This window comes from Oncorhynchus kisutch, linkage group LG1 (genome assembly GCF_002021735.2).
Source record: "Oncorhynchus kisutch isolate 150728-3 linkage group LG1, Okis_V2, whole genome shotgun sequence".
Taxonomy (NCBI): domain Eukaryota; kingdom Metazoa; phylum Chordata; class Actinopteri; order Salmoniformes; family Salmonidae; genus Oncorhynchus; species Oncorhynchus kisutch.
In genome coordinates, this window is record NC_034174.2 from 73,709,291 (window position 1) to 73,771,168 (window position 61,878).

General features: G+C 43.7%; 2 protein-coding genes across 3 annotated transcripts; both read left to right on the forward strand.

Annotated features, from left to right (window-relative positions):
• Nucleotides 1–24,377: 24,377 nt before the first annotated feature.
• On the forward strand, nt 24,378–29,971 carry LOC109876715 (sphingosine 1-phosphate receptor 1-like). Its single transcript, XM_020469113.2, has 3 exons — nt 24,378–24,509; nt 26,050–26,674; nt 26,971–29,971. The coding sequence occupies exons 2-3, from the start codon at nt 26,368–26,370 to the stop codon at nt 27,897–27,899; spliced, it is 1,236 nt and encodes a 411-aa protein (XP_020324702.1). The 5' UTR covers nt 24,378–24,509; nt 26,050–26,367; the 3' UTR covers nt 27,900–29,971.
• Nucleotides 29,972–39,844: 9,873 nt separating this feature from the next.
• LOC109877408 (kelch-like ECH-associated protein 1B) lies at nt 39,845–60,414 on the forward strand. 2 transcript variants are annotated; one of them, XM_031832811.1, is made up of 9 exons: nt 39,845–40,002; nt 48,031–49,345; nt 49,809–49,910; nt 51,355–51,600; nt 53,071–53,367; nt 54,005–54,384; nt 56,224–56,429; nt 56,706–56,882; nt 58,181–60,414. In XM_031832811.1, exons 2-9 carry the CDS (start codon nt 49,139–49,141, stop codon nt 58,456–58,458), a joined length of 1,893 nt encoding a protein of 630 aa, XP_031688671.1. In that variant the 5' UTR covers nt 39,845–40,002; nt 48,031–49,138; the 3' UTR covers nt 58,459–60,414. The 2 variants fall into 2 exon arrangements, with proteins under 2 accessions (XP_031688671.1, XP_031688676.1); XM_031832816.1 differs by lacking the exon at nt 39,845–40,002 and adding an exon at nt 47,514–47,837.
• The last annotated feature ends 1,464 nt before the right edge of the window (nt 60,415–61,878 follow it).

Below are 61,878 nucleotides of genomic sequence, written 5' to 3' on the forward strand. Positions count from 1 at the left end.
CACTCTTCCATACACTCTCTCCCCCACACACTCTCTCCCTACCTCTCTCTCCCACACACTCTCTTCTATACACTCTCTCCCTACCTCTCTCTCCCACACACTCTCTCTTCCCATACACTCTCTCCCTACCTCTCTCTCCCTACCTCTCTCTCCCACACACTCTCTCTTCCATACACTCTCTCCCTACCTCTCTCTCCCACACACTCTCTCTTCCATACACTCTCTACCTATCTCTCTCTCCCACACACTCTCTCTTCCATACACTCTCTCGCTACCTCTCTCTCCCACACACTCTCTCTTCCATACACTCTCTCCCTACCTCTCTCTCCCACACACTCTCTCTTCCATACACTCTCTCCCTACCTCTCTCTCCCACACTCTCTCTTCCATACACTCTCTCCCTACCTCTCTCTCCCACACCTCTTTCTCCCTACCTCTCTCTCCCACACACTCTCTCCCTACTTCTCTCTCCCACACACTCTCTCCTTAACTCTCTCTTCCATACACTCTCTCCCTACCTCTCTCTCCCACACACTCTATCCCTACCTCTCCCACACACTCTCTCCCTACCTCTCCCACACACTCTCTCCCTACCTCTCTTTCACACACAATCTCCCTACTTCTCTTTCACTCTCTCTTTCTCTGTCTTTCGATCTCTTTGTCTCTCTTTTTTTCTTTGTCTCTCTCTCTGTCTATCTGTCTGTCTGTCTCTCACCCCACCTCTCTCTTTCTCTCTCACTCTCTCTTTCTCTTCCTTGCTTTCTCACTCGACCTCGCTCTTTCTTTCTTTCACTCTATAGCCCTTGTTTTCTCCCTCTCTCTCTCACACACACACGCATGAGCGCACGCGCGCACACACACACACACACACACACACACACACACACACACACACACACACACACACACACACACACACACACACACACACACACACACACACACACACACACACACACACACACACACACACACACACACACACAGAGCCAGGAAGGTGTGTGTTACCTGTAACTATTAAAGGTTATATACTGTATGGTGATGTGTGATGCAGCAGCTCATCTTCTTGTCAATTCCCCCTTTCCTCTCCTATAACTAATGAACTGAGACCCTGCTGCTCTCAAGCTGGGGCTCCTCCATACTGAGCACATACCAAACATGTTACCCTGCAGAGTTCATAGGCTCAGTGTTGATTTATTACTAAGCACCAGACCTGGGGTGAGTTTCCTGAAAGCTTCACAGCTAATGTGGCACGTTACGTCTCTCGACGACAGCTCAGATGTAGAGTGGCGAGAGCGTAAAATCGATGTACGACGGGCAATCCTGTGTGGATGACTTGTTTTCAAAGGAAGCACTATGAGTGGAACTGTTAGTCTGCATCTGAAATGACACCCTATCCCAGATATATTATCCGATGGGCCTTGGTCAAAAGTAGTGCACTACATAGTGAATAGGGTGTCTTTGGGGCACACCAGCACCAGCTGTACAGTGTTTCTGATTTGGAATGTCAACATGTTATGCTGTCACAATGAGTGACCTGTGCTGCTAATCCTCGTGCAAGATACATTCTATGTTATTATACACTATAGGGCTAGTTGAAGATAGGCTGCAGCTGATGCATAATGCTAGCTGGTTTCCATGTTATGCTATTATACACTATAGGGCTAGTAGAAGATAGGCTGCATCTGATGCATAATGCTAGCTGGTTTCCATGTTATGCTATTATATACTATAGGGCTAGTTGAAAATAGGCTGCATCTGATGCATAATGCTAGCTGGTTTCCATGTTATGCTATTATACACTATAGGGCTAGTTGAAGATAGGCTGCAGCTGATGCATAATGCTAGCTGGTTTCCATGTTTTGCTATTATACACTATAGGGCTAGTAGAAGATAGGCTGCATATGATGCATAATGCTAGCTGGTTTCCCAGGGTCAAACCAAGAGCAATTATCTCAATCCGACATGGAATCAGGACCTTACAGTTTCCACTAAACATTAGCACAGATGTGTGAGTGTACACATCTCTTCTCTACTCCTGACACAAAGACACTGCGGAACCAAGACACACACACGCAGTCAGTGTGGGAACAGCGGAAGGGAAGAGAGAAAGAGGGGTTCAGGAGTGGCCAGTGAGGGGTTATTGAGGGCTCTCTTCTCTCTCCAGTCTAAACACTCCTGAATTAGAGAAGGGTCTGTCTCTGCATACTGAAGTATTCCTGGCTCATCCATGGATCCATTATAGGCTGTCCCTTTCATACGGACATTTTCCAGCCAACTTTACCATACCCCCGCCTTTTCATGATATGTGAAAGGTATTGCCTGTAGTAAAGCCAACACTTTTATTTCCGCCAAACGACCTGAAACTCCCAAAGTCATACAACCCTTTTGATGCAAAAGGACCTGCGTGTGGTCAACTAGATGATCATTTCAGCTCCATTTTGATCGGGGACTTCGCCATCGTGCTGCTTTGAGACAAGCTTGGGGACGAGTCTTGATAAATCAAGAAATGTCCGATTTTTGTTTTCAGGGAATCTCCGTTTGGATAATGGTTAGGCAACAATTAGGCCGGGAAAATGTTAGTTCCTGATCATCTTGTCTAGTTGGCTCATTTATTTGAATATTTTGCCATGTTATGTAGTTTAGTAATTGAATTACTTTACTCACAGTCACTTAGTAGCCGAGGCCTCAGGACCTGACTTCACTGACTTCTCTGATAGTCAGAGTCTTCTCTGATGTCATTTTGTTTCACTTAATCTTCATCTGTATAGGCTATTTGGTTAAATGGTTTCTGTCTGGGCAAATAAGTGGAGGTGATATAGCTCATCTATTTGCTTGATCATCTATGACCAATCAGAACCATTTAGCATGCCACAATGTAGCCTAAATCAAGTTTAGGCCTATTATTTTTTTGCCAGATCGCTACTCCAAAAGCCCACGGAGGTAATGAAATATGAAGGAGAGTCACGTTTTTTAAGATTGCTATTATTTTCTATCAGTATCATGATGAAGGTAAGACCCTATGCCTGCTCCCTTATGAAGCGGATAGACGTGTATTAGTGGATGCCAAGGGAAGCCAAATAACGTATCTTTCGTCTCTCTGTGTTTCATAAACGTCCTTCAATTTGCAAGAGGCTAAATGTATCTCACTGGAGAAAGCATCGGAGCGAAGGAAACAGCGCCCCCTGTGTCTCAGTAGCCTATGTGTCTATCTGATCCTGTGGACAAAAAGAGTATGACATTGTTGTCGCCCGTAGCATTGAATGCAAGGGAAGCCAGCGAGCATTTGGCCTCCCTTGATATCAGTGTTGAGCTAAACTGAGTAAGCTCAGCTGGAAATGGTCCTGGCATACCAAAACAAAGCCTGTTGTCATTGTTCCAGGTGAATGGAATAAAGTGGAGTCAGGCACAGGACACAGGTATGAGTAAAGCCATGATATTTACTCAATATCAACAATAATCCAACAAGGATAAACATGAACAATCCAGAACACGTACACAGAACACCTTGACAAAAACAATCACGTACAAAACAAAAGGGGAAGCCAGAGGGTTAAATAAGGAACATGATTATGGAATGGACACCAGGTGTGTACAATGAAGACAAAACAAAACTAAAATGAAACATGGATCGGTGGTGACTAGAAAGCCGGTGACGTCGACCGCCGAACGCCGCCCGAACAAGGAGAGGGACCAACTTCGTCGGAAGTTGTGACACCTGTTTGGATTTGGCTTCACACCAATCACATTTATCAGAAGCCAAACGTCATTGAACATTTGTTGAATTTGTTGCATCTCTTGTGTCTTTGTCCTCTGATGGCTAGCTTGCTAAAATCAACCCTCTCCTAAATTAGCCACGAACGGAGATAAGGGTTTGTACTTGTGGTTTAACTTAATTCTCTGTATTTTACCCACAGGCTGCTACTGTTCCCCAGTGATTTTACCCACACCCCGATACTGTTCCTCAGTGATTTTACACACACACTGCTACTGTTCCCCAGTGAATTTACCCACACACTGCTACTGTTCCCCAGTGATTTTACCCACACACTACTACTGTTCCCCAGTGATTTTACCCACACACTGCTACTGTTTCCCAGTGATTTTACCCACACACTGCTACTGTTCCCCAGTGATTTTACCCACACACTACTACTGTTCCCCAGTGATTTTACCAACACACTACTACTGTTCCCCAGTGATTTTACCCACACGCCGCTACTGTTCCCCAGTGATTTTACCCACACACTACTACTGTTCCCCAGTGATTTTACCCACACGCCATTACTGTTCCCCAGTGATTTTACCCACGCACTGCTACTGTTCCCCAGTGATTTTACCCACGCACTGCTACTGTTCCCCAGTGATTTTACCCACGCACTGCTACTGTTCCCCAGTGATTTTACCCACGCACTGCTACTGTTCCCCAGTGATTTTACCCACGCACTGCAACTGTTCCCCAGTGATTTTACCCACACACTGTTATTGTTCGCCAGTGATATAACCCACACACTGCTACTGTTCCCCAGTGATTTTACCCACACACTGTTATTGTTCGCCAGTGATTTTACCCACACACTGCTACTGTTCCCCAGTGATTTTACCCACACACCACTACTGTTCCCCAGTGATTTTACCCACACACTGCTACTGTTCCCCAGTGATTTTACCCACACACTGCTACTGTTCCCCAGTGATTTTACCCACACACTGCTACTGTTCCCCAGTGATTTTACCCATGCACTGCTACTGTTCCCCAGTGATTTTACCCACACACTGCTACTGTTCCCCAGTGATTTTACCCACACACTGCTACTGTTCCCCAGTGATTTTACCCATGCACTGCTACTGTTCCCCAGTGATTTACCCACGCACTGCAACTGTTCCCCAGTGATTTTACCCATGCACTGCTACTGTTCCCCAGTGATTTTACTTTTTAAATGACAGCGGTTGTGAGCAAAATAAAAATGGAACCATTTCCCCACAAAAAACATAGCTGATATGGCTGACTTTTGAAATGTACAGCGACAGAATTCAGAACATGGGCCGTTCTTACAGTATTCTCCCTGTACACCAAGTCAGAACCGTAGGATAAATGAAGGGGCATATAAGCAGACAATGAAAGCTCTTACAATATTCAATGATGACAATTCTATAAAACAGGCTATAGGCTACATGTGCACCACCAAGTCAGAACAGTAAGCTAAGTTGAGTAGGGTCGAATATTGTAAGAGCTTTTTTGATTTAATCCCAGTCCCCGTCTCTGCAGGGGGCCTTTTGCCTTTTGGTAGGCCATCATTGTAAATAAGAATTTGTTCTTAACTGACTTGCCTAGCTAAATAAAGGTGGGAGGAGAATCCTCTCTTCCCAAGTAAATTACATAAAATATTATTAGACTATAGTTTACTACAATGTCTGTAAAGAAATAGCCTATTGATAATGAAAAGAAGTGGAGGGCACTCAACCAATGTGAGTCAAGGAGAAATCAAACAAATGTATTATCATTGAAAATAAAATGGCACAACGCGCGCATAGGTTTCCATGGTGAGTTAGCGTTTTCATTTTCCAGCTACCTTTTGTCTTTTCACTGTCTTTCCATCTGTCTCTCTTTTTTTCTTTGTCTGTCTGTCTGTCTGTCTGTCTGTCTGTCTGTCTGTCTGTCTGTCTGTCTGTCTGTCTGTCTGTCTGTCTGTCTGTCTGTCTGTCTGTCTGTCTGTCTGTCTGTCTGTCTGTCTGTCTGTCTGTCTGTCTGTCTGTCTGTCTGTCTGTCTGTCTGTCTTGTCTGTCTGTCTGTCTGTCTGTCTGTCTGTCTGTCTGTCTGTCTGTCTGTCTGTCTGTCTGTCTGTCTGTCTGTCTGTCTGTCTGTCTGTCTGTCTGTCTGTCTGTCTGTCTGTCTGTCTGTCTTCTGTCTGTCTGTCTGTCTCTGTCTGTCTGTCTGTCTGTCTGTCTGTCTGTCTGTCTGTCTGTCTGTCTGTCTGCTCTGTCTGTCTGTCTGTCTTCCTGTCTGTCTGTCTGTCTGTCTGTCTGTCTGTCTGTCTGTCTGTCTGTCTGTCCTGTCTGTCTGTCTGTCTGTCTGTCTGTCTGTCTGTCTGTCTGTCTTGTCTGTCTGCGTCTGTCTGTCTGTCTGTCTGTCTCTGTCTGTCTGTCTCGTCTGTCTGTCTGTCTGTTCTGTCTGTCTGTCTGTCTGTCTGTCTGTCTGTCTGTCTGTCTGTCTGTCTGTCTGTCTGTCTGTCTGTCTGTCTGTCTGTCTGTCTGTCTGTCTGTCTGTCTGTCTGATCTGTCTGTCTGTCTTCTGTCTGTCTGTTCTGTCTGTCGTGTCTGTCTGTCGGTCTGTCTGTCTGGGCTGTCTGCCTCTGATCTGTCTGTACTGTCTGTCTGGTCTGTCGGTCTGTCTGTTCTGTCAGTCGTCTGTCTGTCTGTCTGTCTGTCTGTCTGTCTTGTCTGTCCTGTACTGGTCTGTCTTGTCTGGTCTGTCGTCTGTCTGTTCCTGTCGTCTGTCTGGTCTGTCGGTCTGGATCTTGTCCTGTCTGTCTGTCTGTCTGTCTGTCTGTCGGGTCTGTCTGTCATGTTCGTGTCTGTCTGTCTGATGTTGTCTGTCTGTCTGTCTGTCTGTCTTGTCTGTTCTGTCTGTCTGTCTGTCGGTGCTGTCTGTATGTCTGTCTGTCTGTCTGTCTGTCGGTCTGTCTGTCTGTCTGTCTGTCTGTCTGTCTGTCTGTCTGTCGTTGTCTGTCTGTCTGTCTGTCTGTCTGTCTGTCTGTCTGTCTGTCTGTCTGTCTGTCTGTCTGTCTGTCTGTCTGTCTCTCTCTCTCTCTCTCTCTCTCTCTCTCTCTCTCTCTCTCTCTCTCTCTCTCTCTCTCTCTCTCTCTCTCTCTCTCTCTCTCTCTCTCTCTCTCTCTCTCTCTCTCTCTCTCTCTCTCTGTCTGTGTCTCTCTCTCTGTCTGTGTCTCTCTCTCTGTCTGTGTCTCTCTCTCTGTCTGTCTCTCTCTCTCTCTCTCTCTGTCTGTGTCTCTCTCTCTCTCTCTCTGTCTGTGTCTCTCTCTCTCTCTATTTCTCTCTTTCTCTCTCCTCTTCAGTCCACATTTCTATTGGCAGAGCTGTGCATACCTAAACTGGAAGGGGAGGGGAAAGGTCCCTAATGACACATCCCAATGGGAACTAAATGAGAATGTCAGAGGTTCACTAGAAAGCTCGTGAAATCCGACATCGCCTCATTTTCCAAGTTCTCCCTCGACTAAAAATGCCTCTGTCTCTTTTCATTCCTGCTCTCTAACATGGAAAACCTGTCAGACTTGGAGCCATGGGTCTCCTGTGTTGTTGAACACTAACACAGTTAACAGCTAGCTCGCTAGTTATCCCCCCGTTGACTTCCATAGGGTTGTTATTGAGAGGCCATTGGGGACTAATATGGCCGCTCAGTTGCTCGTATAATTGCGCTTCCGTAAACAACCCGGACCATCAGTCACAGGAAAACAAAAATAACCCCTTTCTACTGGGGGGGGGGGTTAAATATCCCAAACAAAATACTACAACTAGTAGTTTGGATGATGGCTGAGACTCCCATTGACCTGGTGATCTCCTCAGTCCCAAAACACTGATTGGGATTGACATAGAATTATGCAGAACTGTTTTTTATTTTATTTATTTATTTCACCTTTATTTAACCATGTAGGCTAGTTGAGAACAAGTTCTCATTTACAACTGCGACCTGGCCAAGATAAAGCAAAGCAGAGCGACACATACAACAACACAGTTACACATGGAATAAACAAACATACAGTCAATAATACAATAGAAAAAGTCAATATACAGTGTATGCAAATGAGGTAGGATAATGGAGGTAAGGCAATAAATAGGCCATAGTGGCGAAATAATTACAATATAGCAATTAAACACTGGAGTGATAGATGGGCAGATGATGAGTGTACAAGTAGAGCTACTGGGGTGCAAAGGAGCAAAATAAAATAAATAGATAACAGTATGGGGATGAGGTAGTTGGATGGGCTAATTACAGATGGGCTATGTACAGGTGCAGTGATCTATGAGCTGCTCTGACAGCTGGTGCTTAAAGCTAGTGAGCGAGATATACCTTTCCAGCTTCAGTAATTTTTGCAGTTCGTTCCAGTCATTGGCAGCAGAGAACTGGAAGGAAAGGCGGCCGAAGGAGGAATTGGCTTTGGGGGGGGTGACCAGTGAAATATACCTGCTGGAGGTCGTGCTACGGGTGGGTGCTGCTATGGTGACCAGTGAGCTGAGATAAGGCGGGGCTTTAACAAGCAAAGACTTATAGATGACCTAGAGCCAGTGGGTTTGGCGACGAATATGAAGCGAGGGCCAGCCAACGAGAGCATACAGGTCGCAATGGTGGGTAGTATATGGCGCTTTGGTGGCAAAGCGGATGGCACTGTGATAGACTGCATCCAATTTGCGGAGTAGAGTGTTGGAGGCTATTTTGTAAATGACATTGTCGAAGTCAAGGATCGGTAGGATAGTCAGTTTTACGAGGGTATGTTTGGCAGCATGAGTGAAGGATGCTTTGTTGCGAAATAGGAAGCTGATCCTAGATTTAATTTTGGATTGGAGATGCTTAATGTGAGTCTGGAGGGAGAGTTTACAGTCTTACCAGACACCTAGGTATTTGTAGTTGTCCACATAGTCTAAGTCAGAACCGTCCAGCGGGCGGGCAGGTGTGGGCAGCGATCGGTTGAAGAGCATGCATTTATATGTGCAGAACTGTACTGACTACTGAGCGGTTCACCTAAGTGACCTGGATGCCAGTCTGTTTGGATGAGCTAATGTTGTTAGCAGATGGTAAAACAAATAAGCTAAATCATTTTTTGTTGTTGTCAATATACACTTTTACAGTTTATATTTGTTGTTATTTAAATTTTAAACTCACAACAATTAGGCCTCAACTGCATTGTTTGATTGCAATTCCTCTCCAAGTAATCTGAACATGAAAGAGAGAAACGGCCTGATATAAACCTAAGGTTAGGGTTACTTATTATCTTCCCAGAAAAGATTTTAAAAATAGTATCGTCTCTGGTTCTATTTGTGATCTAATAGACAATGGGAGCAGAGAGAGGGACCGTCTGAAAAATGAGGAGTCAAACCAGGGTTGGGAAGATCATTTTTGCCCTGTGTGTGTGTATGTGTGAGTGCGTGTACGTGTATGTGTGCTCGGTCACGTGTGGATATACTCACGAATATGATCATCATATCATGATACTACATACAAAATCATTATATACGGTATAGGACTTTGGGGTGCACTGCAGAATGTGTGTTTACGTGAGACCATTTAAAGTGTGGTGTGTGATTATGGTACAGTGTTTCAGTCCCTGCGGACAGAAGAGGAAACCGTTGTAGACCATGTTGAGTACTGAGCAGTCAGGCTGTCCAACCACATACGTTCAACTCACCTCCCTGGCTTTCACGTTTCACTGCCGGGCAATTTAGTATCCTGGATGACAGCAGCTGTTTTGTATCTGCCAGTATGCTATGCAACACTATGCTGATGGAGACATGATACCCCATTGAATAAAGTCTGCTTCGAGTTGAGTCCAGTCGGCACTCCTCGGCTAGCGAGAGGAAATAGAAACAGGACCCAGCTGGTAGTGCTGAGATGGAGATGTGGTTTGGGGGCTACATTACATATCCTGACACATAGAGAAAGAGAGAGATACACATCCTGACACACAGAGAGAGAGACTTGACGTTGACGAACCCAAGGAAAACATTACAGTTCATTGTTGGGCTCACGTTTCCCCCGGCTCAGTCCGGCCCAACCCAGCATGGACCAATTGAATGGCTTTCAGAACCTGCTGGATGATGACACATTATATATCTCCTACTGCCACTCTGTGGACTTCATGAACAGTGATTGTCGTGTCGCCTCCCCACATGAAAAAACACTATTGTATACATTGGTATAAATACTATAGTATTCACTGTGGTGTTCGTTGCAGACTTTACTGTAATATTCACTGTTGTTGTTTTTTCAGACTTTAGTCCTGTAGAATTTAATCTAGTATACCGTAGTTAGTTTACAGTTAACTATAGTATAACTACTGTAGTAAAATAAATGTAGTATATACTATAGTCATTCATGTAGTGTTTGCAGATTGTAATATTCTGTAGTATTTACTTTCGTGTTTTTACAGACATTACTGTATTATTTACTATAGTGTTTTGTTTTTATTATCTTTGAAACCTACTGGATAAACACTCAAAGAGCACATTTTCCATAACCTCTAGGTAGGACTGGGGTCTGAATGGATACTTCAGAGGAGCTTCTGAACTTTCTGATAACCTGTTTGGAACACAACATGGTCTATACTTGGCATATACGTTTCTCACTTATGGGTGACATAAATTGGGCTATGGGGGAGAGGGGAATGGACAGGATATATGCAAATTAAATACTGTAGTATTTTCTATAGTTAAATGATACATTTTTGCAGACTGTGGTGTTTTTATGAAGATTACTATAGCATTTACTGCAGGGTTTTTTTTGTGTTGGGGGGGGGAGTAATACTGTAGTATTTATTAAGGTATTCTACTTTTACATTTCAGCAGATGCTCTTATCCAGAGGGACTTACGCTAGTGAGTGCATACATGTTATACTTTTCATACTGGTCCCCCATGGGAATTGAACCCACAACCCTGGTGTTGTAAACACCATGCTCTACCTACTGAGCCACATGGGCTACTTCTAACATTCTATAGTAGGTACTACACGTGATCGAGGGATACTACAGTGTGTAGTACAGTATTCTACAGCATGCTACAGTTTACTATAGAATTCTATGGTAAGTACTGTAGTATTCTATAGTAAACGTAATTGTTTTCATGTGGGGCCATAGAGATTATTATAGATCTCTATGGGTGACAGTCTGAGGAGATAGAACCATATTCAACTCAATCATAACAGCGCATGCTAAGTATAGGTTATGCCAGGTATTTCCTTCTCATTCTCAAATGGGCCATAAATGATGTCTTACGTGACTAAAGTTATGACTGACTGTATTGTGAGCATGAAGCTTGTTTGTGTGAAGACTCTATTTGGGTTGCTTGTCCTTAACTGATCTTCTGAATTGACCTTCTTAACTTATCTCATCTACACATCTTAACAGTACCACAGTAACTCCTTTAAATGTTGACCCCTGGTTGCTAGGCATTCCCAGGATGATGTGACATATTACAGACGTGCAGAGAGGTTGAAATATTCACTGCTGCTTTTAAAAAAGATACTCTCGTGATATGTAACAATCCAGCAGAGTACTGAATGAGACAGGAGACTAAATGATTTATGGATAACACACATATGCCATCAGTTGAACGAGTTCCAAGAGTGTTAACTCGCTTCAAATCAAGGACACATGTTGTAATAACTCGTCATAGAAGAACCCTCTTTTTTTTCATAGTAACGCTGGTTGAAGAACTATCTTTATTTGTTTTGCTCCCATCTTTCTTATTGATTCTCCCAAGTCTGAAATGTTCTGCTGCATAAACTTTGAATTAGCTCTCGCATTGTTGTTTCCCTACATTTACATTTGACTAAACATGCTCAAAACATCCCAAAAACCTTCCTCACAAGTATAGTACAATAGTGTTTATGGGGTTCTACAGAGAATCCAAATGTTGAAGAAACCACTCATGTTCTGCCATTTCTATCGAATGCCAGGAGAGTTAATGTTTTTTTGAGGGTTGGTCGGTATGTTGAGTAATAAACCAGAGTTTGAGTTTCATGGTACATCATCATCAGCGTTCTTTTTGATATCTGTCATATTTCTTGAAGAGCCATCCAAACCTCAGCTAATGACCCTGGCGTGCTAGAGAAAGCTCCCGAGCCCAGCTCGCTGCAGCCTGCCAGTCTCACACTCAAGTACAGCTAAAGTACTTGAAATATTGTTAAATACTATTTGAACCCAGGTCTGCCCGTGCTCGCACACTCTCACTCTATTGGGAACCTGACAAGAATATCACGACGACACCAGACCACCAATAGGAAGGAATGGAGTCAACGTTGTAAAGCTGTCATCATCGCTTGGTCGCGTTTGAAAAAGGATCGGGATGCGAGGAACTCATTTGCCTTCGCAAAGAAAGTACTTGAAAGGGATAAAAGGAAGTGAATTCACTTAAAATCCTTTCCAGTCACGCTAACGTTTTAGCTAGCCTCCATTTGCGTGTCTGGGGTTGTGCTCGGCCAAACATATTGCCCATCCATCCGGAACTACAGCATATAAAGCACTTCTACTTCCTGAACAAAAGAGACTGGGGCGAAAGGGGGTTCAGGCTGGAGCATGTCTTGGTATTCTGCTAGTTCAGCCTTTTACCTTATCGGTCTTCGGTGCTGCATGTTCAAATAATTAGCTCAGGATACAGGAGAAGACGAACACTGAGTCTGAGCGCCAAATGGCAGCCTATTCCCTTTATAGTGCACTTATTTTGACCAGGTCGCATGGGGCTCTGGTCAAAAGTAGTGCACTATATATATAGGGAATAGGGTGCCATTTGGGATGCATCTAGGTCTGAGTCTGGCTTTCATTTACATTCTTGCTGATTTCTAGTTTCTTTTCAACTAAAAGGGGTAAAGAGATAGGGAATTCCATGGGGCTTTAGAAAGAGAAAATACCAGGAATTACTCTCAAGCAACACAATCCTCAAGAGTTGAGATCCACAGGGGATCAGGCCTGCACAGCTGTGTGGTGTGGTGTTTTATTGTGTCGTCCTCTCATTTATTTTGATTACCACCATGTGTCATTGAAACGGCGTCCATTGGGGCTCCCTGTGTCAGAAGTCTTTGACTGACACCCACACAGGTCCCGTAGGGGATGAGTGTGAAATCTGGCAACTGGGAGGAATGAGCGACTCATCAGCCGTCAATCTTGGGGATTGAGTGAGACTTAATGAGATGTGTCCACAGGAGGGGGCCTGAGGTGAACACGGTTGCAGCGTGTCCTGTGGAGGCCTGTCTGCCTGTCTCTATGATGTGTTACACAGTCCAGTGGAGCCGAGAGGGTTGTAATGTATCACACACAAAACCCCAACAGGGCCCTGGTCTGCTTCTCATTAAGACGGTGGTCTACCAGAGCTGGGCTGACTACATCCAAACTATATCCAGACTTTCATAAGTTCTTCCATGTCACCCCGCTCATCCGTACACTCCATTGGCTTCCAGTCGAAGGTGGCATCCACTACAAGGCTTGCCTACAGAGCAGCAGGGGAACTTCCCCTCCCTACCTTCAGGCTATGCTCAAACCTTACACCCCAACCCTGAAGCAACACTGAACCATGCGTGAGAACACCAGCTGTTCAGGACGACTGTGTGAACATGCTCTCCGTAGCCAATGTGAGTAAGACCTTTAATCAAGTAGTAAATCAGGTGTTAATTGAGGTGAAAATGAGACTGGAGTAGGACTTTAAAGGTGTTCCAGCTGTTTCTCTCTCTTTCTGTCCAGGGTGTAATTTTCTTGTTATCTCTGTAATTGAGCCAGTAGGGGCCATTTTCTCTGGATAATTAGGGTTAGGCCTAATTGTGATGACTCACTGCTTGCGGATTCTTTCCTGCTATCCCCGCAAAACCACTCTACCAATATCAGTAGTGGAAGACAAGACACTTACCGCACCCACCCACTTTCTCTGAACTAATTTCTTAAAGTAACTGTCCAGTGAAAATCTCACGATTAAAAGTTCATATTCTGTTAACTCATACCCAAATAATGTTGCTGACTCATCCTTTACTCATATTTGTGGCTAAGGAGGAGGAAAAATAAAAAACACCCCAAAGTTGTATCTCAAACAGACCGTTTAAAAAATACTTGTAAGTGGATGATGTCATCCTCCTGAGGAAAAGGAGCTGGCCAATCAGCAGTCTACTCGCATTCATGTTTTTTATGGCCGATATACGCCTACACCATTATTTTGTTGGGGTACCCTCACACCATTCCAACACAGAAAATAGGTTTTTTAACATACTTAATTAAACAAAATTGGAAGGGAAACTATTTAACTTATATTGTAATTAATTATAGGTCATATTTTATAGAAATCTGGAAACACTAGACAGTTACTTTAACTCATCCTGCGAAAAGCCACTGTGCTTTCTCCCCGGCCACTTAAAATGAAATTGAACCTCATAAACTGAGGCTCATGTGGAACTCCAAACTTCTGCAAGTGGGGTGGAAAATCCAAACAAACAACCTAATGAGTCTCAGGTCCTGTTCATGTAACCTAACTCCAAACTAAACTACATAATGACAGTCTCAGGTCCTGTTCATGTAACCTACCTCCAAACTAAACTACATAATGACAGTCTCAGGTCCTGTTCATGTAACCTAACTCCAAACTAAACTACATAATGACAGTCTCAGGTCCTGTTCATGTAACCGAACTCCGCACTAAACTAGTGAGAGATCCAATACGTAAAGAGTAAACATCACGCACAATGATGTGGGCTTCCATTGGAACCTGGAAGGGGGAGAGAGAGAGAGATATGGAAAAACACTCAGATGGTAACAGTTGAGGAAGAAATGCACTCTTATCATTAGTGACCTGGTCTGGGGTCTGTTGTTAGGCCCTATCAGTGCGTAAGGATTTAAGTGTGTGTGCGTGGAGGGGCAGGGCGGGAATAGGGTGGTGACAAGCCGATAGCTTGAAGGAATGATAACCTGGGGAGTGGTGAAGAGGGAGACTGGATTCTGATAGTCCAATTTATAATGGCTTTTTAATTTCTTTACCAAACATGGAGAGTGCCTTATTTTGTTTGTATAAAGGATACTGGGTAGTATTTATTTAGTATTTAGTATTTTATTAGGATCCCCAATTATCTGCTGCCAAGTCAGTGGCCTCTCTTCCTGGGGCCCAGATAGGAAACAAAACACAACATAGGACTGTTGGCCAATCAGAAATATTATGTATCTCTAAAGACATGGGCACCTGGTGGTTGTAGACTGTGTAGCTCTAGAGCTGGTGGTTGTAACCTAAAAGGCTGTGTAGCTATAGAGCTGGTGGCTGTAACCTATAAGGCTGTGTAGCTATAGAGCTGGTGGTTGGAGCCAATAAGTCAGAGTAGCTATAGAGCTGGTAGTTGGAGCCTATAAGGCTGTAACCTATAAGTCTGTGTAACAATAGAGCTGGTGGTGTAACCTATAAGTCTGTGTAGATATAGAGCTGGTAGTTGGAGCCTATAAGGCTGTGCACCTATAGAGCTGGTGGCTGTAACCTATAAGTCTGTGTAACAATAGAGCTGGTGGTGTAACCTATAAGTCTGTGTAGCTATAGAGCTGGTGGCTGTAACCTTTAACGCTGTGTAACAATAGAGCTGGTGGTTGGAGCCAACAAGGCAGAATAGCTATAGAGCTGGTGGCTGTAACCTATAAGACTGTGTAGCTATAGAGCTGGTGGCTGTAACCTATAAGACTGTGTAGCTATAGAGCTGGTGGTTGGAGCCTATAAGTCTATGTAGCTATGGAGCTGGTGATTGGAGCCAATAAGTCAGAGTAGCTATAGAGCTGGTGGTTGTAACCTATAAGGCTGTGTAGCTATAGAGCTGGTGGTTGTAACCTATAAGGCTGTGTAGCTATAGAGCTGGTGGCTGTAACCTATAAGGCTGTGTAGCTATAGAGCTGGTGGTTGGAGCCTATAAGTCTGTGTAGCTATAGAGCTGGTGGCTACAACCTATAAGGCTGTGTAGCTATAGAGCTGGTGGCTGTAACCTATAAGGCTGTGTAGCTATGGAGCTGGTGGTTGGAGCCTATAAGTCTGTGTAGCTATGGAGCTGGTGATTGGAGCCAATACGTCAGAGTAGCTATAGAGCTGGTGGTTGTAACCTACAAGGCTGTGTAGCTATGGAGATGATGACTGTAACCTATAAGGCTGTGTAGCTATAGAGTTGGTGGCTGTAGCCTATAAGGCTGTGTAGCTATAGAGTTGGTGGCTGTAGCCTATAAGGCTGTGTAGCTATAGAGCTGGTGGCTGTAGCCTATAAGGCTGTGTAGCTATAGAGTTGGTGGCTGTAGCCTATAAGGCTGTGTAGCTATAGAGCTGGTGGCTGTAGCCTATAAGGCTGTGTAGCTATAGAGCTGGTGGCTGTAGCCTATAAGTCTGTGTAGCTATAGAGTTGGTGGCTGTAGCCTATAAGGCTGTGTAGCTATAGAGCTGGTGGCTGTAGCCTATAAGTCTGTGTAGCTATAGAGTTGGTGGCTGTAGCCTATAAGGCTGTGTAGCTATAGAGCTGGTGGCTGTAGCCTATAAGGCTGTGTAGCTATAGAGCTGGTGGCTGTAGCCTATAAGTCTGTGTAGCTATAGAGTTGGTGGCTGTAGCCTATAAGGCTGTGTAGCTATAGAGTTGGTGGCTGTAGCCTATAAGGCTGTGTAGCTATAGAGCTGGTGGCTGTAGCCTATAAGGCTGTGTAGCTATAGAGTTGGTGGCTGTAGCCTATAAGGCTGTGTAGCTATAGAGCTGGTGGCTGTAGCCTATAAGGCTGTGTAGCTATAGAGCTGGTGGCTGTAGCCTATAAGGCTGTGTAGCTATAGAGTTGGTGGCTGTAGCCTATAAGGCTGTGTAGCTATAGAGCTGGTGGCTGTAGCCTATAAGGCTGTGTAGCTATAGAGTTGGTGGCTGTAGCCTATAAGGCTGTGTAGCTATAGAGCTGGTGGCTGTAGCCTATAAGGCTGTGTAGCTATAGAGTTGGTGGCTGTAGCCTATAAGGCTGTGTAGCTATAGAGCTGGTGGCTGTAGCCTATAAGGCTGTGTAGCTATAGAGTTGGTGGCTGTAGCCTATAAGGCTGTGTAGCTATAGAGCTGGTGGCTGTAGCCTATAAGGCTGTGTAGCTATAGAGCTGGTGGCTGTAGCCTATAAGGCTGTTTTCTATACATGTAGAGCTGAAGTAGTGAAATAAATGGGCCTGACGTTTTATAGTTTTATAGGCCTGATTAAATGCCATGAGAGTTCAGGATTAAGTGCAATGAGAGTTAAGGATTTTTGAGTGAGCAGTTACCGTACGTTCTCCTCTTGACAACCATCTCCCTCTACGTAGACATTAAATATCAGGGCATAAAAAGCTTAAACACACTTCTACTAATGAGTGAGTCAAAATGTCTGGCAGTCCAGAGAAATCTCTACCTCTGCCAGTCCAGAGAAATCATAGAAACCTCACTATGACCTCACTTCCTGGATCTCATCGTCGTCATGGCGACCTCCGTGTAGGGGAGAGACTGTGGTCAACCTAGAATAATCACCTCCTTCACCTCATAACTGCCCACAACGCCAGGGCTCCCAAGGCCATGGCTACATCCAAATCCCAGCTCAGAGGGAAGAGAGAAGCATGTTCAGCTGAAAGGAATCGGCATCATCCTAGTGTGTGTGTGGGCCAAAGGGCTGGATAATTTATTTTACTAGTACATGACTTCACAGTGTTGATGTATAAAAGAAATACAAGAGAAAGTGGGTATGAGAGGGAGAGAGAGAGAGAGGGTGAGAGAGAGAAAGAGTAAGTGGGTATTGGAGGGAGGGAGAGAGAGATAGAAAGGGAAAGTATGTATGGGAGGGAGAGAGAAGGAGAGAGAGAGAGAAAAATAGAAGGTGGGTATGGGAGGGAGAGAGAGGGAGAGAAAGAGAAAGTGGGTATGGGAGGGAGAGAGAGGGAGAGAAAGAGAAAGTGGGTATGGGAGGGACAGAGAGAAAGAGAAAGTGGGTATGGGAGGGAGAGAGAGGGAGAGAAAGAGAAAGTGGGTATGGGAGGGAGAGAGAGGGAGAGAAAGAGAAAGAGGGTATGGGAGAGAGAAAGAGAAAGTGGGTATGGGAGGGAGAGAGATGGAGAGAAAGAGAAAGTGGGTATGGGAGGGACAGAGAGAAAGAGAAAGTGGGTATGGGAGGGAGAGAGAGGGAGAGAAAGAGAAAGTGGGTATGGGAGGGAGAGAGAGGGAGAGAAAGAGGGTATGGGAGAGAGAAAGAGAAAGTGGGTATGGGAGGGAGAGAGGGAGAGAAAGAGAAAGTGGGTATGGGAGGGAGAGAGAGGGAGATAAAGTGGGTATGGGAGGGAGAGAGAGGGAGAGAAACAGAAAAGGAGACTGCATTTCCTCAGCCCAACACTCACCAGCCCTGCCTGTCTGTTAGATCACTCATCCGCCCCACATGAGACAGACACCATCATCCCACGGAGGCCCTATGATGTTCAAGGCCTCTGTCTGCTTTCACTCACAGGACAGGCAATCACAGGGTATTAGTCTGTAATGACCCCCTGATAGGGACACACTCCCACACCACAGCAGCACAGGAAGTGATTTGGTGGTGATGACGCAGACAGACACACAAACACTAGAGAGACACACATGGGGACACACACAAGCATGCACGTAAACATGGACACACATACACACACATGAGCCATTTCGCTGCACCTTTCTTGTGTGTGTGCATGAGTGTCTGAGCGTGTCAACACACACATACACACTATAGCGTGCAAACACACACACACACAAACACACACAATAGCGAGGAAACACGCACGCAAGCAACCAGATTTAAAATGTGGCTCAAATACAGAACTCCCCAAACCACAAAATGACACAAATTAGTTTGAGTCACCATGCTTCTGTTGATGCATGTTTTTTGTGATGGCATCGCAATGGGGGGGGGGTCTTAATTTCCCCAAGGTCTCTGAATAAGTTTGAACCGCCTAGTGTAAGCGAGGACTGGGAGACTGGTATATTCTTCAGGTTAGGTTCTACTTTATGTGTTCTGTCCTGTGTGCTGGTAAGGGCACAGATGACAGACAGGTTCCAGTTGAGGTGGTTTAACAACGCTGAAGATAAACAGGCCCGGAACAGCACCGCACAGTGTATGTAGTATAGATGGGATAAAGCACTGAATTGTCTGGCAACTTGCTTCAACCAAAGTGTGTGTGTGTGTGTGTGTGTGTGTGTGTGTGTGTGTGTGTGTGTGTGTGTGTGTGTGTGTGTGTGTGTGTGTGTGTGTGTGTGTGTGTGTGTGTGTGTGTGTGTGTGTGTGTGTGTGCGAAGAGAGAAATAAAGATACAATAGTGAATGACAGAATACAATCTCCAACACACATCTCTTCTAAACAATATGCAGGGCTGTAACATAATGCTATACAGGACCATGCAGTGCAATACAACGTGACTGTACTCATTTGAGGTCAAAGGGTTGCCCCTGCACGTGTACTACAAAGCATAGCACCATCATCTTCAGTACTGGGCTACAACTGCACAATGAACTGGAACACCTCTAAACAGGGAAATACAATGTGATACACATATAAATCAAATCAAAGTGCATTTGTCATGTGCGCCGAATACAACACCTTACAGTGAAATGCTAACTTACAGGCCCTAACCAACAGTGTGATTTTTAATAAACAATGTGTAATTAGGTGAGCAATTGGTCAGTAAAGAAATAGAACAACAGTGAAAAATAACAGTAGCGAGGCTATAACAACAGTGGAAAATAACAGTAGCGAGGCTATAACAACAGTGAAAAATATAAGTAGCGAGGCTATAACAACAGTGAAAAATAACAGTAGCGAGGCTATAACAACAGTGAAAAATATAAGTAGCGAGGCTATAACAACAGTGAAAAATAACAGTAGCGAGGCTATAACAACAGTGAAAAATAACAGTAGCGAGGCTATAACAACAGTGAAAAATAACAGTAGCGAGGCTATAACAACAGTGAAAAATAACAGTAGCGAGGCTATAACAACAGTGAAAAATAACAGTAGCGAGGCTATAACAACAGTGAAAAATAACAGTAGCGAGGCTATAACAACAGTGAAAAATAACAGTAGCGAGGCTATAACCACAGTGAAAAATAACAGTAGCGAGGCTATAACAGTAGCGAGGCTATATACAGGCACCGGTTGTTCGGGCTAATTGAGGTAGTATGTACATGAATGTATAGTTAAAGTGACTATTCATATATGATAAACAAAGAGTAGCAGCAGTGTAAAAGAGGGGTTGGGGGGGCGGGACAATGCAAATAGTCCAGGTTGCCATTTGAATACTTGTTCAGGAGTCTTATGGCTTGGAGGTAAAAGCTGTTGAGGAGCCTTTTGGTCCTGGACTTGGTGCTCCGGTACCGCTTGCCGTGCGGTAGTAGAGAGAACAGTCTATGACTGGGGTGGCTGGGGTCTTTGACAATTTTTTAGGGCCTTCCTCTGACACCGCCTGATGTAAAGGTCCTGGATGACAGGCAGCTTAGCCCCAGTGATGTACTGGGCCGTACGCACTACCAACTGACCAACTGGCAGGTGTCTTCACTGACATTTTCAACATGTCCCTGATTGAATCTGTAATACCAACATGTTTCAAGTAGACCACCATAGTCTCTGTGCCCAAGAACACTAAGGCAAACTGTCTAAATGACTACAGACCCGTAGCACTCACATCCGTAACCGCGAAGTGCTTTGAAAGGCTGGTAATGGCTCACATTAACACCATTATCCCAGAAACCCTAGACCCACTCCAATTTGCATACCGCCCCAACAGATCCACAGATGATGCAATCTCTATTGCACTCCACACTGCCCTTTCCCACCTGGACAAAAGGAACACCTATGTGAGAATGCTATTCATTGACTACAGCTCAGCGTTCAACACCATAGTACCCTCAAAGCTCATAACTAAGCAAAAGATCCTGGGACTAAACACCTCCCTCTGCAACTGGATCCTGGACTTCCTGACGGGCCGCCCCCAGGTGGTGAGGGTAGGGAGCAAGACATCTGCTACGCTGATCCTCAACACTGGAGCCCCTCAGGGGTGCGTGCTCATTCTTCTCCTGTGCTCCCTGTTCACCCAAGAATGCGTGGCCTGGCACGACCCCAACACCATCATTATCCTTTACAAATACAGGGTTACATGTCCCAAATGATATGACAACCAAAACAGAGCTAGCCATCTCACAATAGCTAGCTCGCAGTAGAAACGACTGAATAGCATAACCATAAATATGACATAAACACCTGAGAGATACGAAATATGTCCTTATATATCAACAAGGGCGCACACTGGCCTTGTCTAACACAATGAAAGCTAACTGGTGGGAAAACACAAGGATGGCTGGAACTTTCTCTCACCTGACTTCTGTGCAGCTGATCTTCTTCTCTGAGCTGGAGATCGCCCAGCATGCTCTGCTCCACTTCACCGGTGGGCGGAGCTACTGCTCTGATATGATGAACTAACATTACTGACATGATTAACAGCCTTTTGGACACTTAGTGTGCATCCCTAATGACACCCTATTCCCTATATAGAGAAATATAGGGTGCTGTTTTGGGATGTAGACCGAGTCTTTGCTGCATTTTCTGTTATTCCTTGAAGACAAGCAGCCTTTTCCAAGTTGGCTCAGCCTATGATAAGTGTTTACTCTGTTACTCCTCTCATGTGTCAGTGTGTCAACGAGCCATCCTTAACTGACATTATCAGACTAGGAGAAATGCAGGCGCTTGACCCGTCTGTCCATACATTAGCGTGTGCACACACACGCTGAGAAGACAATCACATGAGAACACACCTACACACACGCGCACCCACCCACGCACAGACACAGACACAGACACACACACACAGGAACCAGACTTAATCCCCCTGGGAGGGTGATCAGGGTAGCTCCCAGCTAACGCTAATCCCATAAACAAACAGTAGTTTGTGAGGAGGGGAAAGGCATTGTCTCTTGGGCTGGTTATATCTACTAGACCTGGGTTCAATTAGTAGTCGTTTCTTACAAATACTTAAGCTGTGGTTGATTGAGATTGTCTGGCGCTATGGAACCAACGGAGTACTTGAAAGTGCAAACTCTGCCCATCTAGCACTTCAGGCAGGCTCTGACAAATGCTGAAAGTATTTGAAAGGATACATATATTATTTGAACCCAGGTGTGTTTATATACGCTACAGGTAGAATGTTGGAACAGCCAACAGGATTAGAGCAGGATATCCATAATACAACCGCCGACAAACAGTTGGTGGAACCTCTCATTTGAATGATATGTGGATCAACATTCAGGTGTCACATTCACCTCCCACGTTGGAGTGGGAGACTGATTTATATGGATTTTGTGTGTGTGTGTGTGTGTGTGTGTGTGTGTGTGTGTGTGTGTGTGTGTGTACAGTGTATTTGTACATGCTTTAGTATACTGTGATTACCAAAAGTCCTTACAAGAATAGTAAACCAACAAAAAAGTCCTCACTTAGGTTAGGTTTAGAGTTAAGGTTAGAATTAGGGTTAGTGGTTAGGTTTAGGGGTTAAGGTTAGAGTTAGAGTTAGGGTTAGTGGTTAGGTTTAGGGGTTAAGGTTAGAATTAGGGTTAGTGGTTAGGTTTAGGGGTTAAGGTTAGAGTTAGGTTTAGAGTTAAGGTTAGAATTAGGGTTAGTGGTGAGGTTTAGGGGTTAAGGCTGGAGTTAGGGTTAGTGGTTATGTTTAGAGTTAAGGTTAGAGTTAGAGTTAGTGGTTAGGTTTAGGGGTGAAGGTTAGGGTTAGGTTTAGGGGTGAAGGTTAGAGTTAGGGTTAGTGGTTAGGTTTAGGGGTAAAGGTTAGAGTTAGGGTTAGGTTTAGGGGTGAAAGTTAGAGTTAGGGTTAGGGTTAGGGGTGAAGGTTAGAGTTAGGGTTAGGTTTAGGGGTGAAAGTTAGGGTTAGGTTAAGGGGTGAAGGTTAGAGTTAGGGTTAGGTTCAGGGGTGAAGGTTAGAGTTAGGGTTAGGTTCAGGGGTGAAGGTTAGAGTTAGGGTTAGGTTTAGGGGTGAAGGTTAGAGTTAGGGTTAGTGGTTAGGTTTAGGGGTGAAGGTTAGAGTTAGGGTTAGGTTTAGGGGTGAAGGTTAGAGTTAGGGTTAGGGTTAGGGGTGAAGGTTAGAGTTAGGGTTAGGGTTAGGGGTGAAGGTTAGAGTTAGGGTTAGGTTTAGGGGTGAAGGTTAGAGTTAGGGTTAGGGGTGAAGGTTAGAGTTAGGGTTAGGTTTAGGGGTTAGGGAAAAGGGTTAGGGATGCTGGTCTCCATAAAGTTCTCACAAGTATAGTAAGACATTGATGATTCAGATGGGTTGGGTCTCTGCTGTTCTGTAAAGAATTTATTAAAATTAGCTCATTTCTCATTTTCTAATGTTGGAAAATTCCCCCTCCCCCGCTCCTCTGCCACCATCCTCCTGCTGTTGCACAAGCAGAATCTACTGACACCTAGTGGTAGTATGAGTAATAGCACACGGGTTACTTTCTATGTTGTCTGTCGTCTCTCACGGTCAGGGAAGGGTTCAATTAGACTGTTTCTCAAGTAGGCCTACAACACTGATGTTAGCAGCAGAACAAACTCCAATCACAGGTAAAGAGTAGTTCAATAGTTACAACAGCAAAGCTAACAGTTAGTTAACTAACTAGTTAGCTGATTTAGCCTACATCCTCTACATTCACTATGCTCAGCTGATAGCCCATATAATGCCCTCTCTGTGAGCAGTAGCTTAGGCTAGGTAGCTTGCTGACAGTGGGATGAGTGTCTTTGAACACCTGCCTCTCCAAAGGTATGTGCACCGCCCTGTATCCAATATATGTACGCACCCACACACACGTGTATGATACATGCTTTAAAACAGACATCCCAATCATGGGACATTACATTACAGTGGTTGGTCGGGCACTCTCAGTGTTAACAGACCTGGTTCAATCTGTAGCCATGTTCTGTTCCAACAGAGATAGTTCAATCTGTGCCTGGAGCGGTTTGGCAGGTGACAACACATAGCGGGTCTGAGCATGTTACTAGAATTACTGACAATCTTTGGAGTTAGGCTAGTCTATAACACTACATAAACATTGCATTTATTTACACTTCCAGATGATAACTATCTACGATAATCAAGCCAGAGAGATACAACTGTTTCATGTGTTCTGTCTCCCATGAAACAAGCACCATAATAAATCATCAAATGAGTATTCAACTATAGAATCCAGCCATATGTTCTGTGGGTAAATTCTATGAATTATATTTCTATGGCCCCAAAAAATTCAAGGAACCACAATACCAAAAATCTTCAACAATATGCTTTTCTCTTGTCTCCTCACTTTTCCCTGCGTGTACTGCTTGTCCCTGTATTTTAAAAGTTGAATTGAGTCCCAAACCATCAATGGTTAATGTGTAGAGAGAGAGAGAGAGAGGAGAGGGAGAGTGAGAGAGAGAGGAGAGGGAGAGTGAGAGAGAGGGGAGAGAGTGAGAGAGAGAGGAGAGGGAAGAGAGAGAGTGAGAGAGAGAGAGAGAGAGAGAGAGAGGGGGGAGAGAGTGAGAGACAGAGAGAGGAGAGTGAGAGAGAGAAAGAGAGAGAGAGAGGAGAGAGAAAGAGAGAGAGAGAGAGAGAGACAGAGAGCAAGAGAGAGAGATTGGGCTAAGACCAACCCCCCCTGGATGTTTCAGTTAGGTTCTGCTGCTCTGGTGTCTTGCTTGTCAGTTCTCTTGTGCGGTGGTTAGTGTCGATTCTCCTCAACGCATTGATAAGATCTCTACAAATAATATTCAAGGTAGGTTTATTTCACATCTGTATGCAATGTCGCAGTGCTAGTCTGTGTTAATAGAATGCGTTTGACCAAATACGCGGTCATTGGATGCGTTGCTTTTACGCGCTAGAATTGCGTCTTACTTTATATCTGTTGTAAAAGATAAGGGTGTCTGCAGTGTGCTGAATCTCTTCTCAGAACATGTTTGAATTCGGTTGAATCCAATTTCACTTTCTGTTTATTAGATTCCGTTTGACATGTATGTAGCCTGTTGTGTGGAATGCACAAGCCGTTAACTTATTTTTGGTCTGTGGACCGTGGGAACTTTACAGACCATGCCCATCGCAATGAGACGTTATTGGGGTAATCAGCGTCTTTTGACCAATTAGATCAGTTCTGATAAAGATCTGATGTGATTGGGGTAATTACCGGTCAATGGGCTGAATTGGAAATGTAGGCATATGAGCACAAGACGTTGAAAAAACGTCTGAACCAATTTTGCTTAGTGAGATGTGATTCCATGGCAATGTGCAGTGAGATACAACAACGGTCACTATCATATTTTGAAGAACAGTTAGACTTCTCTATATGTATCCTATTATATCCAGGCTAGATTGTGGAATTTGTTGGCTATGCATTTGTTAGTTGTTTGTTTGTAACATATACATCATATTAAATTGAGTATTCTAATTCCTAGCAAATCTATAGTTTGAACCTTGAAACGTCAAATTTGTTGCCCTAATTTCATTGGCTACAGATTAGATTCGAGTTAACGTTTCCAGACAAGGCCATTTTTTAAATCTTACCATATGACTCAAGGCAAGAAAAAAAAAATCCATTCTCAAAACACAAGACTCAAAGGAATGCGACCCGGTTGACACTTAATGGTTTTCTTACATAAACATTATCTGATCAAAGACATTCTCCACTCTGGTTTCGATTTCTTTTGACAAGGCATTATTCATGAAAGTATATGCATTCCAGATTAAATTCCATACATTTTACATTGATTTCCTTCTGGAAACTTGAGCAACTCAAATTTACTCCAACCTACTGACGTTTCACCCCGACTGTGCTATGACGAAGCTGGCAGGTGAAAGTGTCCGCGTGTGCCAACTTTACGCACGCACTGTTATGACGCTGAATGTCTAATATCGTTAACGTGATTAACTCACTCTTTAAACATAATTAAGGTAGTTAAGGAAAGAGCTTGAAACATTTCACATGGCCTCTTTAGGTACTCGCTAACTCAGTCAAAACTTTTACCCCAAGTGGTCACTATGTGTTTTAAACTAAGCGCATGTGTCGCTATCTCAATGTCGACTCTGCTCCACACTTCCCATAAGCCCAATGTTTTAATAAAAAATGAATCACTATAGCAAACATTTTAGGGCAACGAATTAAAGATTGCCTCCAAATCTCATTTAATTAAAATTAAAATGTAGATAAATGTTTTTAGGTATTTTTGAAAATGTGTTTGTTTATTTGTTTTTCATTATGTGTTTGTAATTAGTCATACTGTACTGTTCTCACCCTAATGTCCTCTGTATTATTTAATTCACAGGAGTTGGACAATAAGCGGCTCAGTCAAGACCCCTTCAAACAGAGCACATGAGCACCCCCTGGTGGCATTGACAAGCATAACACCTGTGATCAGAGACGTGGGGAAAGAGAACCACTACCTGGCTCAGCTGCAACTAACACCTCTTGTCTATTGGATTATAGTTCTATGGAGCGAAACTCACAGAGAGCCCCCATACCAACTGGTATTGATCGGTAACTGAAGCATGACAAGTTAAACTATGCGTTAATTAATACCTAGAATAAGGTATTAAAAAGTCAACCAAAGAGTTCACTAAAGAAGACAACAAACAACAGAAACATGGAGATGGAAGCCTCCCGTGCTGCTTACGCTGGGACCTTCCCCACTGAATCTATAGGCTCTCTACCCACCAACACCTCCTCTCCAAGCCTGCTCCAATTCTTCTGGGATTACCAGAACAATGATGTCATTGTGACGCACTACAACTACACAGGCAAGCTCCAGACAGACCGGTATCGTGAGGGGTTAAAACCTGAAGCCATAGCCTTCCTGGTAGTGTGTCTTCTTATCATCCTGGAGAATGCTGTGGTTCTAATAGCCATCTGGACCAATAAGAAGTTCCACCTGCCCATGTACTATCTCCTAGGTAACCGTTGTTGTTTTTGTCCTACATCCACCCCCCTTTCTTCAGAGGACAACTTGACTATACTATATTGACTATACTATATTGACTATACTATATTGACTATACTATATTGACTATACTATATTGACTATACTATATTGACTATACTATATTGACTATACTATATTGACTATACTATATTGACTATACTATATTGACTATACTTTATATAACTTTAAAAAAAATGTTATGTTACAATATAATTTTAAAAAATCCACCATATGCAATTCCATTAATTTTCTATATTTTCTTCCTAGGTAACCTGACTCTGTCAGACCTCCTGGCCGGTGTCACCTACATGGCCAATATCATCATGTCTGGTCCTAATACACTGAGACTAACTCCAATACTCTGGTTTCTGAGGGAAGGAGGCGTCTTTATCACATTAGCCGCCTCCGTCATCAGCCTATTGGCCATCGCGATAGAACGCCACGTTACCATGGTGACAATGAAACCATACCACGGGGCAAAGAAGGGTCGGCTGCTGGCTCTGATCGGGGGGAGCTGGGCGTTAGCAGGGCTGCTGGGGGTGCTCCCCGTCCTGGGCTGGAACTGTATGGGTCGCCTGGACCGCTGTTCCACGGTTCTCCCGCTCTACGCCAAGTCTTACATCCTGTGCTGCGTGTCCGTGTTCAGCGGCGTGCTCCTCGCCATCGTCGTTCTCTACGCCCGCGTCTTCCGTATCGTGCGCACTAACACCCAGCGCCAACGCCTCGGAGGAGCAAAGGGAAGCCTTCGCAAAGGCCTCGCCAGGAAATCCCAGAAGTACATGGCGCTCCTCAAGACAGTCACTATTGTACTCGGCGTCTTCATCGCTTGTTGGTTGCCGCTCTTCCTCCTCCTCGGCCTAGACTCATTCTGCCCTGCCCGCCGCTGCCGACTGCTCCTCAAGGCGGACTACTTCCTGGGCGTTGCCATGGTGAACTCGCTCCTCAACCCCATAATATACACCCTGACCAGCAAAGACATGCGTCGCGCTATTTTAAAACTGCTCTGCCGCCCGTGTCTCATGACCAAGGACGGGCAGGTGAAGAGGATGGGGGTGCCGTTCCTGGAGTGTAGCTTCAGTAAGACGGAGGTGGCATCGAAGAAGCTGGAAGGCCTGGAGACGACGATCTCCTCTGGGAACATCGTCACGGCTCAGTCACCCATAAAGACTCTCTACCCCAAGCTCTTCAAGGTCTAAAGAGCCTAATGTGGATAGCTCTGTGATGGACAGGTAACTAACTCCCTATAGAAGATGGACAACATAAGTGCTCCATATGGCCTCCTGAAAAGACAGACCTGAGGGACCCTTTGGGCAGCTCTGTGTTTAAGAGAGTAAACCATAGAATTAGGGGCATTGTCCCTTCCAGTAATTGTATTTCTATGGAGTGAACTTCATATTGAAGTGGTGGACAACAGGAGTGCTCAATATGGCCACCTGAAAACGGCATCACTTCCTTTTTGGCAACTCCACTCTAATGGCCTTCGGCAGACTAGCCTACATCTATAGCTCTCTTCTGGCCAATGAACTAAGCCTAAGAGCAAACCCTCAAAAAGACAGGTGAATGATCTATGATTGCGACAGATATAGCTACAGGTGTTTTTGATGAGAGCATCAAGTTCAGACATATCTCTCTTCAGCAAGTCTGTAGTGGTGCACTTGCAGCAATATCACCACATCAAAAGACTGATGTTGTAAGAATGATGACTAAACATAAAGCCAGGTGGAAGAAATGAAAATGTGAATTAAGCAACTCTTCTGGTATTCACAAAAACCTTCCAGAACTGATTTGCACTAAGTTAACTCTGCATTGAGAGAGCATTGAAAGCCATGGATTAAGATTGGACATTCTGTTCTAGAACTAAGACTGTAACCTGGACATTCCAACCATGTTGAGTTGTTGTGGCGAGTGCGCCTCCGTTTACTTCACCCAACGTTTTCTATGTTGTTGTTGTTGTTGTTTGAAATGCCTTAAAGAAGGCATAATATGGACATAATAATAATATGCCTGTGGACACCTGGACTTCGCTGGCTCGAAGGTCCATGTTGTGCCTGCCTGTGTCCCAAATGGCACCCTATTCCCTATACAGTGCACTACTTTTGACATTTGGGGTACACTCCGAGACGCCGGTTGTGATAACCCCATACAGCTACACAGTGTGCCCAAACAGAAGCCTATACAGGAAGTGGATGCTGTGTTGTTCACCCACCAGTTGCTCTTTGAAACACAAACACACAATGGAAACCTACGCATGCACCTAAACATTGTGGTACCTGGATGTGGAGGGAGATGTCAAACAATATTAAGATCACAGGATGCTGGTGAGGGGAGGACGGCTCATAATAATGGCTGGAATAGAATAAATGGAATGGTGTTAAAAGTCATATAAACTAAGTGTTTTCTACCGTTCCATTAATTCTGTTCCAGCCATCACTATAAGCCCCTCCTCCCCAATTAAGGTGCCACCAGCCACCCGTGACTAAGATTATAATTTGAGTAGAAAATCTCCCCATTAGTGGCATTGTAGCTGTTGTTCTGGGCTTACTCAGTCAAGTGGAAACTACCTGTTGGTTCCTGATTGGAATTCATATTTGAAATGCCATCACACACACTACAATACAAAAACACTACTATAAGAATGTCACCATGAACCCAACTACCTGCAGCTCTAATCAGTGTAGACTTCTTCCCCAAGCAAAGGACTTCATGCAGTCCTTCGTGTTCCTCTTGTGTTATTGTATCGATAAGAACCGTCTGTTGCACCTGGGGGTCTCTGTTTTGAAGACCGTGTTTTAACCGATGAAACAACAGATCACCAGGTAACCGGTTACCATCCTAACCTGCCAGTCGGCATCATCCAGCTGCATTGGCTGTTTGGTAACGTTAGACTAGAACGTGCTTGTCAGCTATAAATCAAGATCAAAGTGGGAAGATACACAGATGTATACAGTGCAATTCTAAGTTACAAACCCATTGACACATCTGTTATTTCTGGCTTTAGAGAGGCTTTTCCTATACAGTCTATGGACCTGAATGTATATTTTTCTACGTTTAAACTGGTAATGTCATCTAGCAATTCCAAAATAAATCGTGTTCTGTATTTGGATGGATGAGATGGTGCACCATACTTTTGTACTGCGTGTTGTGTATTGAGCAATTTATTTTTGTATTTCTAAAGGAATTTGTTAGGGCTTGTACTTTGTACTGTAAAGTATATGCTTTTTGTACTACCTAGGTTCTACCATTATTAAAACAACTGTTTTCTGAAGAATCTGATTATAAAGTTGGTGTTCACTCTGTAGGATTATACACAGGTGTTCAGTGTCTTCAGAAAGTATTCAAACTTTTTCCATATGTTGTTGTTACAGCCTGGATTTAAAATGGATTCAATTGAGATTTTGTGTCACTGGCCTACAGACAATACCCCATAATGTCAAAGTGGAATTATGTTTTACTAATTAATTCCAAATGAAAAGCTGAAATGTCTTAAGTCAATAAGTATTTTACTCCTTTGTTATGGCAAGCCTAAATAGGTTCAGGAGTCAAATTGAGCTTAACAAGTCACAAGTTGCATGGACTCTCCAATAAAAGTGTTTAACATGATTTTTGAATGATGCCCTTATTTCTGTACCCCACACATGTGGGGTACAGTGAATGCTTATGTGACTTGAGATATTTATGTATTTAATTTTAAATTAAATTTGCTAAAATGTTTGTAAACATGTTTTCACTTTGTCCTTAAGGGGTATTGTGTGTAGATGGGTGAGAAAAACAACAATTGAATACATTTAGAATTCAGGCTGTAACACAAACCGTAGATAAGTCAAGGGGTATGAATACTTACTGAAGGCACTGTATGTGTGTGTGTGCAAACCTGCGTGTACTTGTGCATACGTGCGTTGGCCTGCATGTCCTCCCCTCGTGGAGGAGCTGAGAGAGTGAAATAGCATTTCTTAGAGAACTGTGGCAGGAAACAGTCTCAGACCCCCATCTCCAACATCTGTTAATAACATTGGTCTGGATACTGTATAGCTTCTGACATGATTCAAATATTTCTGTCGTCCAGCTCCTGTCTGACTGCGAACACACAAAGAGCCTATTCTTCAAAGCCAGGCCCCTGACACATGGCCTTCCTGTCTCTCTTAACCTGTTATACCAGGTTCGTATTAATACAGTATCAAACAGGAAGAAAAAAGACTAACAGGAAGGGATGACCACCTGAGCTTGTCCAATGAGAAAGGCTTGTTTTCATGATCCTTGGCAAAAAAAAAGTGTGGTGCACTAATGAATACATTAGTTACATGTAGACATAATGAGGTGTTGTTTCACCAGGCACATAATCAGACACATAATCCCAGCTCGTAACTCATCCAAGGCACACTAGTCTTGTCCTCTGGTTGTGCGTCATAGATACGGTCCAGAAATGGCCCAGAAATGGACATACATGTATGGTAATAAAATGGTTATAGGTTTCTAAAGCTGCACTCCAGTCTCCTTTTCAGTTCATTTGTTTACTTAACAAAAGGCATTTCTCAATAGGTGGTCCAGGGATCCTCATGACATGGGCAGGCAGGCCTTTCCTCTTCTGTTTTCCTTTGCCGATGACATCAGAGGGCACCATCAGACCAACTCCTTGAATGGCCTCCTCCATGAACTTTACACTTGTGTCTAAAAAAACACAATTTTAAGTACAAATTCTGTCTGTTCTATAGATTAGGGTTACAGTTAGGATCATTGAGTTGCCCCCTTTACAGTGAATAATATGTTTCACAAACAATCCCATGAGATCTATTTACTGGACATTTAAGTAAATCCTAATAATCTACCCGGGTTTAACATGTAAAGATTATTAACCCCGTAGAGTGAAGTGTCTTTGTTAGTATTGTGAGCCTTTAAACACCTCTGGGTTATCTGTTTCTATAGCGATGGCTTTCACGGTTCACAGTGAATAACACACACACACACACCAGACACGTGTGGATGATTTATGAGTCTACTATAGAAGCAGCGTAGTGTACAGCATACAGTAACATAATACCAGCTGGACTGAAAAAACAAATCTATTCAATACTAATACCACACAGTGTACTGTACATACAGTTTACCACAAAACAGATGAATCATCCCCCTCTGTCTGTCTCTCTCTCTGTCATGGTCTCATTCTCTCTGTCTCTCCCTCTCTCCAGTTGTTACTATGGCTCTTAAAACATGAGAGAAGTATTGTGCGGTGGTAATCTGTGAGTTGATCTACGAACTTGGATACATAGATCAAACACATAATCTGACATACAGGTTTTCCACGATACGATGACCACATAGAAGACCAACAGCAAACGTTGGTAGCGTATATACCGTAGGCCTATAGGTTTCCACACTTGTTAGCACCACACTTTGCCACTACCTCCATGAACATGACCATGTTCTGAAAGATGTCAAAGGTCGGTGAACCCTAACGTTAGCCTCCTTCCTGGGGCACTGACCCCTGTGCTGCAGGACTGTCAAATCGATTCCCCGCAGCTGTTCTAAGGTCTCTTATGCACAACAAAGGAGCAAGTCGTACCCAGGGTAGATGGCGAGGTAGAGACTCCCATGAATCTGTCTCAGGAATACCCAAACACTGGCCCTGGGCTACCTTTCCTTCCTGCAGTGGAATGGCAGAATGGGCCATGGATAGACTGAATTCACACAGATGAGTTGCTAGTGTCACACAAATTAAAGCTGATTTCAGAATTGTCTCCTAAGGCTCAATGTGATGTTATTGGTATGAAGGTGTATTGTTCATCAATAATGAAGTGTGAACATTCATTTTCCTTCAAGCATAGACATTGACATTTGTAATTTGGACATGAATGAGTTTCAATATGGTCTCTGCTGCAATATTACGTTTATTAAAGGTCCAATGCAGCCGTTTTTATCTCAATATCAAATAATTTCTGGGTAACAATACTGTGATTGTTTTCAATTCAAATGATCTTTACAGAAACAAAAATAGCTTCTTAGCAAAGAGCAAATTCTCTAGCAAGAATTTTGGTAGGACTGTCTAGGAGTGGTCTGAGTGGGGAGGGGAAAACTGAAACCTAGCTGCTATTGGCAGAGAGGTTTGGAAGTCTTTCTTAATGGTTTATTAACTCATTTACCGCCTGGCAAGAAAAAACTCCATCCCACCAAAACAGACTTTTCAAACAGCTTTTACACTAAAAGGGCATTATCATCATTTTTACAACTTCAGAGTATTATTCAACCTAATATTGTTTAATTATATATAACACAGGGAAATCATGTTTTTGACTGCACTGGGCCTTTAAATACCTTCTCTGCAAAGAGTGGTTTCAATCACCTTAGCTCTGTGGTGGTTATTGCCAGTTAAGATGTTCTGTCTCTGAATGATCAACAGCATTGATGTACAATTCATGTCTAAGACATGTTTTTTCCCCCCTCATAGATCCTGTTCCTAAAGGCCCCAGGTAATTGGAGAATGGAGATATGAGATAATTGGATGTTAGGGACAGATCGCAATTTACTGGGGGGAGGGGTGATCAAACTTTTGTTTTGCTTTGGGGAGGATTGTGTTTTGTTTTTTTGGGGCCGGGGGAGGGTAGTGTGTTTTCTTCCTTGTTTACATTCGCTCTTTTGCAGGTTTTACTACATTATTTCTTCCATCCAAATGTCCTAATCTGCTTGCATGCACCTCCCCTCTATCAAGGTGTTTTGGTACTTCCCTTATGCATAGGCTTTTCCATGTGCTAACTTTTACTATACCACAGCTAAGTATAGTCTACCAGTCTCACGCTCTATCCTGCCCTCTATCCACCATTCATAGTGAGAATAGTGGATTGTTTAGAACCCTTTCCACAGAGGGTTCAACATAGAACCCAAAATGGTTCTACCTGAAACCAAAAAGGGTTGTCCTATGGGGACAGCCAAAGAACCCTTTTGGAACCCCTTTTCTCTAAGAGTGTAGACTCGCCTATAACACAATGAATAATTGCATTATTGTTTTCAAGTGAGTACAACATTCTAGTCTACTCTGTGATTTGAATGTTTCATTTGATTTGAATCAGTTGTGGTTCTACTCTCAATAGTTTATAAGGTCTAGAAAGGCACAGTAGCAGGCCAGTCTGGCTTTATTTTGTACTTCTGATATTGAATGCGCTGTCTGCTGCAGATCATCATTCTCCCAAGTCATCCTATAATAATGTGGCCATATGCTCCCGGCAGGCCCAGTTATTCAGGAAAGTTTAACACATGCTCTGCCTCCTCACGAATCCGAGCTATTCCTTGCACACCTAGAACCTAACGCTTCAATGTATTGTGAAGAATAGCAGGCTTTTCTTTGACATTTTAGTGACAGAGAGCATGGCTAGGAAGGCCCCACTAACACACACACACTCGTGAAGAAGTTTCACTTGCACCCACGCACGGAGCATAAAAAAGAAGGAATATTTAAAGAAAATGGACATGGACTCTAAAGAAGAAGAAGAAGGAGAAAAAATTGGTACAGATATTTATTAAGATTATTATTGAATGTTGAACATTAAAGTTTGAATGTCAACGATTGAATGTTAAAGGTTGAAAAATTATTAAAGGCGATAAAGGTAATGTAGTAAACTGGTTAATAATTTGTTTCAACGTACAGCACATTTGGATTATGTTGAAGAGGCTTGGAGGACACGGTTTGATAAAATATGATAATGATTAAATGTTATAAATGATATTTAAAATGTTGGGTGTTCAAGATATAACTGGAGTAATAAATTAGATTGGAGTAGGATTAGAATTGAGTGAAGTTAGAAGAGAATAAGAAAGGTTCATGTTTAAAAAAAAATTGTTTTAAAAGGTAATGTTAATGAAGTATATTAAGGGTGGAAACCCCCAGGTCAGAGCAGCCAGGGGAGGCAGGGGGGTGGGGGGGGGGGACATCCTGTGGAGGCGCACCTCTTGCCTCGGTGAGGATAAGGTGGGGGCTAGTGGGTGCTGAAAAGGCACCTTTTGAGAAATGGCCACATTAGGTGTCAACCACTGAACGCGTCATCGGGGCAGGTGTTAGCCACGATGAGCTAGCAGAAGATGAGGAGTATGGTATAAAAGAGGCAGGATTTTAGGGAGAGGTACGACTCTCTTTGAGCTTGCTAGAAGAACCTGTTGCCGGCTGGAAGAAGATGTTTTCTGTAGCTTTTTAGTTGAAGATAGATGTTGAGGTTTAGGTTACCTAATTGATAGAAGATAGATGTTGAGGTTTAGGTTACCTAATTGATAGAAGATAGATGTTGAGGTTTAGGTTACCTAATTGATAGAAGATAGATGTTGAGGTTTAGGTTACCTAATTGATAGAAGATAGATGTTGAGGTTTAGGTTACCTAATTGATAGAAGTGTTAAGAGTTGTTTAGACACCAACTGAGGGACTGATCATCCTGAGGGGGAGACAAAAAGATGTTTATAAGTTGTACACGGTAAGAACACGTTTTTCTTGTTATTAAACACTGTGCTTCTCATAATAAAAGACAAAAAGACATTGTAAAAGACAATGTATTGGCACTCCAATAAGGGTTTATTGGAGGCATCTATCAATTTAATCCAAGATTAATTTTCGCTTGTCATTGATTGGTGATATTAATTTGGTATTTTTATGCCTGTTTCCGGAATTTTGAATAAACTTGCTTTATTGTTCTGAAACCCTGTGTCATCAAAGAGTCATACAAGTGCATGTCGTTTTACTCTAGGGGTCTGAAATAGACTTGATTCATTTAGGATTTTTAACATCTGGTTAATTAGTCTATCGGGAACTCGAGTGTCTGGAATAAAGGAGCCTGAGTGCATTGGTAGGTGTCGTAAGAGGGGTGTCTCTGGTCTAAGACAACCCAGAGGAGGTCGACCCGCTCATAGTGTGCTGAAGTTGAAGCTCTGGCCCAGATGATCCTGAGAAGGCACCGGGTTTATAGGTTCAGGGTGAGGGAGCATAAACGCTCAACTTTGGGGATAGCCCACTTTATTGTTGAGTTTAAGGAACTGTCCCTAGCTGTACATTAGCTCAGTGGTAAGGCAGAGCTGCATCTATCAGATCCAGGGGCGCAATTTTGTTTTTAGAAGTGGGATGGACATAATTGTTTCGTTTTTTAATCGGGTCGGATAAACGCTCCAAACAGCCTACCTGACCACAATTTTGCAGATGAACACTGGAGTGATAAATGATCAGATGGTCATGTACAGGTAGAGATATTGGTGTGCAAAAGAGAAGAAAAGTAAATAAATAAAAACAGTATGGGGATGAGGTAGGTGAAAATGGGTGGCTATTTACCAATAGACTATGTACAGCTGCAGCGATCGGTTAGCTGCTCAGATAGCAGATGTTTGAAGTTGGTGAGGGAGGTAAAAGTCTCCAACTTCAGCGATTTTTGCAATTCGTTCCAGTCACAGGCAGCAGAGTACTGGAACAAAAGGCGGCCAAATGAGGTGTTGGCTTTAGGGATGATCAGTGAGATACACCTGCTGGAGCGCGTGCTACGGATGGGTGTTGCCATCGTGACCAGTGAACTGAGATAAGGCGGAGCTTTACCTAGCATGGACTTGTAGATGACCTGGAGCCAGTGGGTCTGGCGACGAATATGTAGCGAGGGCCAGCCGACTAGAGCATACAAGTCGCAGTGGTGGGTGGTATAAGGTGCTTTAGTGACAAAACGGATGGCACTGTGATAAACTGCATCCAGTTTGCTGAGTAGAGTGTTGGAAGCAATTTTGTAGATGACATCGCCGAAGTCGAGGATCGGTAGGATAGTCAGTTTTACTAGGGTAAGTTTGGCGGCGTGAGTGAAGGAGGCTTTGTTGCGGAATAGAAAGCCGACTCTTGATTTGATTTTCGATTGGAGATGTTTGATATGAGTCTGGAAGGAGAGTTTACAGTCTAGCCAGACACCTAGGTACTTATAGGTGTCCACATATTCAAGGTCGGAACCATCCAGGGTGGTGATGCTAGTCGGGCATGCGGGTGCAGGCAGCGATCGGTTGAAAAGCATGCATTTGGTTTTCTAGCGTTTAAGAGCAGTTGGAGGCCACAGAAGGAGTGTTGTATGGCATTGAAGCTCATTTGGAGGTTAGATAGCACAGTGTCCAAGGACGGGCCGGAAGTATATAGAATGGTGTCGTCTGCGTAGAGGTGGATCAGGGAATCCAAGAGCAACATCATTGATATATACAGAGAAAAGAGTCAGCCCGAGAATTGAACCCTGTAGCACCCCCATAGAGACTGCCAGCTTGAATATGAATAGGCTGTTGCCAGTTGTTGGCTAGACAAAACCATCAGTATGCCTGGAGTTGAAAATGCAATGGAAACCCATTTAACTTGTATTTGCATTCAGTACATGGGAATTGAACCTCAAAAGGGATTTTTATTGTGCATTGCGTATTTACACACAGACTTTCATCTGCAACAAGTCAATTCGGTGGAAACACAACTCTGATGGGAAAATGCTCCAGTTTTTTTTGTAAGCAGATCAATAAAATTGTAGCAGGCCAAAATTGTCCAGCAGAGGCTGTCTATAATAGCCTACACCCCCAAATGTGCGCTTCAGCACCATTCTCTCACGCCTTGCTCGCAGGTGCGCCTGCTGCTGAGGAGAGAGAGCAGCAGAGGAGCCTTGGCCTCAGCCTACTGTTGATTGTCAAGATGGAGGCATTTTTCATTGAAGTAAAACAAAAGTTAGAGGGAAAAGAGTATACCTATAGTGAAAAGCCAACAAGGGGAATTGAATATAAGTTTTAATATTGGGGTGGACTAAGATGGGAGTAATACAGGCTACTGCGCAACTCCCTATTCAGGTAGGATGATATTTTGGAAGTTACATTATTTATAATAATTTGTTCGATTATCATTATTATTATTGTATGTCATTGTTATTATTTGAGCCATTTTCTTTGGCCAAATTAAGTTCCAACTATAATGCTGTGTTTGCCGCAGTACAACAGCCTGCTTGTATTTCCCCTATAAACAATGGCTTGACTTACTTTTGACATTTCCCTAATAAAGTTTAGAAATGTTTGTGAAGGTTTGGAGTGGCTATTATTAAGCTTTAGCCACTGCAAGCCTATGCTATAAAGGCAGTGTGATATAAAGGCGCTTCAACTGACACCGACAGTTGAACTTGAGGTGAGGAAGAATGTTTCAGGCCTACTAGAGTTACTCCTATAATCTAACAATATTGTGCTTATCTTTATACAAAATATTATAATTAAAAAAATGTAAGAATTAGCCTCCTTCTGTATGTCTATATCTGATTAGCAGATGCAATAGCCATCTGACATAAAGAAATGCATTGGTGTCGTAGCATGCCACGTAGCATAGCTCTCTCTGGAGCCAGGCCTAAACTTCTCTTCCTATTTATCAAATCAAATCAAATCAAATTTTATTTGTCACATACACATGGTTAGCAGATGTTAATGCGAGTATAGCGAAAGGCTAGATATACAGTACCAGTCAAAAGCCGCCATTGGACTCTGGAGCAGTGGAAACGCGCTCTCTGGAATGATGAATCACGCTTCACCATCTGAGTCCGACAGATGAATCTGGGTTTCGTGGATGCCAGGAGAACGCTACCTGCCCGATTGCATAGTGCCAACTGTACATTTTGGTGGAGGAAGAATAATGGTCTGGGGCTGTTTTTCAAAGTTCAAGCTAGGCCCCTTAGTTCCAGTGAAGGGAAATGTTAACGCTACAGCATACAAAGACATTCTAGACTATTCTGTGCTTCCAATTTTGTGGCAACAGTTTGAGGAAGGCCCTTTCCTGTTTCAGCCTGACAATGCCCCTGTGCAAAGAGAGGGCCATACAGAAAGGGTTTGTCGAGATCGGTGTGGAAGAACTTGACTGGCCTTTACAGAGCCCTGACCTCAATCCCATCGAACACCTTATTGATGAATTAGAACGTTGACTGCAAGCCAGGCCTAATCGCTCGACCTCCCTAATGCTCTTATTGCTGAATGGAAGCAAGTCCCGCAGCAACGTTCCAACATCTAGAGGAAAGCCTTCCCTGAAGGGTGAAGCCAGTTATAGCAGTAAAGGGGGGACCAACTCCATATTAATGCCAATGATTTTGGAATGAGATGTTTGACAAGCAAGTGTCACGGTGTTCACATACTTTGGTAATGTAGTGTATTTTATATAATTGTAAATATGGCATCAAAATGTTGGAAATCTGATTTCCCTAGCTGATCTTTCATTGTCTGCAACTGTAGTATGTGCATGTGCTACGACGCAATTAGACAATAACAACCGCCAATTCACTCTGTAGAACACCAGGCAGGATCAACTAGGAAATTATCGTGTAATGCGAGCACCCACGTCCTGGGGTTGTGGATTCGAGGAATAAAATATTTGTGACAAGGAAATGGGGTAAGTGTATTGTGTGCCCAGCATAACAAACTAAGCTTTTAGTGCCACCTTGTGGCTCTGTTCTGGAATGTACAGTACTTGCTGGAATTACGTATTTTCTCTAGGCAGAACACCTCCCAGGGGAGAACAATATGTATTGGTGTGTCAGCACCTTCCGCACCTGGAACAAGCAGTATATATTACGTGTCCAGTTGTACAATAATCATATCGTGATATTGAATGGAAAATGTACCTAAAGGTTCAAATTCATGGGAATATGAAGTGAGCTATATCAGGTGAGCCATATCATAATGTTATTATGGGGTTGTTGAATGTAACAAAATGTATATTTTCATATAGGCCTATTCAACTGAACAGCTGTCTATTTCAGAATGACGTCATTCATTCAAAGAAAAATATGCATTGTCAGTGTAAAAGATAGCTCCATTCATTCAATCTACTGTAGCTTATTGTTATGATTCATTCCGTTTTCCCTGTGCTTTGTTTCTGTGTGAACTTGTAACTCAGCTTTATTGAAAAGTGCATAGCCAGCACTTCATTCAAAGCTTTATTCCTTATTTCTGGTGAGTGCACACACGTTTATTTAACAGATTGTACAATTTCGTCGAATACGGCTTTCTAATATATATTTTGAGAAAATTGGGCTAATTGTGTCAATATTTGATTGTCAGAAGCGCGTTTAGATCGATGCTGAACTAGTCCCGCTTCCTTTATTCTAAAGAACTCCTCTTCCGTAAAAGTCCCCTCCCTCCGCTCGCGGTTCACCGCTCATGCATGTCTATGGAGGCCAGCAGACTCGTATTGAGGCCCACTCTTATTTTGGCAGCGAGAATCAGTTTCGTACAATGCTTAGTCATGGTGAGTTACAGCTTTCCCCCGTTCCTGTGGCGCACAGACAGCGATGGAACTATTCAGCTATGTGAGTCTATTTTACTATTAATAAAGCCGATCACGATTGATTTTGAAGATATATAATATTAGTGATTTTGTCGCGAGAATGTTAATGTTCATGAATGATGTTTCCGATTCCAATCGGCAACCTTTTTTTCCCACGAATCGAGTCGACACCAATAATGCCAGGCAGTTACTGACAGCGAAGCTAATTTTGATTGTCTGACAATGTTTTTCACAGCGTTTGCTTTTAATAGCCGTGGTGTTTTGTTGCTATAGCCTAATAGTACATAGACTGGTTGCCTAATGGTCATATTTGTTGTGAACGAGTAGTGAAGTATTAACGTCCGTGCATGCCAACACTTCGATGTGTTTAGCTATAACTGTTACATTTAGCTTGCTTGGTGAGTCACACTTGTATCACTGTAGCCTATTTGTTGGGAAATCGCCATCCCTTTGTCTGAAATCTGTAGCAAAAATCATATGGTGCTATATAATTGCGCGGTAAGCACTTTCTTTATGTCCGTTTACATAAGGGACTCTTGACTTCTGGGTCATGTTTTGGTACACGCAGTTCCGTAATTTGCTCCCTCATCACAGTCAGTTACAGTCCACGATAAGATGAGTCACTGGCTAAGGCGCATTGCCAGTCCCCTATCAATCTTGTTTGAAATAAGCCTTCGTTCTTAATACAGGTGGCATTGTTTCAGATAGTTTAGGAAAGGTTAGGCTACCGGTAGTCGATCGGTTTTTGTCGTTCGTCTATTGTCAATATCTATCCAAATGTGCACTGTCTGTCTAAATTAATTATTTAAGAAGCGCGAGAAAGTTATGGGATCGAGTTACTAGTGTAACTCCGATTAAGCAACAATACAGATTTCCCCAGACAATCCAGATATTTTGTAGTCTACTTTGTTGCATGTGCGTATCTCTCATGTCGTACATCAAATTGAAACCTATAGTCGTTCTCTGCGAAGTAACGTTATCGTATTTGGCGCGGAGAAAGTGACCACTTTAGGCCGGGGACTGTAGGCCTGTTGAGGGATAGATGTAGTGTAAATCCCAGTCATATGGATATCTTCCATCCAGGGTGATCTGCCCAGAAGTGTGTAGCCTATAGACGTATATTGACTACGAGGGCAGTTTATAATTTAATAAGCTGGTCCCATGAATTGCAAAGAGATTTGGGATATTAGAACCCCGTTGTCTTAACATTGTAATCTTCAAGCTACACGTTAACTAGCTGGCTAGATGTGTTTTGTTGTTGTCGTGCATTAGCTTCAATTGCAAGTTTTCACCAACCTTATGATCTGCTTCAGACCGCTTGCGTTCTGCCTAAACAGCGTAGCTACTATGCTTGAGCTGGTCCCGTGGTTGATTCAGAGCGGTAGACCCTTTGCATTATTGTGACTCCATTGTCTTAACCTTCCTATCTTAAACCTAAGCATGGGTACACTCAACATGTTGTAACAGTTAGTGGAGGCTCCTCAGAGGAGTGAATTTAATAAAAAATAGCGAAACATTAAAGGTAACCTTTTTAGATAACACTAAATATAGTCACGAAAATGGATTAAAACACACCGTTTTGCAATGAAGGTCTACAGTAGCATCAAAAGCACTCTGTAGAGTAGCGCCATGGTGTAACCGGAGGACAGCTAGTTTCCGTCCTCCTCTGGGTACATTGACTTCAATACAAAACCTAGGAGACTCATGGTTCTCACCCCCTTCCATAGACTTACACAGTAACAACTTCAGGTTGGAGGACGTCATCCGATCACAGATCTTGAAGCATGAACTGACATGTTGTCCACCAAATGAAAGGATCAGATAATTAATCTGATACTGGAAGCATAAGCTACAGCTAGCTAACACTGCAGTGCATAAAATGTGGGGAGTAGTTGACTGAAAGAGAAAGACAATAGTTGAACAGTTTTGAACAAATTCATTTCTTAAAAAATGAATAAGCAAGCGAGAGCTAGCTATATTTTGTTATATTTTCTCCACTTACTTAGTTAGCGAATGCAGCTAGATAGTTTAGCCTACTCAAACACACAGCTCAAACAGAGAGGGATGCCATATTAGCTAGCAGGCTATGGCTATCCAAGACTGGAACGTTTTTCCAAGTCAAGGTAAGCTTTTGGTTTGATTAATTTATTGCCACTGGAGCCGGCAGGTGTAACTTCTAGACTACTTGCTGACTGTACTGCATGATTTGTAGCGATTAATATGCGTTAGTTCTAGTAGCTATGTTGTTTATGAGTATGATGTTTGCTAATATGATGACAGATGTAAGCTGTGTGTCGTGGTTATGATAGAAACTCATTTGCAACTGTTGGAGTAATGTTTACACCCTAAATCAGCTAGATGCAGGCAAGAGAGTGCAAGGCGGTATTGAATGTGTCAATGCCTGTAACCTTGATTACTCAAATTTTTCTCTCGACTTGTGCTCCCTACGTTGTAAACTTTCATTCATAGGCTAGTCTGTAGCAACCTCATGATGGGTATAGGGAAAATTTGAGTATCGTGTAGTAATCTAAACCTATCAATGTTACATTGAGCTGGGTGGATGTGAATGACAGTCATCCAATAAGCTGTAATAGAAATAAGGCTATGCTTTAAAAAAAAAAAAAAAAGTTTTTTGTCCTTCCTCATCTTATTAAATGGCACCGACAGCTACTGCTGCCAGTCCACCCATTATGACTTGAATGGGGACGCCCGTTCTATTCATTCTATTTCTATGGTACCACCACAAGTCATGGGACTGATATTAGCTTTTTCTGCGCATAATGTTCAAATCATTTATAAGTGACTTTGTTGAGCTTCACAATCAATTTGAGGTATTTTCCCCTGATGTGAATGGGATTTGTGCCACAAATACTAAAATGCGGAATGTGGAACCAGTGCCAGGGAAACTAAACTGTAGCATGAATTGCTGTCATAACTTGTCCATAGACTGCTTACAGGGTAAGGAAACCATTGTCATTTTATCATTTGGGTCAACTAACCCTTTAATGATTTCCCTTCTACCTATTGCTGCGTTCTCGTGCTAGTCGGATCAAAGAAACTTGTTAACTGCTTGAACGCGGCACGTGTATAACTACAACCGGTTAGCAAGTTGGAAATTGTGGAGTTTCCTAGTTCCGACTAGCACGTGAACGGGGCACATGTTTGTTCTTTTTAACTGCAGGCTTTTCTTTGGGTGCTGAAATCTGTCGTTTTTTGATTAAAAACATAATTTTATGTGACGTCTGTCAATTTGCACCCCGTAATCGACAGTCTTTCAATGGAGTAGGAAGTTAGGACTTCAAGCGTGCACCACAACACGATACTTTTATAAATATCCATTCTTTAAAGCTTACTGGTTACCTGTGCTTGTCCTGATTGTTATAGAGTTGTCAGTTGAATTTGGAATGCATATTTTGATAAAATTGCATTCTATACGTCCGCTACTTTTATAAATAAAATACAGATCTGAGTCTTTCACTCAGTATTTTTGTTAAACAGAAAACACAAACATATGGCAGCAGATCCACAAGGTCTGCCATGAGAGGTGACTGTATAGTTCCCTTAAGGAAAACCAACTTTAGTAAATCCGCTTTCTCTGTGAGAGCTTCCCATGTCTGGAATACACTGCCATCAGACACACATAACTGCACCACCTATCTATCACACCTTCACAAAATGTATGAATACATGGCTAAAGGTCCATCAGATTTGTGATCATAATCCCTAGATGTGTATTGCCACTTTCCATGTTGTCTGTAGCTTGTGAGGTGTGGAAACACTTTGTTGCATTTATGAATTTGTCTTGCTGCTTTTTGTTCTGTTGCTCTGTCTGTATGCTACGTCTTGCTTGTCCTATGTTGCTCTGTCTGTATGCTACGTCTTGCTTGTCCTATGTTGCTCTGTCTGTATGCTACGTCTTGCTCGTCCTATGTTGCTCTGTCTGTATGCTACGTCTTGCTTGTCCTATGTTGCTCTGCGTGTGCTCACTACTCAATAATTGTCTATATTGTAATTGTTTTTAATAACCTGCCCAGGGACTGCGGTTGAAAATTTGCCGGCTGGCTAAAACCGGCACTTTTACTGAAACGTTGATAACTGTGCACTTTCCCTGTAAAAAGAAAAGAAACTCACTCAATAGTAAACCAAGAAAAGCTTGCAGCTACACAGAACAAACATAGGTACAAGGAAACAATTAAAGAATTGACATTTTCACAAGTATCGACTGATGGTGACTCAATGTAGTTGGAGGTAGCCTAGAGTCCACCTACACTCGTCGCAACTCAACTCCATCGAGATGTACACTGAGTGTACAAAACATCAAGAGCACCTGCTCTTTCCATGACAGATGGACCAGGTGAAAACTATGATCCCGTATTGATGCTGCTTGTTAAATCCACTTCTGTCAGTGTAGATGAAGGTTAAAGACCAGAAGGATTTTTAAGCTTTGAGACAATTGAGACATGGATTGTGTATGTGTGACATTCAGAGGGTGAATGGGGCAAGACATAATATTTAAGTGCCTTTGAACAGGGTATGGTAGTAGGTTTGTGTCAAGAACTGCAACCCTGTTGGGTTTTTCACGCTCAACAGTTTCCCGTGTGTATTAAGAATGGTCCACCACCCAAAGGACATCCGGCCAACTTGACTCCAATGCTTCCCACAGTTTTGTCAACATGGGCCAGCATCCTGTGGAACACTTTTGACACCTTTGTAGGGTCCATGCTTCGACAAATTACGGCTGTTCTGAGGGCAGAAGGGCAAATCAATATTAAGGTGTTCTTAATGTGTTGTGCACTCTGTGTATATATCATCGTTGAGTAAACTCCGCTAGTTGAGGGGGTGAGTTCTTCCATGATGAGTACACTATGTGAGTTGTCAGAGTGAGTGTTGAGCAACAGGCTACTATTAAACTGTGACATATCTTTCTCAAGGAACTGTGAGGGATAGGCCTTCCATGAGATTTCACACAACAGACACACAATATAGGTATACTTACCACTAGGCCTACTACTGCTGCTGTGTAGCCTACATCTAGGTAGAACTCCTACATCTCCTCGTTAAGCTAGAAGTCCTACATCTCCTAGTTAAGCTAGAACTCCTACATCTCCTTGTTAAGCTATATTTCCTCGTTAAGCTAGAACTCCTACATCTCATCGTTAAGCTAGAACTCCTACGTCTCCTCATTAAGCTATATTTCCTAGTTAAGCCAGAACTCCTACATCTCCTCGTTAAGCTATATTTCCTAGTTAAGCCAGAACTCCTACATCTCCTCGTTAAGCTATATTTCCTAGTTAAGCCAGAACTCCTACATCTCCTCGTTAAGCTATATTTCCTAGTTAAGCTAGAACTCCTACATCTCCTCGTTAAGCTATATTTCCTAGTTAAGCCAGAACTCCTACATCCCCTCGTTAAGCTATATTTCCTAGTTAAGCCAGAACTCCTACATCTCCTCGTTAAGCTATAATGGGTAACTATACATTCCTACAATGCAGTGCCTTTTCTTACCCGAAGAAGTATCACTTCTTCTTTAGTGTAAAATATGGAATCCAAAAGGATTTAAATATAAGGTCAGGTGTCCTTTTACCTTTTTAAATATGGATATTGAAACTGAATTTGAATGCATTTAGAACTGTTTTCTTAGTGGATGTAGGTGTTTTGCCATATCTCTGGGTGTTATTCATCAACTTCCACAATAAATATATGCCATAAAATAATCTTTCTTCATTTTTTTATAGTCCTAGTTAAATTCTCTCAACAATGTTTTTTTCATGATTATTGTATTTGATTAAAGATTGTCTGTTTCCCTGATATCCCTTTTCTCCCTGTTAGTTTGTTGTAATTCTCCAGAAACAACCCCTTCATTTATTTGGTGAGAGAACAACAGCGCAAAGCTAAATAAATATACACACACTCAGTTGGATCTATTTGTATTTTGTTTCATGTTAGTCTGTCCAACTCATAAATGTCCACCCTGTTAAAATATGTTTGATGTAGAAGTCATTTAAGCTCAATCTTGCTCGCTCACAGTGTGATGGCTAATTTAGGCTCAACATTTCCACCCTGTTAGGATTATGCTCCTAACCGGTTAAAAAATAATAATAATTAAGTGCCTGAGCTTGACCAATATGTTTATCTGAAAGTCAAAAGTCCTTTTTCTGAACTTTTTTCTAAAGTTACAAGGTCCAAAAGGCACTGCATTGTAGGAACGACCCAACTTGACTTTAGTTAGGCCTACACACTGTAATAATATATCACAGTGTCCAATGTAAGCATTGTCTTCATTACAGAGAATGGTCCAACCACATAATATTAGTCTAATCTTGGTTTCACTTCAGTGAGTTGTACAGGATTTCATGTGATATAGAGGGAGGGTAGTAGAATTACCTAGATAGAGCTGTAGGTAGGCAGACCATACAACTAAGGCTGCGCCCAAGTGGCACCCTGTTCCCTACACTTTTAGGGAAAAAATGGTTCCAAAAGGTTAATTCGGCTGTCCCCATAAGATAACCTGTTCTTGGTTCCAGGTAGAACACTTTTGGTTCCAAGTATAACCGTTTTGGGTTCCATGTCGAACCCTTTCCACAGAGGGCAATACATGGAACCCAACATGGTTATACATGGAACCAACAAGGGTTCTTCAAAGTGTTCTCTTATGGGGACAGTCGAAGAACCCTTTTATGTTCTAGGTGGCACCTTCTTTTCTAAGAGTTTACATAGTGCACTACTACTAGAGTCCTATAAGCCCTGGTCAAATGTAGTGCATTATATAGGGAATAGGGTGCCATTTGGGAGGCATGTAGAACAGGTAGGCCAGAACTTGTTCTCCAGCCCTTCAGTTCAGCCAGTCAGTTATCTTATCTGCTTGTACAGGTAATCATTATGTGCAAAATGTAACATTGCAGTTATGTTACCCACTCAGGCCAGAGCAGCTGCAATAACACGATAACAATTGTTGCTGAGTAACTATGACTGTCTCTATAGTGACTTTTTTGTATTGGCCTAGTTGTGAACGAACAGGCTTTAACACCTGTATAGCCTGTAGCTTACTTATTCGTGTGTGTGTGTGTGTGTGTGAGGTTATTTTCCTACTCTCCACTGCTGTAGCCAGATTGGTCACAGGACAGTCCAGGGAAGGAAAAAAAACACTCAGTCACGATGACTAATTCAATTCTGCCCTAATTTAAGTCACTCACTCCGTCTTCCTCAGTAGGAAAGTACGTCACTCGGATCAGACTCTCGACCAGTGGTTGGGCTATCTTACCCACTCCCCGCCAGAGCTGGGTTCAGACTCTTTTACAAACCTTTCAAATACGCTGAGCATTTGCTCTAGTCTGCCTGAAGAGCCAGATGGGTGGGGTTTGCACTTTTGAGACGTCTCTATTGGTTCCATTGCAGCAGGTACGCTCAATCAAGCATATATGCAATATTTGAAATGATTTCTAATAGTATTTGAACCCAGGTCTGGGGGGGGGGGGACTCTGCATTCCCTTGTGTGGAATCTGTGGAGACACCCAAGCTCTCCTAGAGCTGTGATGTTGTCTAAAAGCACATTGACTCTAGTCACAGTGACTAAGAGAAACTGTGACCCCTCCCAAGAGGATCCATGAGTGTGACTGTAAACTCTTTGATTACCTTAAAGGTATATCTATCTATGTTGTATCTCTTCCTGTTCTAGGACACTTTTGTTCTGACTGGAGTGATTGAGGTTGGATGGCTTCGGAATGTTATTTAGCTGAGTCATTCGCTTGTCGTAGAACATACTAAATCACTCTCAAATGAAAGTTCTACCTGTTTTGATCAGACATGGAAATCAGTGCTAAAAACAAATTAAAGGAAGATGGTGAACAAGCTATGAAGGTAAGATACTGACATTTTGGTGCAGGTACAGCCAACTAGCGCAAAAATATTATTTAAATATTGTCAGTACGATATATCATCAAAATGTATATCCCGATATGAAAATGTATTGATTTCTTTCCCCCATCACTATTAGATCAACCCTGTTCACCCTAACACCTAACTGTCCTGTCTTTTCTCTCTTCTCTTCTAGTTGCCAACGGCACCCAGACCTTCCCAGTAAATACAACAGTGCAATTTGAGATTCCAGAGCGGGGCGACTTCTGGGAAAGCTTCTAGAGTGGAGCAACTGATCAACCAAACTAAACTGAGCTCTCCCCCCTCCTCATTCCTGAATCCTCAGGGCTGCTAGCTTACGCTGACGACATTTTTGGCACCTGCTCTTTTTTTTCTCTCTCCACAGAGTTTTAGGAGTTTCCACCCCTCTACTACCCTATCCTTGTCCCTCTTCTACCCAACTTCTGGCAGAAGTGTAGCTCTATGAGCTAAGTCCTGATTTATAATTATGACCACCATTGAAGATGCAGTAGTATATTAGTGTCTGTTTTTTGGGCCTCAGAGCGAAAAAGGAATAAGCAAGTAGTTGGACTTGAGAGAAGATGTCAGAGTACTAGACACATCTGTCTGTTTTTCTGACTGTTGCGGACTCTCTTTTGTTCAGAAAGTTCCCCTTTAGGAGAAAAACATATCAACAAGCGGACGTGAATAACAGTAATTCCCTACTGCGTCTTTTCGGACTCGCTGCATACCTCCTGCCAAAAAGACCATACGTCTTGCTGTTCCTTTAATTAAAAGAGAAAGAGAAGAGAAGTTTACTCAAGGGCAGGTGGGAGAGAATCTAGAACACTGATGTCATAAATCGTGGTGGATAACGATTGGCCTGGTTATAACATACATAACCATGACTGGCAGTTCATGTAGAAGAAGTATTTTTTTTAGTTTTACAATAGCACCTGATTGTGCACTATGGCTGGGCTTGTGGAATAAGTAAGACTGTACAAAAAACTCTTATAGACACAATGGCTGGAATTGAAGAATAAGGAGTAAGGGCTAAGAAACCGTCTTTCGGACCTTTCTAAGAAAGCCGATTTAATACTCTCTGAACTCTACAGTCACAGACATACCAGAAAAGGGTCGTAGCCTTCTACAATCCCCCAATAGCTCCTCCAGTTTAACATTTCCCTAGTGTCTCCTTGCCCCTCAGTGAGCAAGGATGTCCGGCAGCAGTCACTCCCAACACTGTTCTTAGTTGTTGTCACAGCTTCAACAGAAGCACCAGGAAGGATCCTTCGTCAGTCAGGATGTCTAATGAGTGCCCGACGGAGTGCAAGGCGGTGGTGACGCCGTCGACGCGCAACGGCCACCGCGTCTTCAGCTACACGCTGGAGAGCCACACGGCGGCCGCCTTCGGCATCATGAACGAGCTGCGGCTGGACGGCCAGCTGTGCGACGTGACGCTTCGTGTGTGCTACAACGACCTGGAGGCTGTGGACTTCGTGGCACACAAGGTGTGTAGCATTGTGTCAACGGTTATGCTGTGGATGGAGTCGGGTGTAGCGGTAACGCTCCTGACTTCGGACTACTCCTGCCCCCTTGGCGATAGGGGGGTCTGTGCCCTTCTCTTCTAGTCATCATGCTTTGTCTATCCCCAGATTGGTTTCTGTCTGTGAAACTCCCCCAAAAAATGTCGGGGGAAAAATTATGTTTGGCACTCCGATCTTTAAAGCTCCAATGCAGCTGTTTTTTATTCATTTTTTAAAATCTCAAATCGTTTCTGGTTAACAATTAAGGACCTTACTGTGATTGTTTTCAATTAAAATTGTAAAAAATAAACAAAAATAGCTTCCTAGCAAAGAGCAATTTCTCAAGCAAGAATGTTGATAGGACTGTCTGGGAGTGGTCTGAATGGGGAGGGGGAAACTGATACAGTTGATATGTTTGAGATATCAAGCTGACAGTTCACGTCTACAGGTGGTGCTGGCATCGTCCTCTCCGGTCTTCAGAGCCATGTTCACCAACGGCCTGAAGGAGTGTGGGATGGAGGTGGTGCCCATCGAGGGGATACACCCCCGGGTGAGTGTTACAACACACAGGCATGTAATAAACCTTTCTAGCTGTTGGCCTAAAGTAAAGTGTTAACCAATTCTATGCAAACCAACTGTGTTTTCATGTGAGTAATAGTAGTGAAGACTGGATAGATGAGGGAGACCTGCGTAAGTAGGAGGGTGGGAAGGCTGCCTTTCATCCAGGTAGAGCTGACTTTTAGAAGTCCCAGTTGTAATTATCCACGTTGCATTCAAGATAGGAAAGCAGTCGCTCCACGTTTTCCTACGAGGGACCAAAGACTGACTCCATAAGAAAGACAGTTGTATTTCAGTGGTAAAAATATGTGCTCGCACACACACACACACACACACACACACACACACACACACACACACCTGCTTTTATCGCTGGCTTCTATGTTCCAGCTGGTGCGTACAGCCCCACTGAGTTATCTCCGAGAGATCGTAATCATGCCGCTGCCTTTAGACACGCAGACACACCAAGCTCACAGAGAGCGCAGGATTAGCCATGTTGACTAATGAGGGAACTGATAAACCAGCAGCTCTCTGACTGCTCTCTGTCATAGGCGAACTCAGAACTGTGCCACACTGCCACGGCTTTGATAGTATTTATTGTGTTACTATTTTTATTTGAGAATTGTCTTTGTCTAAATCTGCATTATTGGGAAAGGGCTCATAACTAAGCATTTCACGGTGAAGTCTACACCTGTTGTATTCAGCGCATGTGACAAATACAATTTGATTCGATCGGTTTTATTTGATTGTGTAGTTCCTCAGTACTGAGGCAGATTGTGTCAGTCTGGAACCTCATGCAACAATAATGATGTAATTGAAGGGCCTCCCGGGTGGTTAAGGGCGCTGTACTGCAGCGCCAGCTGTGCCACCAGAGACTCTGGGTTTGCGCCCAGGCTCTGTCGCAGGTCCGTGGGGCGACGCACAATTGGCCTAGAGTCGTCCGGGTTAGGGAGGGTTTGGCCGGTAGGGATATCCTTGTCTCATCGGGCACCAACGACCCCTGTGGCAGGCCGGGCGCAGTGCGCGCCAACCAAGGTTGCCAGGTGCACAGTGTTTCCTCCGACACATTGGTGCGGCTGGCTTCCGGGTTGGAAGGCGCTGTGTTAAGAAGCAGTGCGGCTTGGTTGGGTTGTGTATCGGAGGATGCATGACTTTCAACCTTCGTCTCTAGCGATGAGACAAGATAGTAGCTACTAAACAATTGGATACCATGAAATTGGGGAGAAAAAAGGGGTAAAATAAAAAAAATCATGATGTAATCACTGTCTTCCTGTCTCTTCTAACTGTTCTAACTACTCTCGTCTCATTCTCTCTCACCTGCCCTCCACTCTCTTTTCCATCTGTCCCATCTCTTCTCTCCATCTCCAATCTTTTCTCTTCCTTTCTCTCTCTGCAAATCCCTCCTCTCTCCACATCCCTCCTTCTCTCTCTCTCAGGTGATGGGCAGGCTGATAGAGTTTGCCTACACGGCCAGCATCTCTGTTGGGGAGAAGTGTGTGATCCACGTCATGAACGGCGCCGTCATGTACCAGATTGACAGCGTGGTAAAGGCCTGCTGCGACTTCCTGGTCACGCAGCTGGACCCTAGCAACGCCATCGGCATAGCCAGCTTCGCCGAGCAGATCAGCTGCACGGAGCTCCATCAGAAAGCTCGGGAATATATCTACATGAACTTCAGCCAGGTATGTGGTGTAGATACTGTCTTCTGGATTTGAGCAAATATCTACTTCCCCAGGGTCGGATGACCTCATGGATACTATTTTTATGTCTCGGCATCTAGTATGAAGGAAGTTGGAGGTAGTTTCGCAAGCCAAAGCTAACAAGCATGTAATGACCTCTAATATCCTTCATACTGGACACAGAGACATAAAATGGTATCCACGAGTTCATCTGACTCTGGGGAAGTAAATAACAAGCTTCATCGCCAACATCCCGAAGTATCCTTTTAAAACAGTTAGCTTTAGCCCCCTCACAACTGATTCAGGATCAGCTTTGCCTAACCTCGTTCTTTGGGTTTTGCGATTCTCCAAACCATAGAGAGAGAATCCTTTTAAACTCATGAGGGGAGTGAACAAGTACACACTTCGGAGAGAATGATAGTCTCTTTTCTTGGAAGTTGGAGTTGGAAAAGTTCAGTATCCAGAGCATGCTCACTGTTGATGGTACGAAGTGTTTCACCATGACACTTTGCTCCTTGACCTTTCGATATGCCCTATGGGTTCCCCCAGGAAATAACCACGTCGCCTGACTCCGATCAGTTGAAATAATTCAAGCGGATACTGTGCGTCTCTCCTTATCTCCATTTGATATGGATGAGTCATTCAGTCAACCTTATTGTTAGTGTCACCGTCAGGCCATTCAGCTGCTATACAGATGAATGGCTTTTCTCAGATCTGTAGTCTCTTCCTGTAATTGGCGTCTTTGAAAAGCCAGAGTCCGTTTCCTCAACTGACTCGCTGTGTTTAGTTAAGGGAAACGTCAAGGCTTTGCGAGGGTGGAGCACCACCACCTGCACCACAGCGTGTCATCACTGAACAAATAGTCTCAGCTGTTACTTTGCACCATCTTCGTTTCTTTTCTGCTTTGGCCCTTGAACACTCAACATGAATAATCCTACTATTGTGTGGTAGTGGGTTAGGTGAGTGTGTGTTGGGTTAGTTTTGTGCGTGAGTTGGGTGAGTCGTGTGGAATCAGCGCGTTGTGTGGACGGGCTCATGGGGGTTTACCTGTATGTTCAATGTACAGGCAGTCAGTCTGCATGACTTCACAGGGAGTCAGACTGAAACTGTAACCATAGAAGAGCTGGTTGGCTGGCTGGTTAACAGGAAGAGATGTCTCATATATTCTGCAAAGATCACTGATTGTCTCTCACACACACACAAACACACACACACACACTCCCACAACCAAAATAATGATCATGAGTCATAATAAGATGAATACCAAAGGTGTACTGTGTGATTCAGTGTACTCCATTGAATACAAATGTTTTCAAAATGCTGCGTTACTCCACTTTTTAATTCTAAAAGCCTAACAATTGCCCATGAACCATATCCAATAACCCCTTGTTATTCTCCATGGCTTCATTTTAGACTGGCAACCAAGTGATGCCTTTCTTAGAACAGCCTCCTTCTCCTCCTTCTCACCTTTAGGTGGCGACCCAGGAGGAGTTCTTCAACCTCTCCCAATGCCAGCTGGTCACTCTCATCAGCCGCGACGAACTCAACGTGCGCTGTGAGTCGGTGGTCTTTCAGGCTTGTGTGGCGTGGGTCCGGTACGACCGGGAGAACCGGCGGCCCTACGTCCAGGCCCTGCTCCAGGCCGTGCGGTGCCACTCCCTCACCCCACACTTCCTCCAAGCTCAGCTGCAGTCTCTGGAGTGGGACGACCAGTGTAAAGACTACCTGGCTCAGATCTTCCAGGACCTCACCCTCCACAAGCCCACCAAGGTGAGATGGTTGGTTGGTATTTTGGGTAATAAAACCTGTTTACAGTTAAAGTTCTAAAGCCTCCATTGTTTCTGATGTGCATCAATGACCTTGCTGCTGTATCTAGCACTTAACGTCCAATACTGATGCCAAGAACCCTGATTTAAATAACGTTTTAAAAAACTACAAAGCTGGCCTCCCGAGTGGCGCAGCGGCCTGAGGCGTCACTACAGACCCGGGTTCAATCCCAGGCTGTGTCACAACCGGCCGTGACAGGGAGTCCCATAGGGCGGTGCACAATTGGCCCAGCGTCGTCTCGGTTAGGGGAGGGTTTGGCCGGGGGGGGGCTTTACTTGGCTCATCGCTCTCTCCTTGTGGCGGGCCGGGCTCCTGCAGGCTGACATCAGTCGTAAGTTGAACAGTGTTTCCTCCAACACATTGGTGAAGCTGACTTCCGGGATAAGCGGGCGGGTGTTAAGGAGAGTGGTTTGGCGGGTCATCGACCTTCGCCTCTCCAGAGTCCGTTGGGCAGCAATGAGACAAGATCGGAATTGACATTGGGAGGGAAAAAAGGGGATATATATATTTCCAATGTATTTGTCTCCAAGGTAATCTCCTGATGGATCAATTGATTGATACATTTATGTGGTCCTCCTAGGTGATCTCGTGCCGCACGCCCAAAGTGCCCCAGCTCATCTACACGGCAGGGGGATACTTCCGTCAGTCCCTGTCCTATCTGGAAGCCTACAACCCCTGTACTGGGGCCTGGCTGAGGCTAGCTGACCTTCAGGTCCCCCGGAGTGGCCTGGCTGCCGTGGTCATCTCTGGGCTGTTCTACGCTGTCGGAGGAAGGAACAACGCTCCTGACGGGAATATGGACTCTAACACGTTGGATTGTTATAATCCCATGAACAACTGCTGGTTGCCTTGTGCTCCCATGAGTGTACCCAGGAACAGGATAGGAGTGGGGGTGATTGACGGGATGATCTATGCTGTCGGAGGGTCGCATGGATGTATTCATCATAACAGCGTGGAGAGGTTCGTAGAACTGAGATCTGATTGGGAGGTTTGATGAAGGGAGCGGGAGTTGCGTTTTTGTGTCCTTAGGTTGGGGTTATGATTGGAACAGTGCCCTTTGTGCCATAGGACTTGCTCTTTTCTGCGCGGAGCAAAGTGATGTTATACAAGGAAGTAAACTCAGCAAAAAAAGAAACGACCCTTTTTCAGGACCCTGTCTTTCAAAGATAATTTGTAAAAATCCAAGTAACTTCACAGATCTTCATTGTAAAAGGTTTAAAAACTGTTTCCCATGCTTGTTCAATGAACCATAAACAATTAATGAACATGCACCTGTGGAACGGTCATTAAGACACTAACAGCTCACAGAAGGTAGGCAATTAAGGTCACAGTTATGAAAACGTAGGACATTAAAGAGGCCTTTCTACTGACTGAAAAACACCAAAAGAAAGATGCCCAGGGTTCCTGCTCATCTGCGTGAATGTGCCTTAGGCATGCTGCAAGGAGGCATGAGGACTGCAGATGTGGCCAAGGCAATAAATTGCAATGTCCGTACTGTGAAACGCCTAAGACAGCGCTACATGGAGACAGGATGGACAGCTGATCGTCCTCGCGGTGGCAGACCATGTGTAACAACACCTGCACAGGATCGGTACATCCGAACATCACACCTGCGGGACAGGTACATGATGGCAACAACAACTGCCCGAGTTACACCAGGAACGCACAATCCCTCCATCAGTGCTCAGACTGTCTGCAATAGGCTGAGAGAGGCTGGACTGAGGGCTTGTAGGCCTGTTGTAAGGCAGGTCCTCACCAGACACCACCGGCAACGATGTCGCCTATGGGCACAAACCTACCGTTGCTGGACCAGACAGGACTGGCAAAAAGTGCTCTTCACTGACAATTCGCAGTTTTGTCTCACCAGGGGTGATGGTTGGAATCGTGTTTATCGTCGAAGGAATGAGCGTTACACCGAGGCCTGTACTCTGGAGTGGGATCGATTTGGAGGTGGAGGGTCCATCATGGTCTGGGGCGGTGTGTCACAACATCATCGGACTGAGCTTGTTGTCATTGCAGGCAATCTCAACTCTGTGCGTTTAAGGGAAGACATCATCCTCCCTCAAGTGGTACCCTTCCTGTAGGCTCATCCTGACATGACCCTCAGCATGACAATGTCACCAGCCAAACTGCTCATTCTGTGCATGATTTCCTGCAAGACAGGAATATCATTGTAGGCCATGGCCAACGAAGAGCCCGTATCTCAATCTCATTGAGCACATCTGGGACATGTTGGATCGGAGGGTGAGGGCTAGGGCCACCCCCCCCCCCCCCCCAGAAAAGTTTGGGAACCTACAGGTGCCTTGGTGGAAGATTGGGGTAACATCTCACAGCAAGAACTGGAAAATCTGGTGCAGTCCATGAGGAGGAGATGCACTGCAGTATTTAATGCAGCTGGTGGCCAAACCAGATACTGACTGTTACCCCCCCCCCCTCCCCCCTTTGTTCACGGACACATTATTACATTAGTCACATGTCTGTGGAACCTGTTCAGTTTATGTCTGTTGAATCTTGGTATGTTCATACAAATATTTACACGTTAAGTTTGCTGAAAACAAATGCAGTTGACAGAGAGGACTTCTTTTTTTGCTGAGTTTATATACAGTATATATATTTATCTCAAGGAAAGTATTTGTTTGTGCCTAAAAATAAACCAGGAAGAAATTACTTTGACGTCACGATTTTCCAACCTCACACTAAATATAGTCCAGTTGGTTGATTTTGTTGGCGTGTCTCTATCCTGCTCCACAGGTTTTGTCAGTGTGTTTGACTGACTGTGTCTGTCTCTCCCCTCCTCAGGTATGACCCAGACAGGGACCAGTGGCACCTGGTGGCCCCCATGTTGACACGTCGTATCGGGGTGGGCGTGGCGGTCATCAACCGGCTGCTGTACGCGGTGGGCGGGTTCGACGGCACACACCGCCTCTCCTCCTCAGAGTGTTATAACCCAGAGAGGGATGAGTGGAAGAGCATGGCTGCCATGAACACTGTGCGCTCTGGGGCAGGTGAGGAACAAAAGGAGCACATTGACTTTGGACAGAATGTACGGTCTGATTCTCTACCCTTCTCTCGACGCATGTACTTACACGCCCCTTAAGGCACGGACAGGAATATGGTGGAAACTCTCCTGCCATGCTTGCACAAATCCAATGTTTTCAAATCGATTTTAAATGCACTTTCCTGTGTAAAGGGTGGAGATTCAGAGTGAAACCTGCGTGTAGGCCTAAAGTTCCACCTGTATCAAGAAGGCCCTTCTAATAATGAACTTTGACCCATATCAGGTGTGTGTGCGCTGGGGAACCGTATCTATGTGATGGGGGGCTACGACGGCACCAACCAGCTGAACACAGTGGAGCGCTACGACGTTGAGACTGACACCTGGAGCTTTGCAGCCTCCATGAGGCACCGGCGCTCCGCCCTGGGGGTCACCGCGCACCATGGGAAGATCTATGTACTGGGTGGGTATTGTAAAAGCAGGTTCCACTGCAACAATGCTTTAGCGTAATTATGAGTCATTTGCTTCGGGGGCAAGAATTCTTTCTTTGAACACCGTAAACAAAGCCCCGGAGTCCTCCCCAAATACCCATTTTGTTTTTGCTATTACATTATGACAGAATCAACCCCCATATGTTGTGCAGTATTTAGTACCACAGTGTTTAGGTCACATTTAGTTTTCCAGTGTCGAAGTGACAGAGAGAAGCATATCTTATTGTTTTTATTTATTTATTTATTTTGTTGAATTTTTATTTATTTTTTTACCATTTGTCGAGAGACCTATCTGGTGGTGTCTCACGGAATTGCAGGACTGATTATTGGCAAGTCAGTTTATAATTGGCAGCTAGCTCCATTTGAATGATACAGCAGCAACACCTGGTCAACAGCATCGGCTTTTAGGCCTCCTGCTCCGGGCTCCTAGAGGGAAGTGGTGTGAGGTGATGCAGAGGCTCGCCTCGTAGGGCGCTTTTAGGCCTCCTGCTCCTAGAGGGAAGTGGTGTGAGGTGATGCAGAGGCTCGCCTCGTAGGGCGCTTTTAGGCCTCCGGCTCCTAGAGGGAAGTGGTGTGAGGTGATGCAGAGGCTCGCCTCGTAGGGCGCTTTTAGGCCTCCGGCTCCTAGAGGGAAGTGGTGTGAGGTGATGCAGAGGCTCGCCTCGTAGGGCGCTTTTAGGCCTCCGGCTCCTAGAGAGAAGTGGTGTGAGGTGATGCAGAGGCTCGCCTCGCAGGGCGATTTTAGGCCTCCTGCTCCGGCTTCTAGAGGAAAGCGGTGTGAGGTGATGCAGAGGCTCGCCTCGTAGGGCGCTTTTCAGGACTACTGCTGAGGTGTGGTGGTCTTATTTGCGCTTTTACAGTCCCCGAAGCATGACCCAGGTGGGTGCTACCAGCCTGATCTAGAGGAGGAGCTGTGAACATCGACAGACAACGAGATACTTGATGAAGAGCTCCATGGCCTGTCTTGTCAGATGTCTCTACCTCCCTGCCTGGCTGTTCCATCAATGCTTCCTCCGGCCACAATACTACCTTTCTGAACTGCGCCATGATGAAAGACCTTCGCCCAATAACTACCAGATCGTCCTACATTTTTTTGTTGTTAAATTGTTTTATTTTTAAAAGCAACTTTGCGATTCAACGTGTAATGAAAAGCGCCATATAAAATGCATGTATTATTATTTACATTTGAGATACAATTCTCATGTTATAAAAGTGTTTTAAATCCCATCCTATGTCCTAAAGAGTGCTTCTCCTCTCCTCCATTCTACAGGAGGTTATGACGGGAACACGTTCCTGGACAGCGTGGAGTGTTATGACCCGGAGACGGACACGTGGTCGGAGGTGACCCGCATGATGTCGGGACGCAGTGGCGTGGGTGTGGCCGTTACCATGGAGCCCTGCCAAAAGGACCTGGCCCAGTGTCTGAAGCATGAGAGGACGGAGGTCACTGGCGGTTGTGAGGGTGTTAGTTTGGGGTGTTCAGGGACAGGAGGGGACTCTGGATCGCACCATAACTCCAGACACGGTGCCTTCGGCAAGGGGACTTGAGTCGTACGCTCTCCACCATCACTGGCTCAGTCCTCTTCAGTCTTCCATGGAAAAGCGCCCTGCCTTGAATAGAAGATGGAAACACAGGTCTTCTGAAAAACACAAGATCGCAGAGGCCCTCCCTAGCCATGTTGGTTTCACACAACTTCAGTCATATGTGACAAGTTGTTTAATGATAAATTGTATATAGTTTATGATCTAGCACGTCGATTCACTCACTGTTCCCGTGATAACAATGCAGATGGGCAAAGTCATAGAAATAGGAGTTCTAGATCATTTAATCTGTTCAAATCTACTTCTATGTGCTCCATCCCATACCACCACAGTAGCACTATAGCGCCCTCTTGGACCAATGTTTCCCTGGTCTACACCAAGAGGAGAAAGGGCTGTACAATATATTTGAAAGGCTACTAACTAACCTCTGTCTACTAAATTAGTAGTCACTTTTTTTCTATTTCAAGACCAGCCTGTGCAGATAAACCAAATATTTTGGGGAGGGGAAGAAATATACAAAATTGCATACCTTCAAACAACAAGAAAGTGTAAGACAAAGTACCTTTTGCTGAGAATTTTCCTGAACAGCAGTAAATGCAAACTTGTAGTGTATTCAAGGTTTAAAAAGGCTTCTAAAGTTTGAATTTTCCACTAAAAAATGTTAGATTTGATTTGACCTAATGAAAAATGTATCAACCCTACCCAAACATGTCCCTTAATAATTAAGGGTGATTAATTAATTGAATTATAATTATTATAATCCACATAATTCACATTTCCTGTTGCTGAAGGATTATTTTCCTACTGTAGCAACCTGGCTCAAATTACCATCCTACATCTGTAGTACTTTTGGCAAAGTCTGTGGACAAATGGGGAATTTGAGGGTTTTCCTAATATAAGTGCCATTACTATGCCTGCTGGCATGATTACCACCATCAGTATACAGACCACTCTCTGGTGGCAAGAAAGCACATTGGTGCTTGGGCCAAGGGTTGGAGACTTCGCCTACAGTGGTCGAAGTAGGCCTAGAGAGCCCCAAGACTGAGTCTAGATACTATCGGCTCAGTAGCGTCGCAAACCAACCATAAAGAATTTGTGGGACGGGAATGTACTGAAAAGTGTTTAGAGTAGGGAACTCACAAGGACCGCCTACAAGGACAAAAGAAGTGTCAATTAATTTTCAAACATTACACACAAATATATCTCCAATCTCCCCCCTGCGATTGCTTTTGGGTTTTAACACTCGTACACACATCTGCCCAAACCACGGGTCAAGTGACCATTGTTGTGCATTAAGTCACATTTGATAATGTCACTAAATGGGAAGATGAGAAGAAAAGGGCTGAATCCCAAATGGCACCCTATTCCCTATGTCGTGCACTACGTTTGACCAGAGCCCTATGGACCTTATCAAGAGTAGTGCACTAAATATTTCCTGATGACTCGTACTGAATTGAATTCCGCTGCTCTCACGATGGAGAAGGAATGTCAGTGGGCCGGAGCCTGCCAAAACTAAATTGGGAATAGAGTGCTATTTAGTACAGGCTACTTAAAGAAATGTATTTGTAACAGCGGTTTAATTAAACTACAAAGGTTTTTTTAAGTGATGTTTTGTACATTGATATTATATTCCAATGGAGTCTTGTACAGAAGAATTTAAGACCTGAGGTTTTTTATTTATTAATTTTGTCCTTTTTTTCTTGTTTGCTTTGACTGACTACGACTTTGTATTACAATTGGACTCTATTGTTTTCCTGCTAATGAGAAGCATGCATTGTATTTAGGCATGCCTGTTGAATGCCTACATTTGTAAAGAAAGGTTGCCTCTTTTGAAAGGGACTTTTTTTTCTCTTCTTAGTAGTTAAAGAAATAGAATATTTAAAGAAATGCTTTGTACATTTTTCAGCAAACAAACACTGTACAAAACACAGTGTATATTAAAATATGTTTATTTTAACAGTGGCATATGTTTCTTTGTCGAAATCCCAGTTCTGGGCTCATATTCACACAGTCTGATTTAGAAGTGCTGATTATAGGATACGTTTTTGCCTTTTCGATCAAAATGAAGAGGGTGATCTGAGCCTAGTTTAGCAATACTCCAATTAGCATTGAGAGAAAGGCACCTGAATCCGGTTCGTTAGAACCATCGATGAACTTGGCCTTACGATACTTTCGGGAAACCGGGCCCTGATCAGGGAGTGTCTGCACAAAGACAGTACAGTACGACTATGGGCAGAAACTGCTTCTCCAATAGAAATCCCCGATCACGCTCGTAGGCGATGTCATGGCGACTTTGGCTGGCTAAGATCATGCGCAGAGACACGTAATCAGTTCTAACCATCGTCTCGCGTCAAATCAAAGGCATGCCTTCGATATATCGTTGTTTTTGACGAACATGAGAACTTGTCAGTTTGTCACTTTCAGGAGGTTAGTCATAACATGCTCAGCTACTTAAGACTGTCTCGAATCTCGGTTGTGCCTTTCAGATTTCGAAAACGTTTACAACCAAGGAATCATTTTTCCACTTCTGTAATTGACTTTTCTAACGCCAAACTCCGGCATGGTCTGCTTCACAAGCGTTCCCAGAAGTCTCGCAATATTGCACCTCTGGGTTTAGAAACTCTGTGGTCTGCATCGTGTTGCCACAAGATGGCGCCTAAACACAGATTTTCGTCATACCACCAGATGGCCACGATATCACAAGTTATTGATGATAACATTGATGATGTGGATTTTTGATTAAATTTGTAATATTAAAATAATAGTTAACATATTTTACTATTAAGGGTTTGTTTCATATTTGTTCAATATTATTTCTTATTTTATAATAGCTGTAGGCTGTAAACCAAGTAATTAATTGTACGTACTGGCCATTCATGATGACTTGACATTTCACATTCCCTTGGTGAATCTGGCAGCGGAATGCAAAATAGGGACTGGGCTACAGTAGATTTAGATAAGTAGCCTAAACTGAACTCCATATACACTACATTACCAAAAGTATGGGGACACCTGCTTGTTGAACATCTCATTCCAAAATCATGGGAATTAATATGAAGTTTGTACCCCCATTTGTTGCTACATCAGTCTCCACTCTTCTGGGAAGGCTTTCAGATGTTGGAACATTGCTGTGGGGACTTGCTTCCATTCAGCCACGAGCATTAGTGAGGTTCGACACTGATGTTGGGCAATTAGGCCGGGCTCGCACTCAGAGTTCCATTTCATCCCAATAGTATTTGATGGGGTTGAGGCCAGTCAAGTTCTTCCACACAGATCTCGACATACCATTTCTGTATGGACCTCGCTTTGGGCACGGGGGCGTTGTCATGCTGTAACAGGAAAGGGCCTTCCCTAAACTGTTGCCATAAAGTTGGAAGCATAGAATCATCTAGAATGTAATTGTATGCTGTAGCATTAAGATTTCCC

Excerpts from the sequence above, each read along its gene's own strand:
- LOC109876715 (XM_020469113.2), top strand. The coding sequence starts at position 26,368 with ATGGAGATGGAAGCCTCCCGTGCTGCTTACGCTGGGACCTTCCCCACT. Across the intron at positions 26,675-26,970 it reads GCCCATGTACTATCTCCTAG|GTAACCTGACTCTGTCAGAC; the intron begins GTAACCGTTGTT and ends TTTTCTTCCTAG.
- LOC109877408 (XM_031832811.1), top strand. The coding sequence starts at position 49,139 with ATGTCTAATGAGTGCCCGACGGAGTGCAAGGCGGTGGTGACGCCGTCG. Across the intron at positions 49,911-51,354 it reads TCGAGGGGATACACCCCCGG|GTGATGGGCAGGCTGATAGA; the intron begins GTGAGTGTTACA and ends TCTCTCTCTCAG. Across the intron at positions 56,430-56,705 it reads CACTGTGCGCTCTGGGGCAG|GTGTGTGTGCGCTGGGGAAC; the intron begins GTGAGGAACAAA and ends GACCCATATCAG.